This window comes from Staurois parvus, unplaced genomic scaffold (genome assembly GCF_062004578.1).
Source record: "Staurois parvus isolate SC_StPar_1 unplaced genomic scaffold, SC_StPar_1.0 ptg000665l, whole genome shotgun sequence".
Lineage (NCBI taxonomy): Eukaryota > Metazoa > Chordata > Amphibia > Anura > Ranidae > Staurois > Staurois parvus.
The window spans coordinates 71,315-140,997 of record NW_028318461.1 but is presented as its reverse complement, the minus strand read 5'-3'; the positions used below and the strand labels follow the sequence as shown (position 1 = coordinate 140,997).

Genomic DNA, 69,683 nt, shown 5'->3' with positions numbered 1-69,683 from the left:
AGAATTCATACTCAGGGACAGACAGAATTGTTACTCAGTGCCAGAGAATTGTTACTTAGGGCCACAGAAACGTTATTAGGGCCACAGAATTTTTACTCAGGGACAGACAGAATTGTTACTGAGTGCCAGAGAATTGTTACTCAGGGACAGACAGAATTGTTACTGAGTGCCAGAGAATTGTTACTTAGGGCCACAGAAACTTTAATTAGGGCCACAGAATTTTTACTGAGGGACAGACAGAATTGTTACTGAGTGCCAGAGAATTGTTACTCAGGGACAGACAGAATTGTTACTGAGTGCCAGAGAATTGTTACTTAGGGCCACAGAAACTTTACTTAGGGCCACAGAATTTTTACTCAGGGACAGACAGAATTGTTACTGAGTGCCAGAGAATTGTTACTCAGGGACAGACAGAATTGTTACTGAGTGCCAGAGAATTGTTACTCAGGGCCCCAGAAACTTTACTTAGGGCCACAGAATTTTTACTCAGGGACAGAAAGAATTGTTACTGAGTGCCAGAGAATTGATACTTAGGGCCACAGAATCTTTACTTAGGGCCACAGAATTGTTACTCGCACAGACACAGAATTGTTACTCGCACAGACACAGAATTGTTACTGAAGGCCACAGAACTGTTACTTAGGGCCACAGAATTGTTACTCACACAGACACAGAATTGTTACTCGCACAGACACAGAACTGTTACTGAGGGCCACAGAACTGTTACTTAGGGCCACAGAATTGTTACTCGCACAGACACAGAATTGTTACTCAGGGCCACAGAACTGTTACTTAGGGACAAAGAAACGCTAGTTAGGGCCACAGAATTCATACTCAGGGACAGACAGAATTGTTACGGAGTGCCAGAGAATTGTTACTCAGGGCCACAGAAACTTTACTTAGGGCCACAGAATTTTTACTCAGGGACAGACAGAATTGTTTCTGAGTGCCAGAGAATTGTTACTCAGGGACAGACAGAATTGTTACGGAGTGCCAGAGAATTGTTACTCAGGGCCACAGAAACTTTACTTAGGGCCACAGAATTTTTACTCAGGGACAGACAGAATTGTTACTGAGTGCCAGAGAATTGTTACTCAGGGACAGACAGAATTGTTACTGAGTGCCAGAGAATTGTTACTTAGGGCCACAGAAACTTTACTTAGGGCCACAGAATTGTTACTCGCACAGACACAGAATTGTTACTCGCACAGACACAGAACTGTTACTGAGGGCCACAGAAACTTTACTTAGGGCCACAGAATTGTTACTCGCACAGACACAGAATTGTTACTCGCACAGACACAGAACTGTTACTGAGGGCCACAGAACTGTTACTTAGGGCCACAGAATTGTTACTCGCACAGACACAGAATTGTTACTCAGGGCCACAGAACTGTTACTTAGGGACAAAGAAACGCTAGTTAGGGCCACAGAATTCATACTCAGGGACAGACAGAATTGTTACGGAGTGCCAGAGAATTGTTACTCAGGGACAGACAGAATTGTTACTGAGTGCCAGAGAATTGTTACTCAGGGACAGACAGAATTGTTACGGAGTGCCAGAGAATTGTTACTCAGGGACAGACAGAATTGTTACTGAGTGCCAGAGAATTGTTACTTAGGGCCACAGAAACTTTAATTAGGGCCACAGAATTTTTACTCAGGGACAGACAGAATTGTTACTGAGTGCCAGAGAATTGTTACTCAGGGACAGACAGAATTGTTACGGAGTGCCAGAGAATTGTTACTCAGGGCCACAGAAACTTTACTTAGGGCCACAGAATTTTTACTCAGGGACAGACAGAATTGTTACTGAGTGCCAGAGAATTGTTACTCAGGGACAGACAGAATTGTTACTGAGTGCCAGAGAATTGTTACTCAGGGACAGACAGAATTGTTACGGAGTGCCAGAGAATTGTTACTCAGGGCCACAGAAACTTTACTTAGGGCCACAGAATTTTTACTCAGGGACAGACAGAATTGTTACTGAGTGCCAGAGAATTGTTACTCAGGGCCACAGAAACTTTACTTAGGGCCACAGAATTTTTACTCAGGGACAGACAGAATTGTTACTGAGTGCCAGAGAATTGTTACTCAGGGACAGACAGAATTGTTACTGAGTGCCAGAGAATTGTTACTCAGGGACAGACAGAATTGTTACGGAGTGCCAGAGAATTGTTACTCAGGGACAGACAGAATTGTTACTGAGTGCCAGAGAATTGTTACTTAGGGCCACAGAAACTTTAATTAGGGCCACAGAATTTTTACTCAGGGACAGACAGAATTGTTACTGAGTGCCAGAGAATTGTTACTCAGGGACAGACAGAATTGTTACGGAGTGCCAGAGAATTGTTACTCAGGGCCACAGAAACTTTACTTAGGGCCACAGAATTTTTACTCAGGGACAGACAGAATTGTTACTGAGTGCCAGAGAATTGTTACTCAGGGACAGACAGAATTGTTACTGAGTGCCAGAGAATTGTTACTCAGGGCCACAGAAACTTTACTTAGGGCCACAGAATTTTTACTCAGGGACAGACAGAATTGTTACTGAGTGCCAGAGAATTGTTACTCAGGGACAGACAGAATTGTTACTGAGTGCCAGAGAATTGTTATTCAGGGACAGACAGAATTGTTACGGAGTGCCAGAGAATTGTTACTCAGGGCCACAGAAACTTTACTTAGGGCCACAGAATTTTTACTCAGGGACAGACAGAATTGTTACTGAGGGCCAGAGAATTGTTACTCAGGGACAGACAGAATTGTTACGGAGTGCCAGAGAATTGTTACTCAGGGCCACAGAAACTTTACTTAGGGCCACAGAATTTTTACTCAGGGACAGACAGAATTGTTACTGAGTGCCAGAGAATTGTTACTCAGGGACAGACAGAATTGTTACTGAGTGCCAGAGAATTGTTACTCAGGGCCACAGAAACTTTACTTAGGGCCACAGAATTTTTACTCAGGGACAGACAGAATTGTTACTGAGTGCCAGAGAATTGTTACTCAGGGACACATAATCGTTGAATTAAAGAGTATGTCAGACAACATGCAGAGGAGTGGCAGAGGAGGCAATTTTTTAGGAGCGAGCAGACGTGGCAGCAGAGGAAGGGGTCGAGGCAGCACTATTCGCAGCCAGAGGCCAGTGCTCCCGGTGTCATCCAGCGGTCGTGTCTCCACCGACAACCCTGCCGTCATTGATTGGTTGGCTCGGTCGTCTTCCTCTTCCCAGGTCACCTCTGACACCTACAGCCAACGGTCGGTGGGTACGTCAGACACAACCGTTAGTTGGCATGGCCCGGGAGCAAGCCCACTGAAATCACATGTCCTCTACCTGCCCCTGTCCTTTGCTGTTCCCTCACCAAGCGAAGTATCGCATGCTGTGGGCTCAGCCCCACTGTACAGTGAGGAAGAGCTAACAGAGGGCGGTCAGGAACGGGGGGAGACATCGGCCTTTTCAGCAGCCAGGCGAAGAAGTACTGGCGAGGAGAGTGGCTCTGTAGCCGGTCTAGAGACAGGTCTGTCTCCTGACCCAGACGCAGCCGAGGGGGCTAGTAGTGAGGCGGAGACCGTACCTGATGATGAGGAGGTTGATCGCACTTGGCTGCCTCGTCGTCATCAGGCAATTTCTTCCGCATCATCAGGAGAAGAGGGTGCCAGCTTGGCAGCGAGCGAAACAGTCGGTGGGTTGCCCAGGAGGCAGCAGGGTCGCATCAGTGTCAGTGGAGCCAAACGGCCACGGAGTAGAGCACCAGCTCCACTGCAGCCTACCACCACGGCCAGTAGTGGTGCCGGTGCGCACGGAGGAAGTAGCAGTCAGCCAGTGAGGAGTAGCGGGGGCAAAGTTTCCTACTCGGTGGTGTGGCAATTTTTCGTCAAGCCGCCCGAGGAAGTAAACGTAGCCGTATGTCGACTATGTGGCCAGAAATGCAAGCGTGGCCAGGGGGCCCATGTTGGGACTACAGCGTTGCGTCAGCATATGCAGCGTCACCATTCGTTGGCCTGGGAAAACCGTGATAAAGATACGGCGGTTCTGCCTGCCCCAGCCCCCGCTCCATCACCCGCTCCGTTACTTGCTCCGTCACCCGACGTCGTCAATCACCCTCTATCAGCCAGTCAAGGCTCCAACACCTCTGCTGAGGGGAGTTGTCGCTCGTTGGCATCTTCCGCTCGTTCAGATGCTCCTTCTCCTGCTACTCCTCTTCTCGGATTCCGTCAACAGTCTTTCTTGGAATCCGTTTCCAAGAGACAACAGTTTGCGAGCACGCACCTGACGGTGCAAAAGCTGAACGTCCTCCTGTCCAAGTTGCTGGTGCTGCAGTCCCTCCCTTTCCAACTGGTGGACTCAGCACCTTTCCGAGAAATGATGGCTTGTGCCGCGCCGCGGTGGAGAGTGCCAAACCGTCATTTCTTTGCCCAAAAGGCAGTGCCAGCCCTGCATTCACATGTAGAAGAGATGGTGGGCCAGTCTTTGAGCATGTCGGTCTCTGCCAAAGTGCACGGCAGCGCCGACGTGTGGAGCTGTAACTACGGTCAGGGACAGTACATGTCATTTACGGCCCACTGGGTGAACGTGGTGCCGGCACAGCCGCACCAGCAACTTGGACAGGTCACGACGCTTTTGCCTCCACGTTTGCACGTCCTTGGTCCAGCAAACATGTCCGCCTCTACCACCTCTTTTTCCGCCGTGTCCTCAGCCGCCACCCCCGTGCCAAGTCCCATTACCCGACCGGCATATCACATGTGCAGGGCGCAACGGTGTCACGCTGTGCTGCACCTGGTATGCCTTGGCGAACGTAGTCACACAGGGGAGGAACTGCTGAGTGTAATGAACAGAGAAATCGACAGATGGCTGTCTCTGCGCAAACTTAAAATCGGAACCATGTTGACCGACAACGGAAAGAACATGGTGTCTGCTCTGCGTCAAGGAAGGTTGTGCCATGCGCCATGCATGGCTCACGTGTTCAATCTGGTTGTCAAGTGGTTCCTAAAATCCACCATCCCACTGCAAGACATCCTTAAAATGTCACGTAAACTGTCCATGCATTTCAGCCATTCCTACACCGCAAAGAACACCCTCATTGAGCTGCAGCGGCAGAACGGAATTCCACAGCATCGCCTGATCTGCGACGTTGCAACAAGGTGGAATTCAACCCTACACATGTTAGACCGCCTTTACGAGCAGCAAAAGGCCATCACCGATTTCCTTATGTTACAAGCGGATAAAGGTACTCCCCTGTGTAACTTAGATGTCAGCCATTGGCAGCTCATGCGTGACACCTGCCGCTTGCTCAGGCCCTTTGAGGAGGCCACGCTATTCGTGAGTCGGCAGGACTATGGGATGAATGACGTCATTCCTCTGTTGCACGTCCTGGAACAAATGCTGTTAACAATGGCTGGTCAGGGTGCGGTAGACGTGGCGCACAGATCTCAACGCCACATGACCCCTGTGGGGGCAGGACAGGAAGAAGAGGAGGAGGTAGAGGAGGACATTTGTGCTCAGGAATTATTGAGTGAAATGGGTGGTTTTTCCACTCAGCGGACAGGAGTGGAGGAGCAGGAGCATCTGGTAGAGGAGGAGGAGGAGGAGGAGGAGGAGACAGAGGACCCAGACGCACCGTGGCAGTATGCTGTGGAGATGGAGGCAGGGAGTCCCTCGCATTCCTTGGCACAAATGGCCCATAGCATGCTCGGTTGCTTGCGTAGCGACAGCCGAATAATAACCATCAGACAGAGGGATGACTTTTGGCTGTCCACCTTGTTGGACCCTCGCTACCGGTCCAAAATGGTGGCCTTTTTCACACCTGCTGAGAGGGAGGCCAAAATTACGTACTATAAAAACCACCTATGTAGTCAGTTGGTCTCTGCCTTTGTGCGCCAACATCCATCCTCAGACACTGTGGGCCCTGTGCGCTCGCGTTCCGCTGGCATGGCAGCAGGGGAGGGGTGGGGTGGTAGGAGCAGTGGCAGCTCCACCAGCAGCGGCTGCCTCAGTCTGCAGTCGATGATGAGTAGCTTTCTTCACCAGCGCAGTGAGGAAACTACTAACCAGCCGCAGCAGCAGCAGCAGCAGCAGCATCAGGTGGACCTGGAGCAGGAACTCAAACAACAGGCTTGGGCCTACTTGGACAGCACCCTGCCAACCGAGGTAGACAATCCCCTTGACTACTGGGCAACGAAACTTGACCTTTGGCCCCAACTAGCTGAATTTGCCCTTGAAAGGCTGTCATGCCCGGCCAGTAGCGTGGCATCGGAGCGCGTGTTTAGTGCGGCAGGAGGTATTGTAACTCCGCGGAGGACACGACTGTCCACCCAAAGTGTGGAGAGACTCACGTTTGTGAAAATGAATCAGGCGTGGATTAGTCTGGATTTCAAACCACCAGTTCCTGACACAACTGACTAAATCCGCCATGAATCATGCCTCAAACATGTGCCACTTTCAGGTCTCCTCACACACTGCTGGTGTGTTGAATTTTTTGACATAGGGTGCTGGCAGATTACGGACCTCCCATAGCTGCTGCCAGGCCCCTAATCTGCCATGGGCCCCTATATACCGCCTCCTCATGCTGCTGCCAAGTCCAGAGTCTCTCATGGGTCCCTATACGGCCTCCCATTGCTGCTGTCTCCATCGCCACACTCTGCCATGTGCCACTTTCAGGTCTCCTCACACTGCTGGTGTGTTGAATTTTTGGACATAGGGTGCTGGCAGATTACGGGCCTCCTATAGCTGCTGCCAGGCCCCTAATCTGCCATGGGCCCCTATATACCGCCTCCTCATGCTGCTGCCAGTTCCAGAGTCTCTCATGGGTCCCTGTACGGCCTCCCATTGCATCTGTCTCCATCGCCACACTCTGCCATGTGCCACTTTCAGGTCTCCTCACACACTGCTGGTGTGTTGAATTTTTTGACATAGGGTGCTGGCAGATTACGGACCTCCCATAGCTGCTGCCAGGCCCCTAATCTGCCATGGGCCCCTATATACCGCCTCCTCATGCTGCTGCCAAGTCCAGAGTCTCTCATGGGTCCCTATACGGCCTCCCATTGCTGCTGTCTCCATCGCCACACTCTGCCATGTGCCACTTTCAGGTCTCCTCACACACTGCTGGTGTGTTGAATTTTTTGACATAGGGTGCTGGCAGATTACGGACCTCCCATAGCTGCTGCCAGGCCCCTAATCTGCCATGGGCCCCTATATACCGCCTCCTCATGCTGCTGCCAAGTCCAGAGTCTCTCATGGGTCCCTATACGGCCTCCCATTGCTGCTGTCTCCATCGCCACACTCTGCCATGTGCCACTTTCAGGTCTCCTCACACACTGCTGGTGTGTTGAATTTTTTGACATAGGGTGCTGCCAGATTACGGGCCCCCTATAGCTGCTGCCAGGCCCCTAATCTGCCATGGGCCCCTATATACCGCCTCCTCATGCTGCTGCCAGTTCCAGAGTCTCTCATGGGTCCCTGTACGGCCTCCCATTGCTGCTGTCTCCATCGCCACACTCTGCCATGTGCCACTTTCAGGTCTCCTCACACACTGCTGGTGTGTAGAATTTTTTGACATAGGGTGCTGGCAGATTACGGGCCTCCTATAGCTGCTGCCAGGCCCCTAATCTGCCATAGGCCCCTATATACCGCCTCCTCATGCTGCTGCTAGGTCCAGAGTCTCTCATGGGTCCCTGTACGGCCTCCCATTGCTGCTGTCTCCATCGCCACACTCTGCCATGTGCCACTTTCAGGTCTCCTCACACTGCTGGTGTGTTGAATTTTTTGACATAGGGTGCTGGCAGATTACGGGCCTCCTATAGCTGCTGCCAGGCCCCTAATCTGCCATAGGCCCCTATATACCGCCTCCTCATGCTGCTGCCAGGTGCAGAGTCTCTCATGGGTCCCTGTACGGCCTCCCATTGCTGCTGTCTCCATCGCCACACTCTGCCATGTGCCACTTTCAGGTCTCCTCACACTGCTGGTGTGTTGAATTTTTTGACATAGGGTGCTGGCAGATTACGGGCCTCCCATAGCTGCTGCCAGGCCCCTAATCTGCCATGGGCCCCTATATACCGCCTCCTCATGCTGCTGCCAAGTCCAGAGTCTCTCATGGGTCCTTGTACGGCCTCCCATTGCTGCTGTCTCCATCGCCACACTCTGCCATGTGCCATTTTCAGGTCTCCTCACACACTGCTGTTGTGTTGAATTTTTTGACATAGGGTGCTGGCAGATTACGGGCCTCCCATAGCTGCTGCCAGGCCCCTAATCTGCCATGGGCCCCTATATACCGCCTCCTCATGCTGCTGCCAAGTCCAGAGTCTCTCATGGGTCCCTGTACGGCCTCCCATTGCTGCTGTCTCCATCGCCACACTCTGCCATGTGCCACATTCAGGTCTCTTCACACTGCTTGTGTTTTCAATTTTTTGACATAGGGTGCTGGCAGATTACGGGCCTCCCATAGCTGCTGCCAGGCCCCTAATCTGCCATGGGCCCCTATATACCGCCTCCTCATGCTGCTGCCAAGTCCAGAGTCTCTCATGGGTCCTTGTAAGGCCTCCCATTGCTGCTGTCTCCATCGCCACACTCTGCCATGTGCCACTTTCAGGTCTCCTCACACACTGCTGTTGTGTTGAATTTTTTGACATAGGGTGCTGGCAGATTACGGGCCTCCCATAGCTGCTGCCAGGCCCCTAATCTGCCATGGGCCCCTATATACCGCCTCCTCATGCTGCTGCCAAGTCCAGAGTCTCTCATGGGTCCCTGTACGGCCTCCCATTGCTGCTGTCTCCATCGCCACACTCTGCCATGTGCCACATTCAGGTCTCTTCACACTGCTTGTGTTTTCAATTTTTTGACATAGGGTGCTGGCAGATTACGGGCCTCCCATAGCTGCTGCCAGGCCCCTAATCTGCCATGGGCCCCTATATACCGCCTCCTCATGCTGCTGCCAAGTCCAGAGTCTCTCATGGGTCCTTGTACGGCCTCCCATTGCTGCTGTCTCCATCGCCACACTCTGCCATGTGCCACTTTCAGGTCTCCTCACACACTGCTGTTGTGTTGAATTTTTTGACATAGGGTGCTGGCAGATTACGGGCCTCCCATAGCTGCTGCCAGGCCCCTAATCTGCCATGGGCCCCTATATACCGCCTCCTCATGCTGCTGCCAAGTCCAGAGTCTCTCATGGGTCCCTGTACAGCCTCCCATTGCTGCTGTCTCCATCGCCACACTCTGCCATGTGCCACATTCAGGTCTCTTCACACTGCTTGTGTTTTCAATTTTTTGACATAGGGTGCTGGCAGATTACGGGCCTCCCATAGCTGCTGCCAGGCCCCTAATCTGCCATGGGCCCCTATATACCGCCTCCTCATGCTGCTGCCAAGTCCAGAGTCTCTCATGGGTCCCTGTACGGCCTCCCATTGCTGCTGTCTCCATCGCCACACTCTGCCATGTGCCACATTCAGGTCTCTTCACACTGCTTGTGTTTTCAATTTTTTGACATAGGGTGCTGGCAGATTACGGGCCTCCCATAGCTGCTGCCAGGCCCCTAATCTGCCATGGGCCCCTATATACCGCCTCCTCATGCTGCTGCCAAGTCCAGAGTCTCTCATGGGTCCCTGTACGGCCTCCCATTGCTGCTGTTTCCATCGCCACACTCTGCCATGTGCCACATTCAGGTCTCTTCACACTGCTGGTGTGTTGAATTTTTTGACATAGGGTGCTGGCAGATTACGGGCCTCCCATAGCTGCTGCCAGGCCCCTAATCTGCCATGGGCCCCTATATACTGCCTCCTCATGCTGCTGCCAAGTCCAGAGTCTCTCATGGGTCCCTGTACGGCCTCCCATTGCTGCTGCCAGGAGGCAGCAGGGTCGCAGCAGTGTCAGTGGAGGCAAACGGCCACGGAGTAGAGCACCAGCTCCACTGCAGCCTACCACCACGGCCAGTAGTGGTGCCGGTGTGCACGGAGGAAGTAGCAGTCAGCCAGTGAGGAGTAGCGGAGGCAATGTTTCCTACTCTGCGGTGTGGCAATTTTTCGTCAAGCCGCCCGAGGAAGTAAACGTAGCCGTATGTCGACTATGTGGCCAGAAAGTCAAGCGTGGCCAGGGGGCCCATGTTGGGACTACAGCGTTGCGTCAGCATATGCAGCGTCGCCATTCGGTGGCCTGAGAAAACCGTGATAAAGATACGGCGGTTCTGCCTGCCCCAGCCCAGGGTTCCATTTTGTCATAGGGTGCTGGCAGATTACAGGCCTCCCATAGGTGCTGCCAGGCCCCAAATCTGCCATGGGCCCCCGTACCGCCTGGTCACGCTGCTGCTGGGCCCACAGTGTGACCTGGGTCCCTGTACCGCCTCCCATTGCTCCCACTCTGCCATGTGCCACTTTCAGGTCTCCTCACACTCCTGCTGGTTTCCATTTTGTCATAGGTTGCTGTATGGCCTCCCATTGCTGCTGCCTCCACCGCCACACTGTGGCTCCAAACACTGGTTTTGGCCCCGTGACTGGCCAAATGAGTGAAGTGTGCGGTGATTCTAAGATCGACGGCACTCATCTGCATGTCATACTGACTGACAGTATTATTTCTCTTCCCCAGCAGACTCCAAGGGCATTTAAATTAAAGGTACAGTGTTCTGCACTAATATTAAGTCTCTCTGAAGCCTAGAAACACCCTTTTTTAAGTTAAATTCACAGCGAATTTATTCGACTCGAATCGAATATTGTCCACGAATTCGCCGAATCAGTCGAATCGAATTTTTCATTTCTTCGCTCATCTCTAAATATATGATTATTATATATATTATTTTATATATATGATTATTAATTTATTATTACTAAATCCAAAGTTTAGCTAAAAAAAAATCTCTACAGCTTTAGTTACATTAATTTCCTGTAATGAAGTTTGTCCCATGATATCTAGGCTGCTGTACTCTAGAAATCTTCACTGCAGGTTGCCCTGTTCTCTTCCTGTAGCTGAACTTCTGGCACTGTGGGGGTTAACAGCTTTGGGTCTCCAGACTCAGCAGCACTAAATATAATCTGATGGGAACACACCCTCTTGTGCCCTCTCCTCCAATTAGAAAAGATCTTTCACTAATGACACTGCCTGTAAAAGCACCTGTGAATGGGGAGGGAATCCTGTGACTTACCAGACTCTCCCACATTCACAGATGGTGTTACAGGGGGTGTAATCAGTGAAAGATCTTTTCTCATTGGAGGAGAGTGCTGCAGGGGTGTGTTTCTGTTGGATCATCCTTGATGCAGTGGAGACCTAAAGCTGTTACCCTCACAGCGTCAGAAGTTCAGCAGCAGCATGAAGAGGACCGGGCAGCCCCACAGTGAAGATTTCTACAGAATTCTGCAGCCCACACATTGTGGGACATACAGTAGTTCATTACTGATAGGTAATGTAACTAAAGCTGGAGAGAAAAAATGTTTTTTAATTAAATTTTAGCTTTTAAGTATATGTGAACTCAATTTCTAATATCTAAATAATCTAAGGTCACAGCATACACTTTCATTTTATGGCATCAGCATTGCAATAACATTACAAAAAATATAAGCATACCTGAAAAATCTCCTTTCATGTTGTGAGTTCTGCCTGTCTGCTGGTCGCCTCTTTCCACAACTTCCTGGATTCCATTCATGCTTTGCAGCTTCTCCTCTGTTGTATAATTCCCATTTCTAAGGATCCCGTGGTACTTTACTGTCTGCAAGCAGTGATTCCTGTACTGACTCCACCTTACCTAAAGAACCCAGACCATGCCCTTTGACCCTGACCTTGATTCTAACCCTGACACTGACATAGACCAAACCCTGGTCTAACTAATTTATTGTTATTTTAGTATTTTTTCACACACTGCATTTGCGACCTGCATTTGTAGTGTCATTAACATTGCACTGACACCCACTGCAGATCACAGGGGCAGTGCGATGTGAATGATGTGCGGGAAACGCACAAGGATAATGGGTTTCCTGCACCGCATTCTAGTGTGATCTGGGGCTTTCCTGCACATTTCAGAAACATGCTGTAATAGTGGGTTGCACTTGTGGTACCATTAATTGTTAATGGCACCCCAACTACAGGTAGCAGATGTGTGTTTTGACACGTGACAAAAATGCTACAAACATGCTAAAACACCCATTTAAAAAATGTCTGACAATCCACGATCAAAAAAGTTGTGTAGCTACTTTTGGGGCATTTGTCGTGCATAGGGCAGCCCATTCGGTTCCTGCTTTAAATTGGCTACCCTGGGATTTGGATATATTCATTTATATATTAGTCATGGACTATTTCCTTTGTTTTTTACACATTTCAGTGCTGCACTTTGTTTTAGTGTGTCATTTTATAGGTATACTGCGATTACCTTTAGTGCTATAGCTGCTTATCTAGGAGTGCTCACTTTATATTTTCTTATCTCATTCAAGTGAATGAGCAGCCCTAGAAGCAACGCGTGAAAAATGCACAAAAAAAAAGTGCCCACTATGTTCAGGTGTGGATGGGGCCTGATAGCCAATTGCATGCTATTACAGCAATCATATGATTGACAGCTTGTCCTCCTGGCTCCCAATCATTAGTGTGAGACCCAGAGCTGTCTGTGTCAGCTCAGTCTCTTGGCAGAAACACAGGTATGCACATATGCAGCCCTTACAGAAGAATACCCACTTCAGCAAGCCTGCATATGTGTGTATACTTGTTGGCAAGATGTTAAAGAGGAGGCACTTTGTAATTCTTACCTTGGGTGCTAGAGCAACTTGTCCTGGCACTGTGTATGGGAGCCAAGGGAAAGATAAGCAGGATTTCCATTCTGTTAATAAATGTCAGCCAGCACAATTCACTTCCCCTGAGTCCAGGCTGTCATGGACTCACCTTCTAGCGTTGATGTCATCATAGTGGCCTGGGCTCAGTACGGCTGCAATGAACGGCACTCACATCATTATGGGACAGACATTCAGTGCAGGAATAAGTACCACCCTCTGCTGCCTCTGAAATATAAGAGGAAGGACCTATTACATCACCAGGCCAGCCAGAAGACTCTTGGAAAATGGTAGGTGAGTGTGATATACAGTATATATATATATATATATATACTATATTGCCAAAAGTATTGGGACACCCCTCAAAATCACTGGATTCAGGTGTTCCAATCCCCTCCATGGCCACAGGTGTATAAAATCAAGCACCTAGGTATACAAACTGCTTCTACAAACATTTGTGAAAGAATGGGTCGCTCTCAGGAGCTCAGTGAAATCAAGTGTGGTACCATGAGTGTTGCTTGTCTTCTGGAACACTTTTTACTCTACATTCAAATAAAGTCTCTACGGTACATTCTCACCTTGTTGCCGATCCTATATGATTGATTCATTGGTTCAGCAGACGGAGACCGCAAGAGTTGCATGGTGAGATTTATACGCCTTCTAGAATATGTTATGATAGGTTGCCATGATAGGTTGCCACCTGTGCAATAAGTCCATCTGTGAAATTTCCTTGCTATTAAATATTCCGCGCTCAACTGTTAGTGGTATTATAACAAAGTGGAATCAACTGGGAACAACAGCAACTCAGCCATGAAGTGGTAGGCCATGTAACAGAGCGGGGTCAACGCATACTGAAGCGCACAGTGTGCAGAAGTCGCCAACTGTCTGCAGAGTCAATAGGTAAAGACCTCCAAACTTTGTGTGGCCTTCAGATTAGCTCAACAACAGTGCGTAGAGAGCTTCATGGAATGGGTTTCCATGGCCAAGCAGCTGCATCCAAGCCTTACATCACCAAGTGCAATGCAAAGTGTCGGATGCAGTGCTGTAAAGCACACCACCACTGGACTCTAGAGCAGTTGAGACGTGTTTTCTGGAGTGATGAATTACACTTGTATGTCTGTTAATCCGATGGATGTGTCTGGGTTTGGCGGTTGCCAGGAGAATGGTACTTACCAGACTGCATTGTGCCCAGTGTAAAGTTTGGTGTAGGGGGGATTATGGTGTGGGGTTGTTTTTTAGGGGTTGGGCTTGGCTCTTTAGTTCCAGTAAAGGGAACTCTTAAGGCATCAGCATACCAAGAGTGCACAAAGCAAGGTCCATAAAGACATGGATGAGTGAGTTTGGGATGGAGAAACTTGACTGGCCTGCACAGAGTTCTGACCTCAACCTGATAGAACATCTTTGGGATGAATTAGAGCGGAGACTGTGAGCCAGGCCTTCTCATCTGACATCAGTGCCTGACCTCACAAATGCGCTTCTGGAAGAATGGTCAGACATTCCCATAGACACACTCCTAAACCTTGTGGACAGCCTTCCCAGAAGAGTTGAAGCCATTATAGCTGAAAAGGGTGGGCCAACTCAATATTGAACCCTATGAACTAAGCATGGGAAGCCATTAAAGTTCATGTGTGTGTAAAGGAAAGCGACCCAATACTTTTGGCAATATAGTGTATGTCATCTGTCCATATTGTATATAAAAATAAACAAGAGCACCTACATCACACATATGTAAGTAGATAGATCGAATATGCCCTCCTTTCTTCATCTGAGACCTACTGTATGAAAAGGATCCATTTACAACCCTAAACAACTACAATAGACCAAAAGGGTTTTCCATACCAAGCCCAATAAATTTTCATTTTAACCAAGCAGTGACAACTATGCTAAAGCATACAGCGCACCCCACTGGTATTTTTACAACATGCACCCACCATGATGGGTTATACTGTATTACTCAAAGATCATGAGAGTTACTGCACATGGCTGGTTGTTCTTCATGATTTTTGAAGCAGTTACTGTAAAAATGCTTGGGAAGATCTTTGGTGCGGTATGATGGAAACCTGCCACATGATTACTGAAACACAATTTCCAAACCAGAACAAAGCGCTGAATATTTCCAAATACACCTCTCAGAAAGAAGAGTGTAAGGAACTCCCTACTGTTCTAAAACAAAGAGCAAGCAACTTGATTTACCATTAGGCCCCATTCACACCTTTGTGCTCCAAATACAGGTTCAGAAATGGACACTTCTATGCAGGTTCTCAGAAATGCGCCAAAATGTGCATTTCGCTTGCAATGTCTTCATTTCTTAATGCCTCTCCAGACGTGAGTAGCAATTGTGCATTTTTTCACACAACAAAACATAGAAAATGCGCAAGGTTCGCTGCAAAAAAAAAAGGCGCAGGAGTTACTTTGGCATGTTTGTCACATGTACAGTTGCAAGAAAAAGTATGTGAACCCCTTGGGATTACGTGGAGTTTTGCATGAATTGGGCATAAAATGTGCTCTGAACATCATCTAAGTCACAACAATAGAAGAACACAGTCTGCTGAACATAATACTACACAAACATTAGATGTTGCCATGGTTTAATTGCACATAACATGTAAACATTCACAGTGCAGAGAGGAAAAAGTATGTGAGGCCCTAGCCTAATGACTTCTCCCAGAGCTAATTGGAGCCAGGAGTGAGCCAACCTTGACTCCAATCAGTGTGATGATATTGGATGTGTTGCTGACAGCTGTCCTGCCCTTAAAAAACACACACCTGTTTTGGATTTACTGGTTTCAAGAAGCACTGTCTGATGTGAACCATGCCTCGCAGAAAAGAGCTCGCAGAAGACCTACGATCAAGAATTGTTGACTTGCATTAAGCTGGAAAGGGTTACAAAAGTATCTCCAAAAGCCTTGATGTTCATGTGTCCACGGTAAGACAGACTGCCTACAAATGGAGAAAATATGTAAAGGGTAAGGTAAGTGAGCGCAAACAGACAAAGCGAGCAGCTAACATACAGGGTAATCCTCAATACCTTGAACGTGAAATAAACAAAAATGGGGTATGTAGCGCTACAAAATATCAGACAAAGAGGGTGACACCATAAAAAGTAACAATAATGGACAAAATTGTTCATATGGTGTATCTGGAGGGCAGATGGATATGATCCTGTGACGTTCCAGATCCAACTCAGTAGGATAGAAAAAAATAGTGTGGTTATGCGCTTACCACAAATACATACAATATGGGCATTGTATGTAAATCCTCAGCAACAGGTCATCATGCTCTGGTCAGCAGCATGAGCAGCATCTGGTCACATCAGGACATCAGGGTCTGGTCAGCAGCGTGAGCAGTATCTGGTCACCATAGCGGGCATTCAGGGATGGTGGTGCACACCTTTTATAGGGGTCCCCTCAGACTCACCCGTAGGTCCAACGTTGTCCCAGCACCAACTGGTTCCTTATTCCAGATCACCACCTTGCAGAGCTCATTATAAACGAGCCAGGAGGCAAGAAGGTATCAATGGTGAAATACGTTTATTCAAAGTAAAATAAGCAGACAGAAGGAAAGAACTCACATCAGCATAAAAGGGATACATCCACGTCTCATGGGTTCCCTGGTGGCTAGTGGTTCCATCAACATAAAAAACACTCATCCAGGTCTGATCTAAATGTCCCTGGTGGCTAGTGGTATCATCAGCAGAAATTGTATATCAAGATTCCCCAGGGATGAAAGCAGCCACCCAGGTCTAATAACAAGACTCCCCTGGTGGTTAGTGTTTCCCTGGTGGTATAGGCGTCAATTGGGTGGATCCACTAACATGTTTCGAGCAAATGCTCGTTTTCAAAGGGGTAGGGGTAGGTACCCCTTTGAAAACGAGCATTTGCTTGAAACATGTTAGGGGATCCACCCAATTGACGCCTATACCACCAGGGAAACACTAACCACCAGGGGAGTCTTGTTATTAGACCTGGGTGGCTGCTTTCATCCCTGGGGAATCTTGATATACAATTTCTGCTGATGATACCACTAGCCACCAGGGACATTTAGATCAGACCTGGATGAGTGTTTTTTATGCTGATGGAACCACTAGCCACCAGGGAACCCATGAGACGTGGATGTATCCCTTTTATGCTGATGTGAGTTCTTTCCTTCTGTCTGCTTATTTTACTTTGAATAAACGTATTTCACCATTGATACCTTCTTGCCTCCTGGCTCGTTTATAATGAGCTCTTCAAGGTGGTGATCTGGAATAAGGAACCAGTTGGTGCCGGGACAACGTTGGACCTACGGGTGAGTCTGAGGGGACCCCTATAAAAGGTGTGCACCACCATCCCTGAATGCCCGCTATGGTGACCAGATACTGCTCACGCTGCTGACCAGACCCTGATGTCCTGATGTGACCAGATGCTGCTCATGCTGCTGACCAGACCATGATGACCTGTTGCTGAGGATTTACATACAATGCCCATATTGTATGTATTTGTGGTAAGCGCATAACCGCACTATTTTTTTCTAACCTACTGAGTTGGATCTGGAACGTCACAGGATCATATCCATCTGCCCTCCAGATACACCATATGAACAATTTTGTCCATTATTGTTACTTTTTATGGTGTCACCCTCTTTGTCTGATATTTTGTAGCGCTACATACCCCATTTTTGTTTATTACAAATGGAGAAAGTTTAGCACTGTTGCTACTCTCCCTAGGCATGGTCGTCCTGTAAAAATGAATGCAAGAGCACAACACAGAATGCTGCATGAGGTAAAGAAGAATCCCAGAGTGTCAGCTAAAGACCTACAGAAATCTCTGGCACATGCTAACATTTTTGTTGACACATCTACAATAAGGAAAACATTAAACAAGAATGGAGTACATGGGAGGACACCACGGAGGAAGCCATTGCTGTCCAAAACGAATATTGCAGCACGTTTGAAGTTTGCAAAAGAGCACCTGGATGTTCCACAGCACTACTGGTAAAATATACTGTGGACAGATGAAACCAAGATTGAGTTGTTTGGGAAGAACACACAACACTATGTGTGGAGAAAAAAAGGCACAGCACACCAACATCAAAACCTCATCCCCACTGTAAAACATGGCGGAGGGAGCATCATGGTTTGGGGCTGCTTTGCTGCCTCAGGGCCTGGACGGATTGTTGTCATTGATGGGAAAATGAATTCCAGAGTTTATCAAGACATTTTGCAGGAAAACGTACGACCATCTGTCCGCCAACTGAAGCTCCGCAGAGGATGGGTGATGCAACAGGACAATGACCCAAAGCATACAAGTAATTCAACAAAACAATGGCTGCAACAGCACAGAATATGCCTTCTGGAGTGGCCCAGTCAGAGTCCTGACCTCAACCTGATTGAAATGCTGTGGCATGACCTTAAGAGAGCGATTCACACCAGACATCCCAAGAATATTGTTACACTGAAACAGTTTTGTGAAGAGGAGTGGTCCAAAATTACTCCAGATCGTTGTGCAGGTCTGATCTGCAACTACAGGAAACGTTTGGTTGAGGTTATTGCTGCCAAAGGAGGGTCAACCAGTTATTAAGTCCAAAGGTTCACATACTTTTTCCTCCCTGCACTGTGAATGTTTACATGTTATGTGCAATTAAACCATGGCAACATCTAATGTTTGTGTAGTATTATGTTCAGCAGACTGTGTTCTTCTATTGTTGTGACTTAGATGACATTCAGAGCACATTTTATGCCCAATTCATGCAAAACTCCACATAATCCCAAGGGGTTCACATACTTTTTCTTGCAACTGTAAGGCAGCCCATTCAAGTGAATGACAAAAAGCAAAGAAAACTTTGATCAAGAAACTGCGCAGAACCAATACATCCTGAATAGAACCACTGCCACACAGGCATTGAGCAGACATTGAGACAATCTTTATCTGTCCATTGATGTGACTGATCCAATCTGGGCAAAATGATTAAAAGACAGCAGCTTCCAAAACCTCTTAGAGGAGAGGAACACTGGAACACAACAAAAAACAGAAGAGAAGCGCAATCCATTGCACAGTTAACCTTTATTTTGAAATAGAAATAGGAGACATTCCATGTCATGTGGACAAGATACAGCGTCTTATGACTCAGCAGCAGCAGGTTTCAGCAGAGAGAAGGACTCCAAAAGCTGGAACCATACAGCGGTACGCTGGTGTGATTTCCTCCTGTTACCATCAGTATTCCTCTCTCTCCCTGTAACCAGTATGTTTGTTCACTCTCTGTGTGTCACATTGGTAGGTTAGGCTGGGTTTACACTTGAGCTGGTTTGCAGCCCACAGCCTATTCATTTGAACAGACTGCTGTGCCTGATGTTTTCTCAAGAAAAAAGGTGCCTGCACCATTTTCAAAGTGCAGTCGCAGGAAAATCGCATGTTGCTTTTGCATCATGGGAATTATTCTGGGATTCTCACACCTGCAGATGCGAGTGGGTTGAATGGATGAATGAATGGCAGCCCCTGGCATCTCTACAGAGCAGCGCGTTTTGGCTGCGGGTGGTTGGGGGTGTGGGAACAGCTGCGATTCCTGCACCTGCAGCCATCCACTGCAGTGTGAACCTAGCCTAAGTGCCTGGTCAAACCGGTGTGATTTCAGGTGCAAATTTTTTGGAATTGAAATTGCACCTGAAATCGCATCTAATGAATGTGCATGTCAGTGTCTTAACATTTGCAATTTGCTGCAGCGCGATTTCTAAGGTAGTTCTTGCACTGCTTTGTTGCAATTTCACATACATAGAATATAATGGAAATCACGCTGCAAATTGCAAGAAATTGTTGAAAATCTTCACAAATAGCAATAAAATCTTCAGAAATCGCACCTGAAATTGCACACAAATTGCAGCGGTGTGACCGATTATGTTGCTTACCGTCATCTACTATGTTTATATATTGTTCCTGCCACTAGTTTAGTGTAATAGCAACATTGTAGCTCATGTGAGTTCTGGGTTGTTTATTTACAATTGGTTACATTTTAGCCACATATGTTTCCTTGTCGTATTTTCAGCTAAATTGTCAGGAATTCCTATCTATTTTAGTACGTTTATCCCAGGTATCTATACATAGTACTATAGCTGAGATCTACATTATAAACTTTTTTGTTATATATATATATATATTGAAAGAATAAAGCATATTAACCTAATAAAGTATAAATGGAACTCTATAAATGAACTTTCAGCATTTTTAGAATAAAATGAATGGTGTTACTGAGTGCATGTGATATTTTTATTCTCACAGCTAGTGCAAGTAAAGCAGGCATCCCAATATAGTGTATACACAGTATATGTTCATATACAATCACCATCCACTTTATTAGGTACACCTTACTAGTACCGGGTTGGACCCCCTTTTGCATTCAGAACTGCCTTAATTCTTCATGGCATAGATTCAACAAGGTGTTGGAAACATTCCTCAGAGATTTTGGTCCATATTGACATGATAGCAGTTGCTGTCGATTTGTCGGCTGCACATCCATGAACTGTTGATGCAAGGCAGGATGGATCCATGCTTTCATGTTGTTTACGCACAATTCTGAACCCACCATCTGAATGTCACAACTGAAATTGAGACTCATCAGACCAGGCAACGTTTTTCCAATCTTCTATTGTCCAATTTTAGTGATCCTGTGTGAATTGTATCCTCTGTTTCCTGTTCTTAACTGACAGTAGTGGCACCCGGTGTGGTCTTCTGCTGCTGTAGCCCATCTGCTTTAAGGTTTGACGTGTTGTCTGTTCAGTGGTTATTTGAGTTACTGTTAGCTTTCTATCTTTTTGAACCAGTCTGCCCATTCTCCTCTGACATCAACAAGGCATTTTCCTCCACACAACTGCCGCTCACTGGATATTTCCTCTTTTTCGGACCATTCTCTGTAAACCCTAGAGATGGTTGTGTGTGAAAATCCCAGTAGATGAGCAGTTTTTGAAATACTCAGAGCAGCCCGTCTGGCACCAACAAGCATGCCACGTTCAAAGTCACTTAAATCCTCTTTCTTTCCCATTCTGATGCTCGGTTTGAACTTCAGCAAGTCATCTTCACCACGTCTACATGCCTAAATGCATTGAGTTGCTGCCATGTGATTGGCTGATTAGCAATTTGTGTTTACCAGGCAATTGAACAGGTGTACCTAATAAAGAGGCCGGTGAGTGTATAGCTTGTGTTAATTAGTTCATGTATCATTCATTTACAATCTCCATTTTGGACAGTAACAGTTATTGAGAGTTAAAATGTTCTTCATGTGCGTGTACATATGCGTGTATCATCTTTATTGCTCACGCCCAGGCATCTATTATTATTAACATGAATTCTGCTTACCGATGTATCATTATATATATATAACTTTCATTGTGGCACATTTGATCATACGTATGGACGTGCATGCGTGTGTGTGTATTTATATATATAAACATTGGTACTGAATTAACAACAAGTTTCTTGTTTTTGAACTGCATATTTATTTCATAAATATTATCTGTTTTTATAGCAATTTTAAAACATTATATTATGTTAGGTTACATATATTAACTTATATAGTCACATTAGATCAATATTGTTAAATGTACATTGAGATAAAATTTTACTCATTATTTGTTCGGTTGGTATTTATTTTAAATAATTTTTTATCATTTGTGAATTTACAGCCTCCGTGTTGTAGATATTGGGGGATTAGCACCATTCATTTTAGCTGCACATACCAGCACAGGGCTGCTGTTAGAAATCACTGGGCCCTGTACAACCTACCTGACAGAGCCCCCCCAAAAATTTTAAAACAGTTTTTTGTACTATAATGCCACATCTGCAATGTGGTTTCATTGCCCTGGTGCCGGGTTAAAGCAGACGGTGAGGAGGCTGTAATGCAGGCCATACATGGTTTGAATTCCGAGCGATTTTTCTAAAACGTTGTGTGCTTGGTAATCCAATGGTGCAGTCAATGATTTAGAAAATCGGCCAACCAAGTCATAAAGTTCACGCCATATAACACGCGAAACTTCTGTTCCTTCCAGGTCACGGCTCATGCGCATATTCTTTTTGGAAAAATTATCGTACGATTTGACCATCATTGAGTCGAAAATTGGTTGTTTTTCACGAATTTTCCAACATGCCCAATCACCAAAAAGGGGAGGAACCACGAAAATCGGCCGGTGCCATTGACCCACTGAGAGCGAATATCAGCCGATTATTCTTAGGTCCAATTTTTGGACAAAAAATCAGTCGCATTTTGACTCATGTATGGCCGGCCTAAGCCTCCTAATTTTTTAGCATTTTTTTTTAAAGCATTTATATATTATATTTTTTTTAACTGCCCTGTTGGGGGGAGGGTTATTGGTACTGATCTCTCACTGTGGTTATTCAGAAAAGGAAGGGACCAGTAAATATGACATACGTACCAGCCCCATGTTCTCCATCCTGAAACAATCCCCCGTGTTTCCCCAGCAGCTGCAGGATTCCTCAAAAGTCACAAGTGTCAGCAAAAAGGCAGTACAACTGGCCCTCCTGCTCAGCAGGTGCCTGGGCCCCCCTATTTAAACTAGTGGGGGGCCCAGGCCCGGTACAGAAGGGCCGGCTGTACTGCCTTATCAGTGGCCATGCACCAGCATACTGCTCTATTTCTCCAGCTTTGGGATTCCTTTTCTCCACTGAGACTGGCTTCTGGTGACTCATATAATACACTGTATCTTGTCCATATGACATGTAAGTGTAATGGCTTTTTCTTTTTTTTTCAAAATAAAGGTTAATTGTGTAATGGACAGGGGCGGACTGACCATTTGGAAACTCGGGCACTGCCCGAGGGCCCGGGGTCAGTAGGGGGCCCCATGAGATGCCCCTGGTAACTTTTACGAATTCCTACCTCTAAAGAGACGCTACTGTTTGTTTAACACTCTGTATAACAGGCCTGTGTTATGACTGTGTTATGCAGACGATTATTTCAATCATTATAGTGTTATAGCTGATATTGCCGAGTTTCCTCTTTCTCTGTATAAAAAGGAGGTGGTGGCAGTGTGAAGGGTTAATTGCGTAATTAACCTGACCAAGTAATAATCGCTCAGGCTGCCGGTGCATTGATTGTGGCCCGATAGCCGGAAAATCGTTGTGCAGGGTGCAGCTGGGTGTGGCATTGTTACGCACGTCACATCGCAGTTTTAGATCGGCTAGTCCTTCGGTCACGAGTTTGGGTGAGAAGGTCTGGGGTCTAACGCCGCGATCGTGACAACAGGGGCCCCGTGATCCCCTATTGCCCGGGGGCCCCATGAGTTGTCAGTCCTCCCCTGGTAATGGATTGCACTTCTCTCCTGTTTTTTGCTGCATTCAAGTGAATGGGCTGCCCTATGCCATTGCAGGACAAACCTGCAAGAATCTGTGGATGTGTGTACAGAGCCACAGTCACAAAGCCTATACAATGCAATGACAGGCTGATGGTGGCTGCAGTGATGGTGGCCGGACCCAGCCACAGTCATCTGTCTTCAACCTCAGGCAATCACTGGCTGGGAGAACAGTCACAAATATGTGCAACAGCCAACATCAGCCTGTCATTTCATTGTAGAGGCTGAGCAGCTGCAACATTTTGCACACATCTGTCATCCCACGAGCAGGAATATGCAACTTATTGCTGCTGGAATTCACAGGGTGAACACACACTTTTTCCCATCCTCAGTACAAAAAGTCATCATATAAAGATATCTAGATATTGTCTCAATATTCTAAACCAGGTTAGGGCCAGAAAAACAAGAAAATGTCCACTGTAAGAGGCAGTTGTAGTTTCAATCAACTTTTGTTGATGGGGCACCCACTGCTAGAATTTCATCAGGAATCAAGCAGTGTATGGCAGGGTTCAGGTCATGTTCATGAAGGCGCTAAGGCCTGTACACCATGAATGGGTTCTGTTTATGCATCCCTAGCTGGCAGGTGGTTCATGCAGGCAGCGGCTGTGACAGGTGTGTGGGTGCAGGTGAGCAGCCCTGAACACATCCGCTGCATCCTCATAGACTTGAATGGGCTGACAAGTGGCCCATTCATGATGTAGGGTCCTCAGTGCCCAAGTAACGAGGCCTTATACTTCTTCATTATAAATATTCTCCTTTAACCACTTGCCCTCCAGAGGATTTACCCCCCTTCCTGACCAGGCCATTTTTGCAATACGGCGCTGCGTTACTTTAACTGACAATTTTGCAGTCATGCAATGCTGCACCCAAATTAAATTTACGTCCTTTTTTCCCCAGGAATTGAGCTTTCTTTCGGTGGTATATGATCGCCTATGCTTTTTTAATTTTTTTGCGCTATAAACAAAAAAAGACCACCAATTTTGAGATAAAAAAAAACAATATTTTTGACTTTTTGCTATTAACCACTTGCCCTCCAGAGGATTTACCCCCCTTCCTGACCAGGCCATTTTTTGCGTTATGGTGCTGCATTACTTTAACTGACAATTGCACGGTCATGCGACACTGCACCCAAATTAAATTTAAGTCCTTTTTTCCCCAGGAATTGAGCTTTCTTTCAGTGGTATTTGATTGCCTGTGTGTTTTTTATTTTTTGTGCTATAAAGAAAAAAAAGATTAAAAAATTCTCAGAAACAACATTTTTTACTTTTTGCTATTAACTAGCTGCCGACCGCAGATAGCCGAATGACGGCTGCACTGCGGCCGGCCAGTTCTGAGTGGACGTCATATGACGTCCTCCCAGAACGCGCTCTCCTGCGCGCCCCAGGGGGCGCGCACCCGGCGATCTCCGTGATCGCTGTGTCCTACGGACACAGCTGATCACGTGATGTGGTAAAAGGCCAATCACAGCGGCCTTTTACCACATGATCAGCGGTGTCCAATGACACGCTGATCAGAGGGAAATGCAAGTGCCGGTTCTCGGCTGCACTTTCCTCACGCTGTCAGATCGTGAGGAAAGTACTGCCGAGAACCGGCAGTTGTCAGAGCGGGGATCGGCACCGATCATCAGGGCACTGATGATCAGTGCCCTGATGATCGGTGCCCAGCAGTGCCACCCGCAAGTTCCGCCCACCTGTGCCCAGCAGTGCGCCCACTAGCTCCGCCCACCTGTGCCCAGCAGATCACCCACCTGTGCCCAGCAGTGCACCCACCTGTGCCACTCTGCAGTGTCACACACCTGTGCCCAGAAGTGCCACCTACCTGTGCCCAGCAGTGCCACCCACCTGTGCCCACCCACCAGTGCTGCCCACCAGTGCCACCCACCAGTGCAGCCCAGCAGTGCTGCCAGTCAGTGCCACCAGTCAGTGCCCAGGGGTTGTGCCAGTCAGTGCCGCCAGTCAGTGCCCAGCAGTGATGCCAGTCAGTGCCGTCTATCAGTACACATCATCAGTGCCGCCTATCAGTGCTGCATATTAGTGCCGCCTATCTGTGACACCTCATTAGTGCTGTCTATCAGTGCCGCCTATCCGTGCCACCTCATTAGTACTGCCTATCAGTGCCCTTTAGTGCTGCCTATCAGTGCCCATCAGTGCCGCCTATCAGTGCCCATCAGTGCCGCCTCATCAACGCACATCAGTGAAGGAGAAAAAATACCTGTTTGAAAAATTTTATAATAGAAACAAAGAAACTTTTTTTATTTATAGCGCAAAAAGTAAAGTGCCCAGTGGCGATTAAATACCACCAAAAGAAAGCACTATTTGTGAGAAAAAAATGATCAAAATTTCATATGGGTACAATGTTGCATGACCGCGCAATTGTCAAAGTGCGGCAGCGCTGAAAGCTGAAAATTGGCCTGGTAAATAAGGGGGTATAAGTGCCCGGTAGGCAAGTGGTTAAGCATGTCCAGAGAAAAAACTTCGAAATAAATTTAGGCCAAAATGTATTCTGCTACAGTCTTTGCTAAAAGAAATCCCAATATGTGTAAAGTAATTGGTTTCCGTGAAAGTTATAGCGTCTACAAATGGCGGTATATATACTGGGATTTTTTTATTTTTTTACTAGTAATGGCGGTGATCTTATAGCAGAACTGCGGGATTGCGGCGGGCAATCTGACACTCTGGGGAACTGACTTGGTGTCACTGACATTCACAGTGACACCAATACAGTGATCAGTGCTAAAAAAAAAGCACTGACACTGTACTAATGGCACTGGGGAGGAAGGGGTTAACATGAGGGGCGATCAAAGGGTTAACTGAGTGCTGTTTTACTATGTGCTGTGTCCACGTGCTTCACTTTAAGTACACTGCTTTGTGTGGTTGTGCTGTGCACAGCCATCCAAAGCAGTGTGCACGAGCTGACAGGGAGAACTGTCTTGTTTACAAACAATTCTCCCCATCGGAGATGCTTGGCAATCTCCGGGCGCCGGCAAGTAATCATTCGGGATCCGGTGATTTTCAGCCGCAGCCGTAGACTGTAATATAAAGGGGAACTCTGTGGACTGTGATGTAAAGGGGAACTCTGATGTGAATGGGAATTCTGTAGACTGTAATATAAAGGGGAATTATGTGGACTGTGATGTAAAGGGGAACTCTGTGGATTGTGATATAAAGTGGAACTCTGTGGACTATGATTTAAAGGGGAACTCTGTGGAATGTGATATAAAGGGGAACTCTGTGGACTGTGATATAAAGTGGAACTCTGTGGACTGTGATATAAAGTGGAACTCTGTGGACTATGATGTAAAGGGGAATTCTGTGGACTGTGATGTAAAGGGGAACTCTGATGTGAATGGGAATTCTGTAGACTGTAATATAAAGGGGAACTATGTGGACTGTGATGTAAAGGGGAACTCTGTGGACTGTGATTTAAAGGGGAACTCTGTGGACTGTGATATAAAGGGGAACTCTGTGGACTGTGATATAAAGGGGAACTCTGTGGACTGTGATATAAAGTGGAACTCTGTGGACTGTGATATAAAGGGGAACTCTGTGGACTGTGATATAAAGTGGAACTCTGTGGACTGTGATGTAAAGGGGAACTCTGCTGTAAAGGAGAACTATGTGGACTGTAAGGTTGGGTTCTGGTGACCAGAGACCACCTTACATCAGAGTCCCCCTTTACATCAAGGTCTGTAGAGGAATCCTGGCACGGCAGTGTGTCGCCTCTGGCAGTGCAGCTCAGTGTAGTACGCCTGGGCCTATTTGTTGTACCCTTGGTATATAGAGGTGTGTAGGCCGTTTTCTAGGAACACATTGATCCAGCCTGGTCCGATGTAACATGAATATGAGGTTCTTGTTGTGATAACTATGGCACGAGAGGCGGAAGTGATCTCAGCACCGACACCATGAACACGGCTCACTGGAAGACCACGTGACCCCTACCCGTCACACCCGGCCAGTGTGCGGCTGCTGCATGCCGGGAGGGGGCGGTACTGAGCCGGCACGGCCTTTAAATCTGCGCGTCATACAACGGCCGGGGCCGAGTGGTTGTGTGCGGAGAACGGCGTATTCAGGTGAGGCCAATGTGTGTGCATCGGGGGCGGTATAGTGCGGAGAGCGTCCTACCGCCCCACGTGTGACTACCGGCCAGAGTCTGGGCTGTTCTAGACGGCGCTCTCCGTACACGTGGTCTGTCCGGGATCCATGTGTGCGGAGGGAGGAGGAGGCCGGTGTGTTTGCAGCACATGCCCGACTCCTTTGTATCTGTACAATGAGGACTGTGTGTGTACGGAGGAGGACTGTGTGTGTACGGAGGAGGACACGAGGAGAGTGTGCGTACAAAGGTGGAGGACACGAGGAGAGTGCGTGCGGGCACGGAGGAGGAGGGCGCGGGGAGTGTGCGGGCACGGAGGAGGAGGACATGAGTGTATGTGCAGAGGACAGTAGAAGAGAACATGAGTGTGTGTGAGGAGGAGGAGCAGCAGCACATATAGCAGTGGATGGCTTGTAGGATAAGTTCACCTTTGGGAACATGTTACATGATCCATTTTAAAAATGAGTGTAACCTGTCCCCACTGCTGCAGCCTCTGCCCGTGGTCCTCTCTCCCTGTGACAGCAGTGTAGGGAGAAGTTCCCCGTACTATCTGTCACTTTGAAGAGAACGGCTTGCGAGGCTCCACCCACATGGCCGTGTCATTCATTCAGGGTTCTGTGAATGAATAAACTACAAGTCCCAACATCCTTTGTGGCTGTCGGCTTGCAGTTCTCAGTGAACTAGCATGTTGCTGTGAGCTCTGTGGTAGTTTGATTCTTCCTGTCAGTATATCTGCCTGTATGAGCACAGAGATATTTGCAAATCTATGTGTAAGCCACAGTGCCCACGACCAGGTATACTGCGGTCCTAACGTTTCAGAGTCTCCGGAGTAGGATCACATATAGCAGTGGATGGATTTGCTGCCATTGTGCTCTTGCTAGGTGTCATGTGTCCTTTAACCACGTGCCTACCAGGCACTTATGCCTCCTTCCTGTCCAGGCCAAGTACAGCTTTCAGTGCTGCCACATTTTGAATGACAATTACACGGTCATGCAACATTGTACCCATATGAAATTTTTATAATTTGTTTCACACAAATAGAGCTTTCTTTTGATGGTATTTACTCGCCGCTGGGTGTTTTATTTTTTGCGCTATAAACAAAAAAAAAATCAAGGTGTCACTGGTGGGTGGCACTGATGGGCACCGATCATCAGTGCCCTGATTATTTGTGCTGATCACCCCCTCTGACAACTGCTGGTTCTCGGCAGTACATTCCTCACACTGTGACAGCGTGAGGAAAGTGCAGCCGATAACTGGCAATTGCATTTCCCGGTGATCAGTGTGTCATTGGACACAGCTGATCACGTGGTAAAAGGCCGCTGTGATTGGCCTTTTGCCATACCCCATGATCAGCTGTGTCCGTAGGATGCAAGTGGCGTTCGGGAGCCTTTCGTTAGCCAAAGTTAACTCTACCGGGAGCGCACCCTCTCGATACAGGTCTGTTTTCCTTTTGGTACCCACATATGTGGCCCCTTGGCATTAAGGCTCACCTGCCCAGAGGCTGCATATATGCGTGATGCTGGTGTTGTGGCTGTCAATCACTGGGTCCCGGCTGGTGACTACTTGCTGGCGTCCTGTGATTACCGATCTGCAACGGGAAGAACTGTTTTTACCGTTCTCCTCCCTGTCAGCTTGGGCACACTGCTTTGGATGGCCATACAAAGCAGTGTGGTTTCAGTGTAGAACACACACTGCCCCCTAGTAAAACACTCCCTGCACACAGTTAACACTTTGATTGCCCCTCATGTTAACCCCCTCCTGCCCAGTGCCATTAGTACAGTGTAGTTTTTTTTTTTTTTTCTTTTAGCACTTATCACTGTATTGGTGTCACTGGGGATGTCAGTCAGTGGCCTTTTACCACGTGACCAGCTGTGTCCAGTGACACGCTGATCACCGGGAAATGCAATTGCCGGTTCTCGGCTGCACTTTACTCATGCTGTCAGATCGTGAGGAAAGTACTGCCAAGAACCGGCAGTTGTTAGAGCAGGGATCGGCACCGATAATCAGGGCACTGATGATCAGTGCCCCGATGATCGGTGCCCAGCAGTGCCACCGACAAGTTCCGCCCACCTGTGCCCAGCAGTGTGCCCACTAACTCCGCCCAGCAGTGCACCCACTAGCTCCGCCCACCTGTGCCCAACAGTGCATCCACCTGTGCCCAGCAGTGCACCCACCTGTGTTGCACACCTGTGCCCACCAGTGCCACCCACCTGTGCCCATCAGTGCCGCCCACCAGTGCTGCCAGTCAGTGGCACCAGTCAGTGCCCAGTGGTTGTGTCAGTCAGTGCCACCTATCAGTGCTGTCTATCAGTACCCATCATCAGTGTTGCTTATCAGTGCTGCCTATCCGTGACACCTCCTTAGTGCCGCCTATCAGTGCCCATCAGAGCTGCCTCATCAACGCACATCAGTGAAGGAGAAAAATTACCTGTTTGAAAAATTTTATAATAGAAACAAACTTTTTTTTTTTTTTTTTCTCAAATATTTTTTTTTATAGCGCAAAAAGTAAATCACCCAGCGGCGATTAAATGCCACCAAAAGAAAGCTCTATTTGTGAGAAAAAAAATGATAAAAATTTCATATGGGTACAATCTTGCATGACCGCGCAATTGTCAAAGTGTGACAGCGCTGAAAGCTGAAAATTGGCCTGGTAAAGAAGGGGGTATAAGTGCCCGGTAGGCAAGTGGTTAAAGAAACGCAGCTCCATAACACAAAAAATGGCCTGGTCAGGAAGGGGGGTAAATCCTCAGGCGGGCAAGTGGCTCAGGTAAATAGAATACGCCCGATGAAACGCGTGGATTACCTCAAACAGGTTGTGTTCTTGCAGCAGTGACAAGTAGTCCCCAATGCAGCCAGCAATAAACAGTTTACAGAATTTATTACATTTAAAATAAAGCTTTGTAAAAGCCTGATATGGGATCCCTTTAGTTTCCACTCCATCTAACGTTAATATACATATATGTTCAAATCTCTGGTATGGCCCTTCTGGGATGACTGGGTCTCTGTGCTAATATGATGGCTTGTGTCCTAGTACTTTTGTGGTCTGTCTATTATACTGAAATTAATCTGCATGACATGACACTGTTTGTACTTTTCCTCTGTCATCACAATGACTGATTCAGTCTCCTATAACAACTGCCAGGGAGCAGATAACCAAACTATACAAACCTCAAGCTTGTGCATTGATGACTGTTTATGTAACGGTGTTGTAATGCCGGGTGATTTACACGGGTCTGGTTTTCACATTGTTTTTAGGATTTGAAATGGCTGAAAATGGTGATAAAGAACAAGTGTCTGATCTGGACACAAAGATCTGTCAGCAGATTGAGGTAAGTTTACTGTCTAATAAAATAAGCTTTTAGAACTGTATCTTGAAAACAAACATTTGCTAGTAAGCATAGTGTTTTCTGGAGGAGACTTGGTATATAGATCTCAGATGCAGACAGTTTATTTAAGCCCTGGTTCACACTGAATGTGGCTTTGAAATCACACTTCTGCGCTTGAAGTAGAGCGATTTCAAAGCTGCTGGTCAGTGCGATTTCATGTGACTTCATGCACAGATGTCTTCGCAAGGTGCACATGAAAGCGCCAAAAATGGCTTTTAAAAAAAAATCTTTTACATTTTTTTTTCAAAAATCAGTACCGCACTGAAAAGTCGCAGTCACACAGATTTGAACAGTTTCATAGGCACAAATACGGTGCAGCTTTGTCATGCTGTCATCACATGACAAGTCGCACCGTTGTGAACCAGAGCTTTGTGCTCTATCCTGCACTGTTTTGGTCACCTGTGTCTTTCAGTCCCTGTAGGAATGAATAGTTGTCTGGTACAGTTATTCATTTCTATTGGCTGGGTATTGAACAAATGCAGTATAACATGGGGGCGGGATGTTTTTGTAATGCCCTGCCATTTGCTGTGCATTTTGAGAGGAGGGGGGAGGTGGCGTGATGGCACCAATGATCGCAAAACCAGTTTGCTTTTTTATAATATGAATCTTAACTACTTCCCGCCCAGCCTATAGTAAAATGACGGCAGGCGAGCCTCTCATCCCTCCGGGAGGGCTTTATGATGCCTTCCCCAGATCGCGCCTTGCGCGTGCCTGCTGCGCTGTGGCGAGATCTGTCACCAGCTGTGTACCTCAGACACGGCCTATGACAGATCTGTGTACTGGCCCCGTTGCCAGTACCATGTTACCTGCTGTGACCAATCACAGTAGGTCACATGACAGTTGTAAACAATGGATGGCTTCCTTTCATGCCATCCAATTTATACAAGTGTCTAGCTGTGAATGGTCACAGTGACCACATGCACAGGCTGGGCCAATCACAGCCCATCTGTGTCATGTGATTAGCTGTGGCCAATCACAGCTAATCGCAACAAAAAAAACCTACATAAATCGATTTTCATTCAGTTAAATGCTTATAGCAAAGAAATTCTTTGCTATAAGCAATCAAATTGTGTGTAAAAAAAAAAAAAAGTTACATAAGTAACATTATACTACTTTGGCCATAGTGTAATATGAAAAAAAGTAATACTGTCATCGGTGCAGTACAGCAGCATCATAACTGGCGTGGCGGTGATCAGGGACACTGGTGACAGTACGAAAATTGTTTTTTAAAGAAAATCATCTTTTTTCATACTGTCACCAGTCAGTGTCCCTGATCACCACCATGCCAGTTATGACAATGCTGTACTGCACTGGTGACAGTATGTAAGAAAAATTGTGAACATTTTTTAATTCATTGTCTGAAAAATTGACAAAAAATGTACAACTTCAAAAAACCTCTTATGAAGTACGTCGGACTGTCTACTTTGCAAAAAGGGGTCATTTGGGGGATATCTGTACTGTTCTGACATTTTTGGGCCTCAAGAAATTAGATTGGCTGTCAGTACTTCAGGATTGATCAATTTTCAGTTATATCCCATAATTTGTGAACTCTATAACTTTCCTACAGACTAAATAATAAATACTGATTTGGGTTATTTTCACCAAATAAATGTAGCAGAATACATCTTGGCCTAAATTTATGGAGAATCGTTATTTATTTGCAAACTTTTATAACCGAACAAAGAAAAACGCAGGTTTTTTTTTTTTTTAATTTTCAGTCTTTTGTTATTTAGCAAAAATAAAAACCCCAATGGTGATTAAATACCACCAAAAGAAAGCTCTAGTTGTGTGAACAAAATGATAAAAATTTAGTTTGGGTACAGTGTTGCATGACTGCGCAATTGTCATTCAAAGTGTGAGTGCTGAAACCTGAAAATTTACCTGGGCAGGAAGGGGGTAAAGGTGCCCGGTATTGAAGTGGTTAAAAGCAAAGGGAACCTTTATACTGATGTGAGGATTGATTGTTATCTTTGTATCCCTTTGTGCATTCACTTGAAGGCCCTACTCTGGGCGGAAAACTTTAATCCTACCTACCCCTATAGTTCTTCCTAGTGCTTTTCCACCCCATCCCTTACCTGGTGAAGGTAGATATGCTCACCCAGTCTTCAGGCAAGTTCCCTTACTGCCTCTGGTTATGGTGTGGGGACTGCTGTGAAGGAGCCTGGAGATCCTGGCCTCCTGCAGTCTCTGGGAGGAGGTCGTCCTCTTCTCTCCTCACCCCCCTCCAACGGGCACCCAATAGAAAGTGTCCATGCCTTCATAATCTGATGTGGACACCTGAAGGACCCTTATAGAAAGTGAACAGAAGAGAAGACTTGGGCTGGCAGTGTGATGTGATCATGGCTTCAGGCAAGTTAAAATGTCTTTTGGATGGCGATCAGGGGAGGATGAAAGGGGAATGGGGGGGGGGGGTGTTAACTTTTATTTCTCTCTCTCTATCTATCTATCTATCTATAATTCGCCTTCCTTTGGCCCCCACCCCCTGCCATGCACTATTCAACAGCTTGGGACTAAACATTCCAAGTCACCAGAGTTGTGGTTCACACAGTGCTGATTCCCTCTGTCACATGGGTGAATTGCATGCTCCTCTGTACTCAGTAGCACTGGGTATTTTTTTTTTAGTTTCCAGGACTGAACATAGGTAAGGGAAAGCTAAGTACAGTGAAGGAAATAAGTATTTGATCCCCTGCTGATTTTGAATGTTTTCCCACTCACAAAGAAATGATTATTCTAAAAATCAAATCGAATGGTAGGTGTTTTGTAACACTGAGAAACAGAATGGCAACAAAAAATTCAAAAGAAATGCATGTCTAACAAATGATGCACTGATTTGCATGTTCATGAGGGAAATAAGTATTTGATCCCCTTCACAAAACATGACTTGGTACTTGGTGGCAGATCCCTTGTTGGCAGTCACAGAGGTCAGACGTTCCTGTAGTTGGCCACGAGGTTTGCACACATCTCAGGAGGGATTTTGGCCCACTCCTCTTGGCAGATCCTCTCCAAGTCATTAAGGTTTGGTGGCTGACGTTTGGCAACTCGAACTTTCAGCTCCCTCCACAGATTTTCAATCGGATTAAGGTCTGGAGATTGGCTAGGCCACTCCAGGACCTTAATGTGCTTCTTCTTGAGCCACTCCTTTGTTGCCTTGGCCGTGTGTTTTGGGTCATTGTCATGCTAGAAAACCCATCCACAACCCATTTTCAATGCCCTGGCTGAGGTACATTGCCCCGTCCATCATCCCTTTGATGTGGTGCAGTTGTCCTGTCCCCTTGGCAGAAAAACACCCCCAAAGCAGAATGTTTCCACCACCATGTTTGACAGTTGGGATGGTTTTCTTGGGGTCATAGGCAGCATTCCTCCTCCTCCTCCAAACACGGTGAGTTGAGTTGATGCCAAGGAGCTCAATTTTGGTCTCATCTGACCACAGCACTTTCAACCAGTCGTCCTCTGCATCATTCAGATTTTCAGTGGCAAACTTCAGGCAGGCATGGACATGTGCTTTCTAGAGCAGATGGACCTTGCGGGCACTGCAGGATTTCAATCCTTGTCGGTGTAGTGTTACCAATTGTTTTCTTGCTGACTGTGGTCCCAGCTGCCTGGAGATCATTGACCAGATCTTCAAGTGTAATTCTGGGATGATTCCTCACTGTTCTCATGATGATTGACACTCCACGAGGTGAGATCTTTTATGGTGCACCAGACCTAGGGAGGCTGACAGTTGTTTTGTGTTTTTCATTTGTGAATGATTGCACCAACTGTTGTCACATTCTCACCAAACTGCTTGGCGATAGTTTTGTAGCCCAGTCCAGCCTTGTGTAGGTCTACAATCTTGTCCCCAACATCCATGGTCTTTGCCATGGTGGAGAGTTTGGAATCTGATTTGATTGCTCCTGTGGACAGGTGTCTTTTATACAGGTAACATGACATTTGCAGCACTCTCTTTAAGAGACTGCTTCTAATCTCAGCTTATTACCTGTATGAAAGACACCTGGTAGCCAGAAATCCTGCTGAATGATGACGGATCAAATACTTATTTCCTTCACTGTATATCTTGATATCTTGCAGGGTAGAGGATTAAGGCTTTGATTTTGATACAGTACATACCTGTACCTGAACACCTAACTTGTTTCTCTTTTCAGTACTACTTTGGTGACCATAACCTTCCACGAGACAAATTCCTAAAGGAACAGATTTCTTTTGATGATGGGTGGGTGCCACTGGAAATTATGATCAAGTTTAACAGGTAATTATCTGGTGCTGTCTGGGTTGGTGCAAATTTTAGTATGGAACGTCTCATTTTCTTAATATCCTTCTAGGTTAAACAAACTGACCAAAGACTTTGGAATCATTGTGGGAGCACTTAAAAAATCCAAGACAGGCCTGCTGGAAATTGATGAGGAAAAATCCAGAATTAGAAGATCCCCTAACAAACCTTTGCCAGAAGTCACAGAAGAATACAAAAATTTAATCAAGAATAGATCGGTTTACATTGTAAGTAGACAGGATCCATAATCTTATAAAAACAAGCATAACATTTCTATTGTTGGAAGAGAGAGTTTCCAATTGTCTCTAAATTCAACACCATCTTGGCATTTTACACCTTATATTATAGAAAGTGGAAGAAAGTATAAACCTGTACATTGGCACTAACCCTCAGATAAACAAATGAACCCTAAGTGATTCAGTGGCGCTGTTAATAAAGTAATGTGATTAATGAGAGTCCATAAATTCATTCCAACGTGATAATCTTCTATTTGTTTCCCAAAACCGGAATCGCCACGTGTTCAAGAAGGTGTTACCCTTTCGGGTGTACACGTACCAAATTTTCATGCCTGCCTCTCATGGTTGGCATATATCGCTTTGAGAAACTCCAAATAAAGTATGCCAATATCAGTATATCCACAATCCTCCTTGCGCCTCTCTCCCAGAAACCATGGCCATGAAAGAGTAAAGTAAAAACTCCAATGGTTCAGTACAAATAACACCTTTTAAATGCAGACAGCCACTCACAGAATAACTGAAAAAAGCATGCCTGGAGATAATTTTGTTTACAGAGCTGTAAGTGGTTTTATATGTTAATGTTTTGAATTTTATTCATTGGGCAATGGGAACCAGTGGAAGGATTGGCAGAGAGCGGTGGCGGACATGGAACAGTTGGTGAGGTGGATGAGTCTGGCAGCAGCATCATGATAGACTGCAGAGGGCGGTAGCCTGCGATGAGGTAGGCCAGTGAGGAGGGAGTTGCAAAAGTCAAGGCAAGACATAACAAGGGAGTGAATAAGTTGCTTAAAGGATAAGTTGACCTTTGGGAACATGTTACATGTTCCACCCTAAAAATGGGTGGAACATGTAACATGTTCCCATAGCTGCAGCTGCGACCACAGAACCCCCCACCTCCCCTCCCTCTAACAGTATGGGGAGAAGTTTCCCTGTATTATCTGTCAGATTTGAAAACAGGGCTCCATTCACAGTCGCGTTCATTCGGAGTTCTGTGAATGGGTGCCTACAAGTCCCAGCAGCCTTAGCACCTGTCTGCTTGTAGTTTTCTATGAACTACCACAGCACTGTGGAAGTTCATTGAAGCGTCCTGTCAGAATATCTGCTTGCTTGTACATCCCGTACGACAAGCAGACATTCTGACAGATCTGTAGGAGACCTGCATGGCATCAGTGATCTACTGATCGCTTGTGCAATGCTTTCCAGACTCCTGCAGACAAAAATAATAAATGCACATTTTGTTTTTACCTGCAAAAAAGTGCATTTTTTTGTCAAAAAGGTGAACTTATTGTTTAATGGTTAAAAAGGGGCGTATTTTGGAGATGTTACGGAGGTGAAGTCTACAAGATTTGGACAGTGATTGGATTTGGGGCTGAAAGGACATGTCTGAGTCCAGGATTACATCTAGCACCCTGGCATGAGGGGAGAGACTGATGGTTGTATTATTGATCTGGATGGAGACCTCATGGGAGGGGGCATGGGCTGGAGGAAATATTATGGGCTCAGTTTAAGAGATTGAGTTTTAAAAATATATTTAATTTTGGTTATTTTTTCACCTGTAAAATTTTTTTTTGTTTTTTTACAGAAGGTGAACTTGGCTTTTAAAATCTTTCATAATGACCTTTTAGAGATGCTGATGTGTTTTATTTCAGCAATAGATTACCATATGCTGCTCCACAGCACAGGTCAGACATTCAGGTTTCTTATTTTTAAAATTTTATGGTTCACCTCCAGTTGTAGTTGAACAAAGACTCAGCATGTCTTCTTTGGCTGGTAAGGCTTGGTGTGACTCGTAGATTGTAATCTGGTTACATGGCGCTGCCCAGTGGAATCTACAATGTGCAGCGATGATCATGCATTGCTAAAGAAAATGTTTACTTTCACAGAAAGGGTTTCAGCTGGACACATCCTTGGATGAAATAAAGGAATGGTTGGAAAAAAAGTGTCCCATTGAGAACATCCAGATGAGGCGAGCACTTGATAAGGCATTCAAGGTTTGGATTATTTATTATGTTTCAGAATACTGTAGCTAAAAGGGTATCTGTGTATTTATCTTGGTCTCCTTTCCCAATACAGGGTTCAATCTTTGTTGTATTTGAGACAGAAGATACTGCCAAGAAATTCTTAGAGAATACAGACCTTAAATTTAAAGACTGTGATATGATCGTATTATCCAAGTAAGCGTCTAAAAACGTAATTAGCTTGTTGTAGTCTGTGATTACACCTGCTTTTCTGATATGGTTTTTTAATAAAAGTATTGGGTAATGTGCTTATCTTTTTAACTTTAGTTTTGATTCGTATAATGTCCCATCACTTTCTGTTAGGGAAGAATATTTTGCAAAGAAGAATGAAGAAAGGAAGCAGAGGCAGTCAGAGTTCAAAGCAAAACACAAGCAGTGAGTATGCATGGTAATGTTGAAGAAAAAAAGATGGACACATGGAAAGATGCATTTTTAATTGTTGTACTATTTATTTAATTTGACTTTCAGATCATTAGACATTTGTGTTTATGGATTCCTGCCAAACTATTTGTGGGAAGGGTGGAACTTCTGTCCCTAGTAAAGAGATCTCATCCCTCCCTAACACCTGTATTTCATGGTCATTGGGATGGGAAGAGATCAGGAAATCCCAAGAGGGAACAAACCATAAACCATTTGATCCTAACGCTGTTACACCACCAAAATAAACCTTTTTATGGTTTAACATCGTGGATATAAAGTCTACACACCCCTGTTAAAATGTCAGGTTTCTGTTGATGTAAAAGACAGATAAATAATTTCATAACTTTTTCCACCTTTTAATGTAACCTATAAACTGTACAACTCAGTTGAACAAACAACTGAAATCTTTTAGGTGGAGGGAAGTAAAAATAAAAAAACTAAAATATGGTTGCATAAGTGTGCACACTCTCAAACTAATACTTTGTTGAAGCACCTTGTGATTTTATTACAGCACTCAGTCTTTTTGGGTATGAGTCTATCAAATTGGCACATCTGGACATTTGCTCACTCTTTCTTGCAAAAACACTCCAAATCTGTCAGATTGTGGGGGCATCTCCTGTGCAGAGCCCTCTTCAGATCACCCGCCAGATTTTTGATTGGATTCAGTTTTGGGCTCTGGCTGAGCCATTACAAAACTTTAATCTTCTGGTGAAGCCATTCCTTTGTTGATTTGGATGTATGCTTTGGGTCGTTGTCATGCTGAAAGATGAAGTCCATCTTCTTCAGCTTTCTAGGGGAAGCCTGAATGTTGACTGGTGTTTGGAACTGTTCATAATTCCCTCTACCTTGAATAAGGCCCCAGTTCCAGCTGAAAGAAAACAGCCCAAAAGCATGATGCTGCCACGACCATGCTTCACTGTGGGTATGGTGTTCTTTTGGTGATGTGCAGTGTTTTTTGCGCCAAGCATATCTTTTGGAATTCTGGTCTGATGAAACCAAGGTTGAACCTTTTGGCCATAACACATTTTCCCACATGCTTTTGGGAGACTTCAGATGTGTTTTTGCAAAATTTAGCCGGGCTTGGATGTTTTTCTTCGTAAGAAAAGGCTTGCCACTCATCCCCATAGCCCAGACATTTGAAGAATATGGGAGATTGTTGTCACATGTACCACACAGCCAGACTCCTTTTAATATTGCTGTAGGCCTCTTGGCAGCCTCACAGACTAGTTTTTTTTTCTTCTCGTCTTCATCAATTTTGGAGGGACATCCAGTTCTTAATGTCACTGTTGCACCATATTTTCTCCACTTGATTCTTCACTGTGTTCCATGGTATATATAATGCCTTGGAAATTCTTTTGTACCCTTCTCTGACTGATACTCTTTTAACAATGAGATCCCTCTGATGCTTTAGAAGCTCTCTGTAGACCATGGCTTTTGCTATAGCATGTGACTAAGGAAATGTCTGGAAAGACCTACTAGAACAGCTGAACTTTATTTTGGGTTAATCAGAGGCACTTTAAATGATGGCAGGTATGTACTGACTCCTATTTAACGTTTTAAATGTGATTGCTCAATTCAGAACACAGCTACATCCCCAGTTATAAGAGGGTGTGCACACTTATGCAACCCCAAGATTTTGTTTTTCAATTGAGTTGTACAGTTTATAGGTCACATTAAAGGTGGAAAAAGTTCTGAAGTTATTTCTTCGTCTAATTTTTTTACATCACCAAAACCTGACATTTTAACGGGAGTGTAGGCTTTGTTTATCCATTGTAGACTTTAAAATCTGTCGTCATGGCTGTGCTTTAAAGCTGCTGCCTGGACAAGGTTGGTGGTAGTGTTTTTATGTCTATTATGGAGAATAGCCTAAGGCCTCATGCGCATTGTAGCTCAAAAACATGTTTTACAGGTGTATGATTAAGTATGTGGTTTTTGTTTTTTCTTTCTTTTGCCTCTCTTCTGCCTCTGAACACCCCTCCATGCTAGCCTGTGTTCATGCACACAAGTGTTTAGAGCAACAAAATCACTTGCACGTTCAGTGGCACATTTGGGCAGAAAACCTGCATAAATGTATGTTTATGTATGCCTTCTAATTGACAAGATAAATTCATATTCTGTCCAATAGGATGCATTAACACCAAACACACGAGCGCTTGTGAAAAAAAAATTTTTTACCGAGTGAAGGGGGGGTGTGTGGTTTGTTTTCTCCTGTAAGAAAACGCATCCAAAGGATCATAGGTTGCATAAAGCCTTAAAGTATAATTAAAGCCATCAGCGTACGAAAGCTTGTGTGTTTTTGATAGCTTCACTTGTCCCAGATTCACAATAGGAAGTGAGGGGAACTGCTTCTCAGTTACTTAACATTTGTCCCCCCTTGGAAGATTTTACATTTTTATTGTGGGCGCTACAGAGTGAACATTGCATGTTGATATCTTGTCAACAATGAAGTGCAAAAATCCTGAAAGGGCCGAATCTTAAAAGTGCATATGTATCCTGCTACATCATTCCTGATGGTAGCTCTCTAGTAATGAAAAGGTAGTTTACAATCTAATTATACCCGGGAAGGATCATCATGTGCTGTATGCAGCTGGTTACAGCTGAGGATTTTAAGCAGCTAGTCCAGGTCTGATCCATCCTGAGTGGTCCATGCATCGAGCACTCAAGGGAATCATGGCAGAATCCATATCAGAAATAGGGCTTTAGTCATCTTCATCCTCTTATTGTATGGGAAGGTTAAGATGTGAAAAGTGTGCAGCCATAGACATCCGATCATCTGGTGTACATATTTGTTCTGGGTCTGTGAATGAGCATGAAAGTCATGGAATCGGCATAACAGCAAGATAGTAACTCCGTAACTATGGCCTAAATATTTTATCTTGGCATGAACGATCGGCAAAATGTGTGGTTGTATTCCCCCCCCCCCCCCCCCCCATTTTGGATGGTCTAAGGGAGAGTTGTATCCCCTTTTTTTTCATTTTTTTTTTTTTGCCATCTGTGTCCCATTGGGGAGATTTCCCTTCACATCCTGTCCTATTGCCAAAACTGGAAGCGAGATTATTATTATACAGTATTTATATAGCGCCGAAGGGTGTGCTCAGCGCTGTACATTAGCGAGGGGGACAGACCATGAGACAATACAGTACAATACACGAGGGGTTCGAGGGCCCTGCTCTTTCGAGCTTACAATCTAGGAGGGAGGGGATAGTGGTACAGGAGGAAGTGGCTGTGGGGGATGGAGTGGAGGAGATCGGTTGTTAGGTGAGGGTGGGGTAGGCTTCCCTGAAGAGACGGGTTTTTAGGGTGCACCTGAAGGTGAGGAGGGTAGGTGACAATCTGATGGATTGGGGTAGGGAGTTCCAGAGGATGGGGGAAGTCCTGCAGTTGGGCGTGGGAGGAGACCAGGGAGCTGGAGAGTAGGAGGTCCTGTGAGGAGCAAAGGGTAGGGTAGTATTTGGGTATCAGGTCAGTTAGGTAGTTTGGGGCAGCATTGTGAATGGCTTTGTATGTCAGAGTTAGTAATTTGAATTTAATGCGTTGGGTAATCGGGAGCCAGTGAAAGGATTGGCAGAGGGGGGTGGCAGATGTGGAGCGGTTGGTGAGGTGGATGAGTCTAGCCGCTGAGTTCAGGATAGACTGGAGTGGGGATAGCATTTGTTTGGGTAGGCCAGTGAGAAGGGAGTAGCAGTAGTCCAGGCATGAGATGAGGGAGTGTACAAGTTGTTTAGTAGTGTCTGGGGTGAGGAACGTGCGTATCTTGGAGATGTTGTGGAGGTGGAGCCTGCATAACTTTGATAGTGATTGGATATGAGGTTGGAAGGAAAGGTTTGAGTCCAGGGTGACACCTAGGACTTTGTCGGGTGGGATGGATGGTGGCGTTGCTAGTCATGATGGAGAGGATGGGGGGGGCGCGGGCTGGGGGGAAAACCAGGAGCTTGGTTTTGGACAGGTTTAACTTGAGGAAATGGAGCGACATCCAGTCTATGTCGTTCAGGAGGTGGGCGATGCGGGAAGAGGTGAGGGGTGGAGAGGTAAATTTGTGTGTCGTCGGCATAGAGTTGCTAGTTTAAGCCATGGGAGTGTATCAGTTTGCCAAGGGAGGAGGTGTAGATAGAGAAAAGGAGGGGCCTGAAGACAGAGCCTTGGGGGACTCCAACAGAGAGGGGGAGGTGGCAGCGTTGTAGGTGACGCTGAAGGAGCGCTGGGATAGGTAGGAGGAGAACCAGGAGAGTGCAGCGTCCCTGACGCCAAAGGAGTGCAGTCTAGTAAGGAGGAGGGGGTGGTCGACTGTGTCGAAGGCCGTGGAGAGGTCGAGGAGCAGGAGGACTGAGTAGTTGGCCATTAGCTTTGGCGGTTAGCAGGTCGTTAGTGATTTTTTTCTTAGGGCGGTTTTGGTGGAGTGTAGGGGACGGAAGCCAGATTGTAGTGGGTCAAGGAGGTTGTTGTCAGTGAGGTGGGCGGTTGTAGGCTAAGCGCTCAAGGAGCTTGGAAGTGAATGGCAACAGGGAGATGGGTCTAAGGTTGTTTAGGTCAGTGGGGTCAAGGGAGGGTTTTTTGAGTATGGGGGTGATGTGTGCGTGCTTTAGGGGGGAGGGGAATGCGCCAGTAGAGAGGGAGAGATTGAAGATGTGGGTGAGGGAGCGAATGATGGAGGAGGGGGGTGACTGGAGGAGTTGTGATCCCCACAAATGATGGAAATTCTTTGGATTCCCAGGTTAACGGATAGTGTCCCGATAGGAAAATTTCCCTTCTATTCATTTTCTGGGGACAACACCATTTGGGATTTTCTTTACTTTCGCTTTCAATAATGGTAAACAGGACAAATAGGGTGAATCTCCATAACGGGGGCACAGACAGCAATAAAAAACTAATAGGTGTTCTAAACTCCATTCAAATAAGTTACTTGGCAATGTCTTTTTTTTTTTTTTTTTTTTTTTTTTTTTTTCAACCAGCTTGCGTCCATTTTAAGCAATGTATATTCATAATCTATTTCTCCTTTCTGGAGCACTTATTACAATTTTTGTTTGTCTCCAGGGAGAAGGAAGATGCCCACAAACAAGCAGATGCTGAAATGGTAGGCATAAACTTAAGCCGCAGCCTCCCTCCGGAGGGCAAACGGTCAATGTCTTGATGGCTGAGGCTGGCATAAAACAGGCAGTGGCGTTTGAGTGATTTGTATGCGTGGTATTGTCCGCTTAAGGGCTCGTTCACACAGGTGCTCAGCCTCGTGCAGAGCTATTTTTCGCTTTCTACTAGTGCATGCAGGCAGCCCATATAAAATGAGTGGATAAGCAGCAGCTGTATGGACTTCCCACACCGCTGTGTTTTGACAGGTATGCACGCAGCTCAGCAAGAGAAAAAGTAAACTGCTCTTTACGCTGCTTGGGGCTGAGTACCATATGAATAGACACAATGTGGTGCTGGGCACTAACAAATTATTTTTTTGGCCTTTTTTTTTAAATGTGTAAAATATTAAATGGCTTTTTTTATGCACAGAAAACCTTGGAAGAACAGACTGGCTGCCTCTTAAAATTCTCAGGAGACTTGGACAATATGACTTCCAGAGAAGATATCCATGCCTTATTTCAAGCTCATGGTGAAATCAAGTGGATTGACTTCAGGAGGGGTGCGAAGGAGGTGTGTATAACGCTTAGTAGAACTTCTGTAATATTGGCCCCTTAAATGCTTCTTATTGCCTTCATTAAAAAGGGTTAGTCAATCTAAGTAACACTCTGGTCACAGCAGTAGCAAAAAAAATTGCATAGCAGGCAAGACCAAATCCTGCAGCTGTTTTGGAGATTTTGCACCTTCCACCCCTAACTGCTAAACATTTTGAGTTCACTTTCTGGTGGAAATGAAACAAACCTGTAATACACAAATTACCATTTTTCACTTATCTGCTGTGTGAAATAGTTAGGTGGCAACTGATGAGTTCTTTTGCTAAATTGTCCTGGTTTCCCTCTTAGGGAATTATCCTGTTTAGGAGTGGTGCCAAAGAAGCATTAGAGAAAGCCAAGGTGGCAAATAAAAACTTACAGTTGAAAGAAAAGAATGTAACGTGGGATCTTCTGGAGGGTGATGTAGAGAAGGCTGCACTGAAGAAAATCATGGAAGACCAACAAGAAAGCTACAATAAGTGGAAAGGCAAAGGTTGGTACATGCTTTTAGGAGTAACTGCTAATGTGGACTCAACCTATGCTTAGTGTAATGATTTTTAAATACAGCTAGGTTGTTTTTGGGACCCAACAGGATTTGATCAGTCAGCATGAATTTCTTGGCTACTTGTATCTATGGTTTTTAAAAGCCAAGTTCACCTTTCTGAAAAATAAATGCACATATTTTTACAGGGACAAAAATGTACAACGTTTTTCAAAGGAGCCTGCAAAGTATTTCACCTGTGATCAATTGATCGTAGATGCAATGTCAGGTTCCTGCACACTCTGCCTCCAGCTTTCCTGCACATACTTCTTTAAAAGCTGGAGGAAGTGTCAGACTACAAGGGTGCTCAGTAGTGCACTCTCTGTCCCTTGAACTACAAGCAGTCTGCTGCAGTGGCAGACAGGACCTGTAGTAATTCACAGCAATCTTTGAATGAAGAAATATGTCACTGTGTGTAGACCTGGTGATTTTAAAATGTGACTGCAGCTCTGGGGCAGAGGAACCCCCACCTTTTGTGACAAAGAAGGGGAAGTTAGGAGGGGCTGCATAAACATGTTACACCCTAAATATGGTTGTAACTTGTTTTAAAAGGTAAATGTATCCTTTTAAAATGGAGAAAGTTGTGGGAGCTGTGTCCAGTAGGAGGCATGAACGCATAGTACAAGTGGACAAAGTGCAGTAATCATAGCAAACAATTGGATTTTATTTGGGGGGTCCAAAAGCATATTTTGTAGTTTAGAAAACCGTTTAATTGGTATTCCTCTGAGGGGAGAATGTGTACAACTCCTCTCAATGGTAACTAGAATTAAAAGTTTGACTAAAACCAGTATGGAGATTTGTGAGATGTTCTAGGTCAGTGGTCGGCAAGCCGCGGCTCGCGAGCCACATGCGGCTCTTTACAAGCTTAAATGCGGCTCTTCTGTGTGCCGGGCGCCCGCTCCCCTCCCTCCTCTCGGACGGGCGTGTGCCGGGCGGCCGCCCCCTCACCTCCCCTCCCCTCCCTCCTCTCGGACGGCCGCCCCAAAAGTCAGGACTCTGCAGCTGTCAGGATGTAGGCGGGGCAGCGTGACGAACTCCTCTCCTCTCACAGTCCGCCCTGAAGACCAGAACGGCGCGGGAAGCACAGCGAGAGGAACGTGCGGAGCAAAGGTAAGTGAATTGACACAGGGGGGACTTACTATATGGGGGGGGGACTTACTATATGGGGGGGGGACTTACTATATGGGGGATGTATTTTCAGTTTTAAAAATGTGGCTCTCAAAATAAATTTCAATCGTGGTTTTGGCGAGATTTGGCTCAGTTGAAAAAAAAGGTTGCCCACCACTGTTCTAGGTCATACCACATCCCAGTGTAACCATGGATTAGAGCATAAACTGGGAGTTTAACAGCATGACTCCAGTCGGTGATTCACACATCAAAGATAAAATTCAAATCTTGTACAGAAAGTTAAAATATCCATTAAAACAAATGATTGTTATACAACAGTGATTTACATCAATTGTAAACACCCTACAGAGGCACCATCAAGTTACCAGTTAAGCATATATACTTGAATTATAGAAATGGTAAAGATAATCTGATATCAATGAAGTGAAACCCCTCAAGCTCAACATGTTTTGCATCAATAGCTTCATCAGGAGGGTGAAGTTTAAAATGTCACAACAGAATTGCTGAAATCAACACAATATGACTCTTAGAAATTTTGATAAATGATGCAGGGGACCCACAGATGGCCTGTGGTGTCATCAGAGGAAAACTGTCCAAATAACTGGTCCTCCACACAAGGCAGAAGCATTGGCAATGTGATGCAGATGGGATAGGAACAATAAAAAGTTGCAAGCATGCCAGGGCTGACAAAACTAAAATAGAGTGTGCCTTGAATCCCGGCCATATCCTCCCCAGTCCCTTCTGTATGGATGTATGCTCAACTGGTTCTTGATACTGCCTCCTTAGGGTGTCTATAATTGATCATTCACTGATGTATGTGAATAGGTTTTAATTGACACTTTATCCTTTTGTACAATTAAAGATATGGATTTGGGCTATCTTTGTGTGATTCACTGACTGAGGCATCATACCTCTAAAAGTCCTGGTTCATGCCCTAGAATTAAGCTGAATTTCAGGAATTATGGTATGTCTCCAGGCCACCCGAAACTACTAAATGGGTGTGCAGTGGACAGCTTCAAAAGATCTGATCCGTGCTACCAGAAATGGGCAGCGCAGATGATTTCTGACCACAAATGCATGATTGCTAATAATTGCCATACATGAAGCTGCATATATTAATGTGGTTCTTGACTGCTTGTCTTCCTTTCCAGCCAGACTTTAATAAAAATGCACTGTTTTACACAAACTTAATAAAACTGTCTAAAATGTTTTGGGTTTTTTTTCCCTTCTAAATACAGGTGCTAAGAAATTCAAAGGAAGGGGAGATAGAGGAAATGATGGTTCATCCAGGAAGAAAATCCAATTCCAAGGAAAGAAAAAGAAATTTGAAAGCAGTGATGAAGAGGACACAGAAGGTAGCTCTCTTCAATACAGATTTATTAAACAAGTGCCCCACAGGAGCAGCTTTACACTGTTTAATGTAAACTGTTTTATATAGATTTAGATGGTTTTTATGAGCCTTCATTACACTTGGCTTCTGTCAACAGAAGATCTGCAAAGACTTCAAGGTCAACTGCATGAGGCCTCTAACTTTAAATGCAACTGACTTTAGTATCTGTATTTGTGTACTAAAATCTCTTGTATAGCAGCACTTGGACTTTGTAGAGGGAGGCTCTGGGCGGAAAGGCAGCAGCAGTCCTAGGGCTCTGCAGCAATTAAACCTGCAAAAGTAGGAGTCTAAGTGGGGATTACCTTTAGCAGCAGGCAAGGGTGTGTATCCACAACCTGTGCTGATGGAGAACCTGGGTATTCTACTGAAGGGCTGCTTGGCTCACAAAACTGACTGCAGAAAAATAGAAATCATTTGCCCCTGATTGTTTCTTGGAGTTCAGTCAAGCATGATCTTTCTTTCCTTGAGTAATAGGCAGCAGCTGTCCTTTTTCATTCTGACATGGTCTTCCACAAAACTCCTTTTGGTTCTTGGCATAAAAATTTTTTTTTAGTAGAACAGATTTGTGAGAAGCCGTTGCAGATGTTGATTTTCAGTTCATTTTACAGAAGGAGCAGGTGCTGCCAGAAATGGAAGTCCCAAGAAAAGGCAGCTGGAGGAGAAATCCACTGAAGGACCAGAGCCAAAGCAACAGAAGACTGCAGACCCGTAACTCTCTGCCTAGGGTTTTATGTGTTTTTATAACAAAAAACAAAGTTCCAAAAATAGCGAATGCATATTTTAAGTCTACAGATGCTGAAAGTCAGTCGAGTGAGAATCTGATGAAATCCACATCTATGTCAACCTGCAAAGAATTTTTTATTTTGGTTACTTTTGAGTCATTGAATGAATGGCACTTGTAAATTGCTAACTGAAACTTTATATTTATGTTAATACAAATTGCTTTTGTTCAATACAGATTAGTAACTCTTCTGGGGAGTATGTACTATGACACCTTACATGTAATATATTCAATAAAGTAGATTGTACTTTGCTTCTATAGGTCTCATAAATGGAAGATAAAAATCTGGTGACCAGTTGATGTAAAAAAAAAAAAAAAAAAAAAAAAAAATTGTTTAACCTTGGCGTTTGGGGGTAGTTAAGAGGGTTAATTCTGGAAACCTGGTGCAAAATGAAGTGTGTAACAGCACCAGATTCTGTGCTTTGGGTTACAAATCTATGGCTTGGAAAGCTTTCTAGGTTTAGAGCAACCCTCATTTCTTCAAATTATGAAAGCCCATCTGGTGGGCAGCAACTCCAATCTTCAATGCATTTAGCTGCTGTGATCTGTCGGTACTAGTGGACTGATCTATCCCGTAATACAGGAGCAAAGAGGTGTTTGCTACCCTAGGAGTAGCTTGAAAAGCGTTGCTTTGATAAACACTTGCATGTATATACAAATTGAATGCCGTATTGCCTATTCAATACTATACAACTTGATAACCAAGAACACTACATGCATGGCAACTCACAGATTTCTTCTTGTGGAACTTGTACGATGCCGGAAGATCATACCGAAGCTCTGTAAATGAAGTGAAAAATGACAAATGGCTCCAACTGTTGTAAACTCAAACCATGTTTTTGCTTTACAAATATTTTCAGTTTTTTTTTTTTTTTAGCACCACATTTCCATAACTACAGCATAGGAATGTGCAAATAGCTGTACAATCAACCTCTGCCCTACTTTTTAGGTTTCTTGCCAATTGAGCTTCAGAGCTATTTTCACATATTAGAGAATTGGCACATTTAATTTGGAAAATAAAGGGAGAGTGAGGATATGGTCTTAATATTTCATTTTGTAAATATTTTAAGTTTGATCAACTGTCTTAGACCTGATCTGTCTGGCAAGTGAGGTGTACGCAGACATTGAGGATACAATAAAGGCACAGCTGTAACATACAGTGCACACTAAGCCTCTTTGAAACCCAGAAGTGGGTAAAAGGGTTGCAAGCTGAGAGATGTATGCTAATTTGCCAAAAAATAAAAATTGCGCACTCATGCAACACTGCACCCACGTGAAATTTACGTCCTTTTTTTTTCCCCACAAAGTGAGCTTTCTTTTGGTGGTATTTGATTGCCTATGTGAGTTTATTTTTGCGCTATAAAGAAAAAAAACTATTTGACTTCTGCTATTAAACATGTCCAGTAAAGAAATTTAAATAAAATTTAGGCCAAAATGTATTCGGCTATGTCTTTGCTAAATAAAAAAATAAATCTCAATACGTGTAAGTTATAGTGTTTACAAATGGTGGTATAGATACTAAAATTTTTTACTTTTTTTTTTTTTTTAATTTATTTACTAGGAATGGTGGCAATCAGCGACTTGGTGGGACTGTGGTGGGCATTCCGACATGGGGGGGGGGGGGGAGACTGACTTGGTGTCCCTGACATCTCAAGGGACACCAATACAGTGATCAGTGCTACAAAAAAGCACTGGGCAGGAAGGGGTTAACATGAGGGGCGATCAAAGTGTTAACTGTGTGCTGTTTCACTAATCACACTGCTAGGCACAGCCATCCAAAGCCGTGTCCACGAGCTGACGGAGAACTGTATTGTTTACTTAGTTCCTCTGTCAGAGATGCTCGACAGTCACCAGCCAGGACCCAGTGATTGACATCTGTGAATGGCGGTGCAGTTAGGGTACGCACCCCCTACCCAGAAATGAAAAATCGTGTGTGTGTGTATATATACGTGATTTTACGCACATGTGCCGCCCTGTATCTGCTATAGGGCGGTCAGGAAGTAGTTAAAGTAATTCTTGCAGTCTTTTGCTAGATTTCAAAATTTATTCTTTTTAAATAAAGGGGATTACCTGCTACTACATCCATCTTCACTTTCCAGTCAGCAGCCTTTTTCTGGATATGCTAAATAGAAACAACGGCCTTTGTTAAAACAAACTCAGAATATTAAACACTTGTCCTATCACAGTTGTGCATACTTAGACACACCAAGGTTAACTATAGCCTAATGCAAACAATTTTACTTTAGTGCTCCGAAAAAATTGAGGAAAGAAGACATCTTTCAATAAGTACCCTACCTCTCTTGTAGATGTCTTATGTAGGGAATATACAGAGGTCCTTGCCATTTGCAAAGCTGTCTTAAGAAACATCATGTCCATACCTAATACAAAAAAAACCAAAAACATCAGTGGACTTTGCATAGACAGTGGTGATAAAAATAAACTAATCTGAAAATTCATGTGTATTGCACTGGGTTTTTTTCTTTTCTATCCAAAGAACATGAAGGTTGGATTTGCACAACTTCTGTTGCATTTAGTATGTTGCCCTGTACTAAATGCACTCAAATTGTCATACATTCACTTTTTTTTTTTTTTTATTTAAACCTGAAGAGCTAAACTACAATTTTTTTTTTTTTTTTTTTTTTCCCCTCCTTTGTGTGCTGTAATCCCATTTCAGCATGTTCTGCTTTCACCCAGCATGCAACATGTTACTGTGAACCGTGCCTGTTAGAAATCATGGATTTTGGATTTCTATTGCATTGGGCCTACATTGAACAATGCAGCCTCACATGTGGTGTGAATGGGTCCTCACTGCCTTGCTTGAAGCACATTGTTGTATTTTTCTTTGGAGAACTTACTAGCTGTCAGTAGCACTGGCTCCTTAGTCGATTCTTCACTGAGAAAGCATTCCAGAATGGAGAAATGAGAACTTCAGGATGGAAGTTAGGAGAATCTCCCTGAACTGTTTACTCAAGACTCTGATGTTGTATCCCCCTTGGGAGACTCTCCCCTCCCGTCCTATGTCGTCACAGATTACTGTGTATGCCCCGATAGGAAAGCTATCAGGAAAAGCCCTGAAAGATTCCAACTTCTCCCATGCTATCTAAAACTGAACTCTAATGCTCTGGCTTAAAGTCCAAGCAAAATGGTACAGATATAACTGACACTTATCTGTGGGGTTTTTTTTTTTATTTTATAATCAAATGCTTTTTTATATTCTCAAAAATGCAACATTACCTATATTATAAATTCTTGTCCTTTGCTTTAGAGAAATTACCTTTATTATGTTTTGTTCCAAAAGGAGGATTCATTATCACCGTGTCCACAGCTTTCACCAGACAGTGCGCTGGCAATGAGCAGATATCACACTGAACTAGGTCAATATTTGTAAGTTCAAACTCCTCAGCATTGGTTCTGAATATTTCCAAGGCATCTTCATCAATGTCAAACCCCAGGCATAACCTGCATGATACAAGATGTCAAAACCTTTTGATGGTCACAAGACCAGAAATAGTTTGCTGAATATATTTTTATTATTAAAAATTTACAAGATAATAGGAAAAATAGTTCACAAAAAATTGTGAATACAATATGACAGTAGCTACAAAAGTGTGTTAAATTGACAATTGCAATATCACAAAGTAGATAAATTGAGTAATCATGAAATGTGGATATTTGCATATCGCCACTGCATAAAGGATATAGAAGTGGGAACGTCTGACCCATCCCTGCATTTCTCAAAAAAGAAAATGCTAGGTAACATCTAATTTTGATAACAATAGTAATGTTCAGGAAAAGAAATAAAACTGTGAGGGCACACGAGTCCTACTGTCCAAAATTTCCCTTTGACTGGATCTGGTAGAACAAAGGATGTAGTCATATCTATGTTGTAGTTTCTCAGAAGCACCATAAGGAATGGAACTTTTCCCAGGTATCTGTTTCATCAGCATGCAGTTTTCAATCTACATAGTGTCAAATCAGACTAAAAAAAAACAAAAACCGAATAGTTGATTTTTTTTGTTTTTTACTGCAGGTCCAAACTTGCTTTTGTACCAAAGAGTTGTTCACTAAACCCTAATGTGCCAATAACAAGGAAAGAAAGCTCACTAAACAGGTTGTACTCACCCAGCACCCAACATAGCTGCCCCAATACTCAACACCCCACATCCACAGCCGAGATCTGCAACCACTTTATCTTCAATTTCACCAAAGGTGTTATGGATCGTGTACAGCATACATGCTGAAATAAAAATACATAAGATCAAATCACACCTGTTCTTCACTGAATCAGACTTATTAGTGAAATACAAGTACTTTTAAATATGGTAGGGGGCAGTAGTGTGACTTAATTACAAACAGACCGAAAGAGACATGCTGGTATTGTTAAAGATGAACAGTGTGTTAAGACACTTGGTGAACTTTCACAAATTTAATTAATTCACAACAAAACTTTTCCCTACTTTCTTTTGTTTAACCTCCCTAGCGGTATGATTATTTCATATTTTTGGTGCTGAAAGCGGTACAATTATTTTGCATGGAAATATGTAGTTTTTTTTATTGTAGGCTGTAATTTTTAGGAATAACTCACTGAAATCTGTCTGAACAAGATTCTAAATCATACATTTAATTCAATAATATAATCAAACCAAAAACACTGAAATTTGAAATATAGCACCAAGTTCGCACATCACTGAGCAAAGTCGCAAAATCGTTTTCAGTGTTTGATGACGAATTTCCCCACGAATCATTATCACTGAATTCTGCAAGTGGTTCTGATTTACTATCGCTGTTCTCTAGCTGGTCTAAACCCGCTTTTGACCTAAAGGGACACTTTTTGGACGCCATGGACTTTTCTAAGTTTCCAGGCAGAAAGAACAATCAAAATGCAGGCAGGGCACAGGACAAAGCACTAGGGACAAAATGTATGTGAAATGGGTTGAAACAGCAATGTTTTACCATGTAAAATCGTTTTGAAAAAAATGACTTTTTTTAAATTTTCAAATTTCCCGCCGCCGGCGGCGCCCGTACGTCCCAGGGACCGGAACACAGGAGCCGGATGCCGGCATCAGCCAGAGGAGATGGCCGGGGATGCTGCAGGGGACACATCGCGGGAGCGAAGGACAAGGTAAGTGCTGCAGGGACTCCCTATGCAGCGCCGCATGGTAAGCCCGAGTGTAGCTCGGGGTTACCACTTTTGGTATAGACATTTTACCCCGAGCTATACTCGGGAATACCGTTAGGGAGGTTAATGTGCCTGCGGTGGGCCAAAACAAAAAAACATAAGTGAACCAAAAAAGTGAGTGTGAACACAGGAAAAAAAGTGCACCTTCCCTGATCCTCTCTGGGTGCAAGACACCTGACAGAAGCAAGGCACACTCACGTCCACCTAGCTGAATGCCTGGTGGACCCCACTCTTCATGATTAGCCAAAGCCTAACACTGAGCATTAGTTGAAGGGTTCTCCCAAACATGGATCCCCATTCCCTCCAAAGCAGAAAAGGAAGGAGCCTAATGGCTACACATCCTGCCCTTACACTTCAGAGTAGGCCAAAAGACCCACACCCTACACTTCTGAATCGGGAAAAAAAAAACACATATAAGCGCAAGCGATGCACACGAGAAAAAGAAAAAAGGTGCCACTGTATGTACATGCAACATGTTTTAGTTGTGGATAGAGTGGGGACGTTTTTTGATTGCGCTCTACTTCAACTAGTGAGACTTATTGCTGTGTTTGTCATGGTGACCACTGTCATCAAAATAGAAAGTAATGGAAAATTCTTAAAAATTTAGAGTTGTCATTACAGCAAGAAACAAGGGTCAACTGTACTTCTGACACTCCAATCAGGTCAACTGTACTTCTGACACTCTCTAAGATGGGAAATTTATTTTCACTTGTGAGAGATTTTCTCTTCACTTCCTGTTCCCTGTAACACAACAGGTAATCTCCCCAGTGAGACACATGTAGCAAAAATAACCTGAGAGGGGTTTGAATGTGGTCACTCTCCACATTCAGTAAAATTTCTTCCCTCATGGTAAAGCTGGAAGTTTTGTGCTTCACTGCCTGGTGTTAGTATGGGCCACAAGTCAGGTATCTGCAGATTGCAGCTCAGTATTGTCACGATTGCTTTCTTTATAAAAGTCCCCCTTAAAGGCTAAGTTCATCTTGAGGAACATGTTACCCCTGTGTTTATGGTGTAACATGAAATGTGTTCCTGACAACCTACTTCCTGATTGTACTGATCATAGTAGAATGCTTTGCACTCTTTTCCCGCAAAAATTATTTTATTTTTAAAAAGGTGAACCCAACCTTTAACCCTTTTGCTGCCAGAGCATTTTTGCACACGTTTAAAGGAGAAGTACAGCCAATGCTCTTTTGACAGTCACCGCTCTGCTCACAACAGCTGTGAGAACTCAGCGATCAGCGGTCTTGTGATGACTCAGTTCTCACCCTTAGAGCTGGCAGAGGACAGATGCAGCATAGTTAATTTTAGGGCACACAAATGCAATAATTACCTACTTTTTTGGTAAATTATAAAGGAGTAAATATATATCCAACATTTCAAACCTTAAATTTGCATGCACCCATGAAATGGCAAAAAACTTCAGTACCCTTATATTTTCCATGGACGACGCTTTTAATGCCCCCTATAGGTCATCAGTTTAGCATTACAGATGAGGTCAAATGCTAGAATTACTGCTCTCACTCCAGTGTGCGTGGTGATATGTAACGTTTATTGCATCCGATGTTTCCATGCATAGGCAACCCAGACGCATCCGATTATGTTTGGGGTCAATATATGGGGGGGCTCAAAATTTTTTCGGGGAGGGATTTTATGTGCTTGGGTATCACTTTAATTTTTTACAATTGAAAACATTATATTTTTTTTTACATCACAAAGTCCCCTATGTACTAATTTCTTACTGACAGATGCTCTTTAACGAGACATCCGAAGTCCAAAAGAACCTGTGTCTCCCCTGTGCTCCACTGAATGTAATGCAAAGCAGATCGCTCTGCATTACATTCTTTCCCAGCATGTTATCGGGGTGTGTGGAAGCAATCGGGTGCTGCCAGAGGCGCCTGACTGCTTCCATTTGACAGGCAGAAGTCGGCTTCTCAGATTTACATACAATCCCATGTGTGTAAAACCTCCTGCTGTCAGGTCCGAAAGACGTATGGACCTGGTGGCGAAAGGGATTAAAGGAGCCCCTTTTACAACATAATGTAAGAAAATAAGAATTAAAACCATTTGTAGGGTAGGTCAGCCTTGTTTGTATATGGGTCACAGAATATATTACAATTCGACTGTACAATAAAATATTTAATATGAGGACAGGGACCTATCTAAACTATCCATTCAATCTGTATCTAATCAGGCAGGACCTTGCATTACATGGAGGAGATTGTACAATCAGATTGTAACTTGTGAGGTGAGATCAAGTTTTGTTTTAATAAGTATTCAGTAGGTTGATGCTGTCTGGACTGTTTTTAGGGTACACTAAACACTTTGGGCCGGCCATGTACTCATACAGCATATGGTACAAATAATGCCAGTTAATACAAGCTGATAGAACATCACAAGTCACAGGTGAGTGACACTGTCCACCTACCTGCTATATGTGGTCTGGTAGGATACTGCTCCAAACGCAGTTTAGGGTTTTCAAAGGCATCAACCTGTTGAAGGCAGCTCTCCAACTCTTTAAGCTTCATCTCTAAAAGGAAAGTTAGAAAAATAAATATAGCGAATAAACAATCATGTCACTCTCTAAACGGGAATATTTTAAAAGAATGCATCAAACATCTTACTAAGTGCTAATGAAACAAAAAGCTTAATTCAATAACGAGATCTTATTCTTAAAATGACTACTGCAACACAAAAAATATTAAAACAAAAGCCCCCCTGTAAAAGGAGAAGTTTTATACTTACCTTTTCTGAGGTGTTTGATAATGTGTCCTCCACTGTAGTTCCTCCCAATGATTCTTATGTTACTAAAAGACAAAGTAGTGATGTGGGTCAGTGGGAGAAACATGCAGTCCAACACACCCTGTGATGTCGGATAGCAGCCATGCCTGGAGCTCTTTAGGTCCTCGTTTAGACTAGCAGTTGGGGGGAATTAAAAATGTGTGCTTGGGCCATATTTTTAGTGCTCTCCATCCTCACACCCTTAATCTGCAATGGCAGCATACTGGGGTGTTTACATGCCATGGTCTCAATGCTTAATCCCAAGAAATATTACCAACGTATTGCGACCCATTCAAGCAAATGTAGAAGTGCAGCAATTGCACTTCAAAAATAAGGTTAAAACAAGCGGTGAAGAGGTGTCACATCGCCCCTCACCACCTGTCAATTGCCTCTGAAAAGGGATTTGAACACCGATTGCTTTCCACGTGTCTAAACCTAGTCTAAGAGACAACAATAGGATGGATGTGTAATGTGTATTAAAACAGCCTTGTTTAGTCCATCAGATTCTGTGTGACAACACAGGAGCACTGTTAGGGAGACAGGGACAGAGCGCTGTCACCTTCTAACAGGAAGTGCCTGAACAAAGACCTTCATGAAAAGATCACCTGGTATTATTTGAATGAAAGCCGCATACTGAAAATTACGTTTATATGTTAAAGGTTATATGAAGCTGTAGTGGTGGGATTTACTTATTACTATAAGGCTGTCAGCTTTTCTGGGATAAAACACTGCCTTGTAATCTATATCCTATTAATACCATTGGCAACTTTACCAGCTAGGTAGCAACTGTAGTTTAAACACTCTTACATCCATGACAAGTTGATTCCTCAGTGTTTAACTCTCTCCTCTAAATACTTGCCTGAGCCTGATCTTGATCCAGTGCTGTGCACAAGACCTCTCTCCTCAAGACACGGCAGTAGTAGTGGGAGGCATTGGCTTCTGCTGCTGTTTATCACAGCCTTTGAGGAGGGAGCTAGGGGCGGGGCTAAGCTGAGCCATGGTGTGTGTGTCAATGGACACACACAGCCCAGGCTTGAGATCGAGCCCGCATGAGTACCCCCATTCCAAGTGGCTTGCTATGGGGGCACTCAGAAGGGAGGAGTAGCCAGAAGCACCAGCAGGGCTCCAAGAAGTGGAGGATCGGGGCTTCAAAACCATTGCACAGAGAAGGCAAGTTTGACATGTTTGTTATTAAAAAACCATTTACAATCACTTCAACAACATATACATGAATAGATTAAAAAAAAAACCTTAGAGTTTGTGTAACTTTATTCCAAAATTTTCATTGCAAAGGGGAAGCCAAATTTAGCAGGTAACCTATTGGGAAGTCTTTTGTTTTCACTTAAAATATTTCCCTCAGTAGCCCCAATGGATGTAAATCCACTTTGTGTGCACTAAAAGCCTTTAGAAACCTAGGTATTACATTGTATATGTAGTGATGACCTCATCACTGTGCTGTACCTAGTCTGTGCAGAAAGCAGACCTGTGGGAGGGATTTACCTGGCTACACCCACAGCAGGTTGCCTGCAAGAAAGTACAGGAGGGGGTGGAGACAAGACCAGTCACTTTGCGCAAGGAGAGAGAGCAGCAGTGCCCGGTCTTTATTACAGGAAACTCCAGCACAGGGGCAATGTTTCACACTGGATTACTGCACAGATCTGGAAGAAATATACAAAACACACCAAGATTCAGAAAAGGATACCCATGCCTCATATGATTAAGTACCATATTTGCCGGCGTATAAGACAACTTTTCAACCCGTGAAAATCTTTTGAAAAGTCGGGGGTCGTCTTATACGCCGGTATACGGCGAGCCGGTGTCAGGGCGGCACTTTTTCGAGGGGCGGCGCCGCCCCCCCTCCTCCTCCAACGGACACCAAGTACAGGGGTGGGCAGAGGGGCTGCTGTACCTTACCTGGCTCCGGTCCTGGTCCCACGACGATCCGGTCCTGGTCCCACGACGATCCGGTCCAGGAAGCGTGGCTGCTCCTTCTTTCAGTTCGGCCGCTCGATGGTCCCGCCGCCCGCTCGGCTCCGCCTCCTCACCGGTGATTGGGCGCCAGCACTGGAAAGGCACACAGGCGACCAATCACCGGCGAGGAGGCGGCCGAACTGAAAGAAGGAGCAGCCGCTCCTCTCCCCCACTGACATTAACGATGGGGCACTATTCCTCCTCCACACTGACACCAACGATGAGGCACTATTCCTCCTCCCCACTGACACCAACGATGGGGCACTATTCCTCCCCCACTGACACCAATGATGGGGCACTATTCCTCCCCCACTGACACCAACCATGGGGCACTATTCCTCCTCCCCACTGACACCAACGATGGGGCACTATTCCTCCTCCCCACTGACACCAATGATGGGGCACTTTTCTCCCCACTCATACCAACGATGGGGCACTATTCCTCTCCCACTGACACCAACCATGGGGCACTATTCCTCCTCCCCACTGACACCAACCATGGGGCACTATTCCTCCTCCCCACTGACACCAACCATGAGGCACTATTCCTCCTCCCCACTGACACCAACCATGAGGCACTATTCCTCCTCCCCACTGACACCAACCATGGGGCACTATTCCTCCTCCCCACTGACACCAACCATGGGGCACTATTCCTCTTCCGCACTGACACCAACCATGGGGCACTATTCCTCCTCCCCACTGACACCAACCATGGGGCACTATTCCTCCTCCACACTGACACCAACGATGAGGCACTATTCCTCCTCCCCACTGACACCAACGATGGGGTACTATTCCTCCCCCACTGACACCAACGATGGGGCACTATTCCTCCCCCACTGACACCAATGATGGGGCACTATTCCTCCCCCACTGACACCAACCATGGGGCACTATTCCTCCTCCCCACTGACACCAACCATGGGGCACTATTCCTCCTCCCCACTGACACCAACCATGGGGCACTATTCCTCCTCCCCACTGACACCAACCATGGGGCACTATTCCTCCTCCCCACTGACACCAACGATGGGGCACTATTCCTCCTCCCCACTGACACCAACGATGGGGCACTATTCCTCCTCCCCACTGACACCAACCATGGGGCACTATTCCTCCTCCCCACTGACACCAATGATGGGGCACTATTCCACCCCCCACTGACACCAATGATGGGGCACTATTCCTCCCCCACTGACACCAACCATGGGGCACTATTCCTCCTCCCCACTGACACCAACGATGGGGCACTATTCCTCCTCCCCACTGACACCAATGATGGGGCACTATTCCTCCCCCACTGACACCAATGATGGGGCACTTTTCTCCCCACTGATACCAATGATGGGGCACTATTCCTCACACACTGACACCAACCATGGGGCACTATTCCTCCTCCCCACTGACATCAACCATGGGGCACTATTCCTCCTCCCCATTGACACCAATGATGGGGCACTATTCCTTCCACTGATACCAATGATGGGGCGCTATTCCTCCCACTGACACCAATGATGGGGCGCAATTCCTGCCACTGATACCAATGATAGGGCGCTATTCCTCCCACTGACACCAATGATGGGGCACTATTCCTCCCACTGACCAATGATGGGGCACTATTCCTCACACACTGACACTAATGATGGAGCACCATCATTGGTGTCAGTGGGAGGAATAGCGCCCCATCATTGGTATCAGTGGGAGGAATAGTGCCCCATCATTGGTATCAGTGGGAGGAATAGTGCCCCATCATTGGTATCAGTGGGAGGAATAGTGCCCCATCATTGGTATCAGTGGGAGGAATAGTGCTCCATCATTGGTATCAGTGGGAGGAATAGTGCCCCATCATTGGTGTCAGTGGGAGGAATAGTGCCCCATCATTGGTATCAGTGGGAGGAATAGTGCCCCATCATTGGTATCAGTGGGAGGAATAGTGCCGCATCATTAGTGTCAGTGGGAGGAATAGCACCCCATCAATGGAATACCATACCATATTGAAATCAAATCTGATGTTTTTTCATTTTTATTTGGTGTGCGTTGGAAGAGGGGTAGTCTTATATGGAGAGTATAGCCCAAACCCTATATTTTAACAGGAAAAGTAGGGGGTCGTCTTATACGCCGGCAAATACGGTAATACTTGCTTATCCTGGAGTTCAGCTCAAAAGTATAACTAAAACAAAACTTGGATAGAGTAGAAAGGGATTAGAACCCCTGTCAGTTTTTATTGCTTTATGTGCCCCCTTTTGAGATATTCTTCTTCTCGAGTTGTCCCGTTTACCATTATCATTGAAAGTGAAATTAACCGCTTTCCCGCTGCCCTATAGCAGATATACTGCTACATGGTGGCAGGGGTGCGCAAAACCACGTATATATAGGGAGCGCATAAGCGTCGTGCACGCCCTATCCGTAACGCTATTTGTGGTATCGGCTGTCAATCACTGGGTCCCAGCCGGTGATCGAGGAGCATTGCCAACGGAGGGAGAGAACTGTATGTAAACAATACAGTTCTTTCACCTGTCAGTTGTTTGCATAGCAGAGCCATGCAAAGCAGTGTCCTTGCAGTGTAAAGCACACACATAGTAAAACAGCACACAGTTAACCCTTTGATCGCCCCTCACATTAACCCATTCCTGCCCAGTGCCATTAGTACAGTGTCAGTGCTTTTTATTACCACTGATCACTGTATTGGTGTCACTGGGGACGGCAGTAACACCAAGCCAGCTCCCCCCCAGTGTCACAATGCCTGCCGCAGTGACAGTAAAATATAAATAAAAAAAATAAAAATCCCAGTATATATACAGCCATTTATAACCGGTATAAAGTTCATGTAAACCAATTAATTTACACATATTGGGATTTTCTTTAGCAAAGACATGTAGCAGAATACATTTTGCCCTAAATTTATGATGAAATTTGATTTTTAAAATTTTTTTACTGGATATGTTTTATAGCAAAAAGTCAGAAATATTATTGTTTTTTTTTTCTCAAAATTGTCTTTTTTTTATAGTGCAAAAAATAAAAACCACACAGGTGATCAAGTAAAACGTAAAGAAAGCTCTATTCGTGGGGGGAAAAAAAAAGGATGTAAATTTCACCGCACAATTGTCAGTTAAAGTAACGCAGCGCCGTAACGTAAAAAATGGCCTGGTCAGGAAGGGGGGTAAATCCTCAGGAGAGCAAGTGGTTAAAAGAAAACCCCAAACTTTTGGTTGCCCCCAGAACAGGAATACAGGGGAAAGCTTCCAACGGTGATGTTCTGGTGATGACCAATGTTCCACTTCCTGTTTTGGCTCTAGGACAGGAAGTGCAGTGAAAACTCCCCAATGGGACGCAGAGAAAAACCAGACGGGAGTTATAACCCTCCCTTACGCTATCCAAAACGTTGTACTTTCACATGTCGGAAACCATGGCTAAAGAAACACGCTACATCTGGATAATGTCACATGTCCTCTCACTATTGATCTTAGATATCCTTTCAGTCAGGTGATGGCATGTGATCACCTTAATAAAATATCTGCTTATTAAAAAAGAAACAAAAAAAAAACCATTATTACTGTTTCCCATCAATCACACAACACAACCACACACAGCCTACCACTGCAGCCTCCAGCTGATCTCTCTATGTAGGTATAGAAGCCTCCACAGGAAGTAGCTCAAGTCCACACGAGCCCTGTCCCTCACCATAAAACGTCCTCCCACAAATGCAAGCCGGCTTCTAGTTCCGGAGATGAATACATGCGATCAGGGACAGATGGGAATGTTACACTGCCATCTGCTGCCTGGCGGGTGACATCCCACGTTGTTTATGACCATACTGTGTCCCTAGGAATGTTTCCTGATCTCTCTGTTCCTGACAAGCTAACATAATGGTGGAAACAGTGTTCAGTTTGATAGAATAGTTTGTAGATAGCCATATCAAGCTGTAAGCACAGCCAAAGCTTAATTCAAAGGCTCCATGCACAGTAGCAGTTATGTTAAGGTTGAAAAACGCTGGATTTAAAAAAAACCCCGCTAATAGTGTTTTTAGTAGCGTTTAGGAACATTATTGTTTTATCAGCATTTTTACAGTACATGTAGAGGGGAAAAAAGCTAGAAAAAGCTGTTATATTTAGCTTTTTTTATTTGCTGGAAAAATGCTAAAAAAAACTCCACAAAAACAATTGTTTCTGCTCCTAGGCACTAAAGCTCATTAATAGCCTAAAGTAGTAAGCATGGACACATAGGATAACAATATTTAGCTTCTAGGAGCAGAAAAATGCTAATAACAGCTCATGGAGCCTAAAAATCCCAATCAGAACATGTTTAGGTGTCCTGCTGGGGAGGTTTCCCTTCACGTCCTGTCCTGGAGATGCAACAGGAAGTGAGATGAAATCTCCCCAAAGTGAGGACAATTCTTTCCCAATATAGCTGTCAACAGAACATTAGAATAAGCTCCATTTGTCCTTATGCCAACTCTAATATTTAGGCTTTTCACTTAATTTCTGTGTCTGTAACAATAGTCACCAGGACAAATACAGGAGTGATTCTCCCCACAGATGGCAATAAAACCATAGCAAAGGGTCTAGTCTTTCCCCACTCGATTCAGAGCTAAAACCAAAAGATTTGCCTTTACATAGACTTTAAATTACCTGAGAATCAAATCACTAAAATTCCGTAGAAGCTTTATCATGTTATTGTAATTTGAAAAGAAAATTTTTTTTAAGATTTTTATTAAAACTCCAGGCAGATATCAGAGGCACAATTTAATACAGCTTAAGAATTACTATTATTTTTAAAAGGAAGAGGAACTTCACTCCCATTTTTTTAAATCCCACATCTTGCCTTGAGTTGTCTTAAAAAAAAACATACCCGCCCAAGGAAACCCACATGGTGTGCTGTAATCTGTCACTCCACCAAAACATGCTGGGTGCCACACCACCATTTTATTCCTCTGTTATTAGAGGGCTGGCTGTCTTTTCCTGCCAGCCCTCTGAAGACGTGGAACATGTACAATTACCTCGATGATGTGTTGGATAATTCACAATTTATGTTCAGTGTGCTGGATAATTCCAGGTGTCTCTACAGTGTGTTGGATAATTCCAGGTGTCTCTACAGTGTGTTGGATAATTCCAGGTGTCTCTACAGTGTGTTGGATAATTTCCAGTGTGTGTACAGTGTGTTGGATGATTCCCAGTCTATGTACTGTGTGTTGGATATTTCCTGGTGTATGTACAGTGCGTTGGATGATTCCCGGTGTATGTACACTGTATTAGATAATTCCCGGTGTATGTTCAGTGTGTTGGATAATTCCCGGTGTATGTACAGTGCGTTGGATATTTCCTAGTGAATGTGTAGTGTGTTGGATGATTTCCGGTGTATGTACAGTGTGTGGGATGATTCCAGGTGTATCTAGAGTGTGTTGGATAATCCCGTTGTATATATAGTGTGTTGGATAATTCCCAGTGTATGTAGTGTGTTGGATAATTCCCCGTGTATGCACACTGTATTGAATCATCCTAGTGTATGTACAGTGTATTGGATAATTCCCGGTGTATGTACAGTGTATTAGATAACTCCCAGTGTATGTGCAGTGTGTTGGATAATTCCTGGTGTATATGTAGTGTGTTGGATAATTCTCAATGTATGTACACTGTAATGAATCACTCCAAGCGTATGTGCAATGTATTGGATGATTCGTGGTGCATGAGAGTATGCTGGATAATTCATGGTGTATGTACAGTGTGTTAGATAATTCCTGGTGTATCTACAGTGAGTTGAATGATTCCTGGTGCATGTACAGTGTTTTGGATAATTCCTGGTGTATATACAGTGCGTTGGATGATTCCTGCTGTATGCACACTGTATTGGATCATTCCTGGTGTATGTGCAGTGCATTGGATAATTTCCGGTGTATGTGCAATGTGTTAGATAATTACTGATGTATGTGCAGTGTGTTGGATGATTCCCGGTGTATATACAGTGCTCAGGATAATTCCCAGTGTATGTACAGGGTGTTGAATAATTCCTGGTGTGTGTACAGTGTATTAGATCATTCCCAATGTATGTGCAGTGTGTTGGATAATTCCCGATGTATGTACAGTGCATTGGATATTTCCTAGTGAATGTGTAGTGTGTTGGATGATTTCTGATGAATGTACACCGTATTGAATCATTCTTGGTGTATGTACACTTTATTGGATCATTACCAGTGTATGTACAGTGTGTTGGATAATTCCCAGTGAAATGTGTAGTGTGTTGGATGATTTCCGATGTACGTACACCGTATTGAATCATTCTTGGTGTATGTACAGTGTATTAGATGATTTTTGGTATATGAGAGTGTGTTGGATAGTTCCCGGTGTATATACAGTGTGTGGGATGATTCCAGGTGTATCTAGAGTGTGTTGGATAATCACGGTGTATATACAGTGTGTTGGATAATTCCCAGTGTATGTGTAGTGTGTTGGATAATTCCCGGTGTATACACACTGTATTGAATCATCCTAGTTTATGTACAGTGTATTGGATAATTCCCGGTGTATGCACACTGTATTGAATCATCCTAGTTTATGTACAGTGTATTGGATAATTCCCGGTGTATATACAGTGTGTGGGATGATTCCAGGTGTATCTAGAGTGTGTTGGATAATCACGGTGTATATACAGTGTGTTGGATAATTCCCAGTGTATGTGTAGTGTTTTGGATAATTCCCAGTCTATGCACACTGTATTGAATCATCCTAGTTTATGTACATTGTGTTGGATAATTCCCAGTGTATATGCAGTGTGTTGGATAATTCCTGGTGTATATGTAGTGTGTTGGATAATTCCCGGTGTATGTACACTGTAAAGAATCATCCAAGTGTGTGTGCAATGTATTGGATGATTCATGGTGTATGAAAGTGTGTTGGATAATTCCTGGTGTACAGTATGTGTATTAGTGTATTAGAAAATTCCCAATGTATGTACAGTGAGTTGGATGATTCCTGGTGTATTTACAGTGTGTTGGATAATTCATGGTGTATGTACAGTACGTTGGATGATTCCTGGTGTATGCACACTGTATTGGATCATTCCCGGTGTATGTGCAATGTGTTAGATACAGTAATTACCGATGTATGTGCAGTGTGTTGAATGATTCCCAGTGTTTGTAGAGTGAGCTGGATAATTCTCAGTGTGTGTATAGTGTGTTGGATAATTCCTGGTGTATGTACACTGTATTGAATCATCCTAGTGTATGTACAGTGTATTGGATGATTCCTGATGTATATGTAGTGTGTTGGATCAATCCTAGTGTGTGTACACTGTGTTGGATTATTCTCGGTGTATGTTCAGTGTGTTGGATAATTCATAGTGTATGTACAATGTGTTGGATAATTCCCGGTGTATATACACTGTATTAGATTATTCCTGGTGTTGGATAATTCCCGGTGTATATACACTGTATTAGATAATTCCTGGTGTATGTGCGATGTGTTGGATAATTCCTGGTGTATGTGCGATGTGTTGGATAATTACCAATGTATGTACAGAGTGTTGGAAGATTTCCGGTGTATGTGTAGTGTGTTGGATAATTCCCAGTGTATGTACTCTGCATTGAATCATTCCCGGTGTATGTACACTGGGTTCAATAATTCTCGGTGTATGTGCAATGAGTTGGATCATTCCCGATGTATGTGCACAACTGATCTCCGCATTGCCTCTTTACGTGACATGCATTTTAAACCTTCACCTCCCTTATCTTGCACATCTGTACATTGTTTGTATCTTGACCTTATGTATAATGACATCTGTAGTACGGTGTTGGTGAATGGCTGGAAAACTGACCCCTTCCCGATCCTCTTTGAGGTAAGACAAGGCTGCCCTCTCTCACCTCTGCTTTTTGTTTGCTGTATAGAGGTCTTCGCCGAATGCATCAGACAGAATCCAGAGATCAGTGGGATCACTGCACTGGGACCAGACAGAAGGGAAGTGAAGTGCTCGCTCTACATGGACTACGTGACGTGTTCTGTGCTGACCAGTGCTCCATCGACCTGTTTTTCCAGACCTGCAAGGACTTCGGCCAAGCTTCAGGGGCAAAAGTCAACTGCGGGAAGTCAGAGGTCATGCTCTTTGGAAAGTGATTCCTACCTTCTTCTGCATCCATGCCTTTTGGCATCAAGACTGACTTCATCAAAATTTTGGGAGTCTGGTTTGGTGCTGAGGGTGCAGCCCTGAAGTCTTGGGAGGAGAGACTGTCAAAGATGAAACAAAAGTTTGGACTTTGGAGCCTCAGAGAACTTACCATTGAAGGGAAGACACTGGTACGCCACAGCGAGATTCTCCCTATGTTGCAGTACCTCGCCCAGGCCTGGCCCCCACGGGTCAACACCTGCAAGGCCATCACCAGGGCGGTGTTTTACTTCATCTGGGGCTCCAAGATGGACAGAGTGAAGTGGGCAGTCATGTTCAAGGAACCTCTCAAGGGCGGTAAGGGCATGCCTGACATCGCCACCCAACTGAGGGTGTTCTTTGCCTGCAACTGCATCCGCAGGACTTTGTTGAACCGGTCTATGGACTCTGGTGGAAACTCCATGTCACGTTTTTTTCCTTTTGCCCCTCTGGAGGTCCCTTGGATGTGACAAATGGGACAGTTCTATCCCCTACAACTGGGACATGCTTTGGTACTACTTGGATACTTTTAAGTTTATCAAGGAGCAGGGGATACATGGAGTCAAGCCTGACTTGCGGAAACCAAAGACTATCTACAAGCTTTCTAGAGCAAAAGACATTTTGGAGTCGGTTCCAGGCCTGCCTTCAGCCACTTGCAAGGTGGTCTGGAGGAATGTTTCTTCAAAGAGACTCACCAACAAGCACAAGGACCTGGCATGGATGGCACTTCCCTTTTTGCATCATCCAGGAGGAAACGGCTCAGCACGTTTTGTGGAAGTGCTCTTTTGCTCAGGACCTGTTGAGGGCCTTGGAACCAGAACTCAAAGGCTTTGTGCCACAGGCAGCCATCACACACTTTGGTGTGTTGAACAGACTTTTCTGTGGGACTTTTACTCTGGAGGACATTGACGGCGCCTGGCGGGTGCTGTGTTGTTTTAAGGAGGCTTTATGGTGCGCCAGGAAGCGCCTCATGCACCAGCGGGAGAGGATGTCCATTGAGGACTGTTGCAGACTGATCCTCAGTCTGCTCAGAGACTATAACTTGATGGACTTTAAGGAGGAAGAGGACGTCTGAGGGTCTCCCCTTCTCCCTTGCGAGTCTTTGTCCTTTCAATAAAGCTTCAGACCTGTGAACTCTTTCCCCTTTCCCTCTGCCCTCCTTCCTACCCCCCCAACATACCCGATGCTTGTTTGAATTGGTTTATTCCGTAATGTTTCTGCATGTTATGATTATGTGGTGGTGCCTCTGGTGGAACCTTAGGGGGCCACAAACAGTTTCGGGGTAAGCGGCGTCATGCATGATGTGATGGTCTGGGGAATTTGTCTGCCATGCACACCACGTTAGGCATCATACCGCTGAGTGAATGTATTTATTGTTCGATTGGAACTGTATTGTCATTGGTGTATGACCTGGAAGGACTGTATCTAGTGCACCAATACCAAGCTCCATGTTTTAAACCCCCCCCCCCCCATGCCAGCATGTTTATTCATTCCCAAAAAGTTGTGGCAAAAAACTAGATCATCTGTGGAGTGCCTACATTCCAAAGATGCATTGTTTAAGGGGTGTTTGCAATAACTTGGTATTTTTTTTTCACAGAATTTATGGGAAAACCTAGTGGATATGAAATACCACCAAACAAAAGTTCTATCTGTCTGAAAAAATGAATTAAAATGAATCCTAGATTGTAAGCTCCGAGGAGCAGGGCCCTCCTATCCCTCTTGTATTGAACTGTATTGTTGCTGTATTGTCTCCCATTATATTGTAAAGTGCTGAGCAAACTGTTGGCGCTATATGTATAATAATAATTTGGCCCCAATGTTGTATGTCAAAGTAAGTGTCAGTCAAAGTGTCACAGCACTGAAAACTGAAAAAGGACCTGGTAATGAAAGGGAATTACATGACTGAATTCAAGTGGTTAAAGTGTTACTAAACACACAACAGTAAAATCAGTCTGTATATGCAATAAAGCATGCTTGTTATACTCACTGTGGAACCTAAGGGGTTAATCCTCTGTATTGTGTAAAAAGGCTGTTTGATCCTTTCTTCTCTGCCCCTCTTCTTGTTCAAATATCCACCTGATGAGACAGACTAAACCCATGTGCACATGCTCAGTTTCGTGTGTATTTCTAGAGAATTTTTTTTAAATTCTTGGAAGAGTGCATGTTATCCGCACAGGGCCAACCAGCATTGTCCAGACAGAGGTCAGGGGTTTCACATCCTCCTAGAGCAGAAAAAAAACTCCTCCTACAAGCTTTAACCAGTGCTCAGCTGAAGTTACATGACTGGTCTAATTGCTGATAAGAAAAGGTATTTAGCAGTTTAGGTTTACTAAAATAATTGCATTTCCATGTTGTGTGTACTGTGGGAGATAGAGTGAATGCAGGGTCCTGGCCTTAGTAACACTGTAAGTTTACCAAGGACTATACAGTGTAAGGGCCATACACAAAATAAATCGGATGGATTGTGAGAGAAGACATGTGTGCTACACAACTGATGGCAAATTCATACTAGAGGTGTGATCACAGGGCATTCAGTATGAATGGATAGCATTACACAAGGTGTCTCAATGTATGAAAACGCATGCACCACATTGTGGCAAGAAGGGGCCCTTAGTTCTGTGTGAAGTAAGAATAATAAATCCAAATCTCAAACGATGGTGCTATAGTGCCATCTGCTGCCTTCTACTCTACATAGCACACCGAGGGACATTTATCAAAACTGGAGCGGACAGAATCTGGAGCAGCTGTGCATGGCAGCCAATCAGTTTCCATCTTCAGCTTGTTCAGTTAAGCTGAACGAAAGTTCCACTGTTACTTGCTGTGAACAGGCAGGCTTTTCATTGCAGAATGTAATGTCATGCAATGTCGCTTCTGCAATAAAACACCCCTACCTGCCTGTTCACAGTGATCCCTGTCATGTAAACTGAGCTGCGCATGTGCAGCTCAGCCTACAACAGCTGGCCTGATCTCTACATGCCAGGATGACTAGCTCCTGCACATGCTCAGGAGTGACATCATCCCGTGCCGGCCAATGAAAATGGCTGAAAACCGACACAAAGAATAAGATGCCTATGCCTGAGAGGGATAGGACTGGTGGGGGAATGGTATTTCTCCCTTTAGTTCCACTTTAAGCTTTGAAAGTGAAAGATAGAAGCTGATTGGTTGCCACGCATTGACGCTCTAAATTTTGGCTGCTCCAGGTTTGAAGAGTCCCCCCCTGCTGTGTTTTTGTTATGTTATTAATTAATTAATATTAATTATAAGGCCAATGTGGTGCCAATATTTAAAAAGGGGTCAAAATCTTTACCAAGTAATTATAGACCTGTTAGTTTAACTTCTATAGTTGGGAAGATATTGGAGAGTTTAACCACTTGCCATCCTGAGGATTTACCCCCCTTCCTGACCAGGCCTTTTTTTGCTATTCGGCGCTGCACTATTTCAACTGATAATTCCACGACCATGCAATGCTGCACCCAAACCAAATTTATGTCCTTTTTTCACACAAATAGAGCTTTCTTTTGGTGGTATTTGATCACCTGTGCGCTTTTTTTTTTTTGCACTATAAACAAAAAAAGACCGAAAATTTTGAAAGAACAATATTTTTTAGATTTGGCTATAAAAAATATATAGTAAACTCAAAGTTAGTCATAAATTTAGGCCACAATGTATTCTGCTATATATTTTGGGTAGAAAAAAAATTCCAATAAGTGTATATTGATTGATTTGTGTTAAAGTTATAGCATCTACAAACTATGGTATAGATACTGTAATTTACTGTATTTTTTGCTATACAGCGCTGCGCTAGTTTAACTGTCAATTGCACGGTCATCCAATGCTTTACATAAATAAAATTTATGTCCTTTTTTTCACACAAATAGAGATTTATTTTGGTGGTATTTGATCACCTGCGCACTTTTTATTTTTCACGCTATAAACAAAAAAAGACTGAAATTTTGAAAAAAAAAAGACAATATTTTTTAATTTTGGCTGTAAAACAATATATAGTAAACTCAAAGTTAAACTCAAGTTAACTCACAGTTAATCATAAATTTAGACTAAAATGTATTCTGCTACGTTTTTGGTAAAAAAAATCCAAATAAGTGTATATTGATTGCTTTGTGTGAAAGCTACAGCATCTACAAACTATGGTATAGATACTGCAATTTACGCCATTTTATGTTATACAGTGCTGCACTAGTTTAACTGACAATTGCGTGGTCATGCAAAGCTGTACCCAAATTAAATTTATGTTTTTTCTTTTACATAAATAGAGATTTCTTTCGGTGGTATTTGATCACCTGTGCGCTTTTAATTTTTCGTGCTATAAACAAAGAAGACCGAAAAAATTTGGAAAAAACCCCCAAAATTTTCTCATTTCTGTCATAAAAAATATCCAACAAAAATCAAATTTCGTCATAAATTGAGACCAAAATGTATTCTGCTACATGTTTTTGGTAAAAAAAAATCCCAATAAGTGTATATTGATTGCTTTGTGTAAAAGTTATAGCATCTACAAACTATGGTATAGATAATGGAATTTACACAACATTTACTTTCTGACTACCTATGGCATTTCTTGAGGTGCTAAAATACCAGGACAGCACAAACGCCCCCAAATTACCCCTTTTCGGAAAACAGACACCCTAAGCT

General features: G+C 44.4%; 2 protein-coding genes and 1 pseudogene across 4 annotated transcripts; 2 read left to right on the top strand and 1 right to left on the bottom strand.

Annotated features, from left to right (window-relative positions):
- Positions 1-26,990: 26,990 nt before the first annotated feature.
- SSB (small RNA binding exonuclease protection factor La) lies at positions 26,991-47,224 on the top strand. The gene is made up of 12 exons (XM_089651867.1): positions 26,991-27,131; positions 30,407-30,480; positions 34,680-34,783; positions 34,857-35,031; positions 36,924-37,031; positions 37,114-37,214; positions 37,362-37,433; positions 42,510-42,549; positions 42,972-43,112; positions 43,442-43,625; positions 46,040-46,156; positions 46,800-47,224. The coding sequence occupies exons 1-12, from the start codon at positions 27,032-27,034 to the stop codon at positions 46,901-46,903; spliced, it is 1,320 nt and encodes a 439-aa protein (XP_089507993.1). The 5' UTR covers positions 26,991-27,031; the 3' UTR covers positions 46,904-47,224.
- On the bottom strand, positions 34,985-60,592 carry METTL5 (methyltransferase 5, N6-adenosine). 3 transcript variants are annotated; one of them, XM_089651868.1, is made up of 9 exons: positions 60,499-60,586; positions 54,894-54,955; positions 54,577-54,678; positions 51,095-51,209; positions 50,247-50,431; positions 49,268-49,350; positions 49,043-49,094; positions 47,703-47,752; positions 34,985-40,275 (listed from the first exon to the last, which is right to left on the bottom strand). In XM_089651868.1, the coding sequence occupies exons 3-9, from the start codon at positions 54,674-54,676 to the stop codon at positions 40,147-40,149; spliced, it is 714 nt and encodes a 237-aa protein (XP_089507994.1). In that variant the 5' UTR covers positions 54,677-54,678; positions 54,894-54,955; positions 60,499-60,586; the 3' UTR covers positions 34,985-40,146. The 3 variants fall into 3 exon arrangements, with proteins under 3 accessions (XP_089507994.1, XP_089507995.1, XP_089507996.1); XM_089651870.1 differs by lacking the exon at positions 34,985-40,275 and adding an exon at positions 46,158-47,035; XM_089651869.1 differs by lacking the exon at positions 54,894-54,955 and having other exon boundaries at positions 60,499-60,592.
- A 4,395-nt stretch (positions 60,593-64,987) lies between these two features.
- On the top strand, positions 64,988-66,108 carry LOC149447910 (uncharacterized; annotated as a pseudogene).
- Positions 66,109-69,683: the final 3,575 nt, after the last annotated feature.

Excerpts from the sequence above, each read along its gene's own strand:
- SSB (XM_089651867.1), top strand. The coding sequence starts at position 27,032 with ATGCCGGGAGGGGGCGGTACTGAGCCGGCACGGCCTTTAAATCTGCGC. Across the intron at positions 35,032-36,923 it reads AGAATAGATCGGTTTACATT|AAAGGGTTTCAGCTGGACAC; the intron begins GTAAGTAGACAG and ends TTACTTTCACAG. Across the intron at positions 37,215-37,361 it reads GATATGATCGTATTATCCAA|GGAAGAATATTTTGCAAAGA; the intron begins GTAAGCGTCTAA and ends ACTTTCTGTTAG.
- METTL5 (XM_089651869.1), bottom strand. The coding sequence starts at position 54,676 with ATGAAGCTTAAAGAGTTGGAGAGCTGCCTTCAACAGGTTGATGCCTTT. Across the intron at positions 51,210-54,576 it reads TACCAGACCACATATAGCAG|CATGTATGCTGTACACGATC; the intron begins GTAGGTGGACAG and ends TTTTTATTTCAG. Across the intron at positions 49,095-49,267 it reads ATAAGACATCTACAAGAGAG|CATATCCAGAAAAAGGCTGC; the intron begins GTAGGGTACTTA and ends GTTTCTATTTAG.